General features: G+C 39.1%; 1 protein-coding gene and 1 long non-coding RNA gene across 13 annotated transcripts; one reads left to right on the forward strand and one right to left on the reverse strand.

The window, feature by feature from the left end:
* Window positions 1–12,914: 12,914 nt before the first annotated feature.
* LOC119862270 lies at window positions 12,915–51,539 on the reverse strand. 8 transcript variants are annotated; one of them, XR_006274524.1, is made up of 10 exons: window positions 51,129–51,539; window positions 47,940–50,203; window positions 45,029–46,809; window positions 40,467–40,515; window positions 31,270–31,392; window positions 27,133–27,215; window positions 23,674–23,768; window positions 22,842–22,988; window positions 21,719–21,850; window positions 19,903–19,949 (listed from the first exon to the last, which is right to left on the reverse strand). It is a non-coding gene; the product is annotated as an uncharacterized LOC119862270 (long non-coding RNA). The 8 variants fall into 8 exon arrangements; XR_006274525.1 differs by lacking the exon at window positions 45,029–46,809 and adding an exon at window positions 41,074–41,172 and having other exon boundaries at window positions 40,482–40,515; window positions 51,129–51,343; XR_006274523.1 differs by lacking the exon at window positions 45,029–46,809 and adding an exon at window positions 41,074–41,172 and having other exon boundaries at window positions 51,129–51,342.
* NR2F2 (nuclear receptor subfamily 2 group F member 2) lies at window positions 46,582–58,602 on the forward strand. Of its 5 annotated transcripts, none has more exons than XM_043493223.1 (4): window positions 46,582–46,637; window positions 47,147–47,328; window positions 54,713–55,240; window positions 58,029–58,602. In XM_043493223.1, exons 2-4 carry the CDS (start codon window positions 47,286–47,288, stop codon window positions 58,301–58,303), a joined length of 846 nt encoding a protein of 281 aa, XP_043349158.1. In that variant the 5' UTR covers window positions 46,582–46,637; window positions 47,147–47,285; the 3' UTR covers window positions 58,304–58,602. The 5 variants fall into 5 exon arrangements, with proteins under 5 accessions (XP_043349158.1, XP_043349156.1, XP_038274599.1 ...); XM_043493221.1 differs by lacking the exon at window positions 46,582–46,637 and adding an exon at window positions 46,763–46,869; XM_038418671.2 differs by lacking the exon at window positions 46,582–46,637 and having other exon boundaries at window positions 46,806–47,328.
* The last annotated feature ends 13,487 nt before the right edge of the window (window positions 58,603–72,089 follow it).

Here is a 72,089-nt window from a genome sequence, read left to right on the forward strand (position 1 = left end):
AAGGTCTGGGGTCCCATTGTGGCACTGTGCACACATAGAGAAAATACAATCCCTGCGGTAAAGAGCTTACAATATATGTCTATATAATGAAGGGCCACAGGTGGATACAGGAAACAGATTAGGGGAGCACAAGTTAACCATGAGACATGTCTAACATACCTTTTCAAAGGTGAGCTTTCCATTCCTGTCACTTTCTCACACCCAAATCCTAGACTGTTGAATGGTAGATGGAAACCTTTAATGAATCTTTGGATAATGGACTGTGCCTTGACAAACTAAAGTTTTAGTGAAGCACGTGGGTGTGATGACAACAAAGTTGGATTTTTCAGAAGGAATAGGGGCTTTGACAACTAGATCCCCAATCTCTGAGTCTAAAAATTTCTGGACTGGTATATTCAATGACTTTTAACATTTCCAGATATCTTGTAGAGTTATGACAAAAGAACCTGTGTCCCTTGGAGTATCCCACCATAAAATTTCAGGAGCATTGTTTTCAGATACCATGGAAAACCACAACTTGTTTGAGAAAATGAAGTTTCATCCCAGAAATAAGTGAAATAATTTGCTTTGTTATTGTAACCCTTGTAAAATAGCAAGATTATAAAACCCAACAAAGATAGATTTGATGCTGGTAGATATCCCCGAAACCTTGTGTGAAAGTTCAGAGACACTGTAGAGAAAAAAATGCATCCTAGCAATGAAAACATTTGGGATAATAATAATCATACACTTCTCAACTTTAAAAAAAAGTGAATTTTAATGTCCCTAAAAGTGCCAGTTTTACATCTCTTGAGAATGAAGACCTTTTTGTAATGCCGAACATATACAGCCCAATGCAGTAACAGTGCAAGCTTCTGATTTACATTGATTTCTTTTTAGGCAGTAATGTATTAACTATAGGTTAGCTGGGCCAAAGTGTGAGACAATAGTAAAATGTGGGCAACAGTCAAAAGAGAGAAGGGGGGCAATGGGAGAAGAGCACAGGTTGCTTTTAATTTTTAAACATACCTTTTTTCTGTAGTTTTCATTCATGTATCTTGCTCTAGGTCACTGGATGCTATTGTCATTACATGGCCACTGTGCCCAGTGCATACTTGCACACACCAGAAGTTTTATCTGTTTGCCAGATTTAGTGCCTAGACATCCTACAGATGAGGTCCAGATTTTTATACTATGCACGCAGGTGGAGTGGGTTGAGGAGGACCCTTTTTAGTTAATGCTCAGAGCAACTAATCAATGTGTCACATCCACCAGAATGAGAAGATATTTGTCTCCCTGCTCATTCAATACTGGACCGCTCTGCAGAGCCAACTGACAAGGTTGTCTAACCTGCGCTGATATTTGTGACAATAAGAACACTTGTCCACTAAGAAGTGGACAGAGACCACCTACGTATTTTGCATGGGTTCTTCAACTTTGGAAGCTACTAGTTAATCTTAAACCACCACTGGCTTGTTCATATTTGTAAGCACTTTCTCTTTAGGAGAGGGGAATCAATGCCAAATAAAATAATAATGAAAGAAAGGGATTCTAAAGTAATAATGGTGAAAGGTGTGCAAGCCGGTGGAAAGTACAGTTAAAAAAAAAAGTGGCAAGTCATGATAAATGGGTCGTTATAAAATTCATGTTTAGGCTGCACCAGTCTGGGGATAATGCCATTCGTCATGGCAACACTGGGGCACTAATGAGTCCTCATTGCATATTCATGGCTATGGCATCTCTCTCTCTCTCTCTTTCCCTCCCACCATGAACCAATGCCTGGTAAATATCTCCACCTCAAGCTGAAACTCAGCTTTGGCTGCTTTTTTTTTTTATTTGTTATGTTGCAGCAATTACACTGTAAAAGTGCTGCACAAGATTGATTGCTCTGATCTGTAGTTCAATTGTAAATTAGAATACACATCCCCCTAGGGAAACACGGCCCCTATTTGTGATTAAGAAAAAAGCCCCATAATAGACTAATAGCTAAAGTTCTCTCTCTTTTACTTTCAGGCAATTAGCTTGATGAAATGGCCTCTTTTTGTGTACCCTGGAAGTGTAAACCGATATCATAATGAAGTATATGATGTTTATTCTATTATTTTCACCTTGCCATATATGCAGGAATGCATAAATAATGGCTGCTTTGTGTAGTAAATTTACTGGTTCAGAAGTAAACTATTTCTTAAAGAGGCAGTGTATGATTCCTGATGACTTAAGTTAAGGTGAGCGTTCATGTGTGTGACTGAGCCCCCTACAAAAATGAATGTTCTGCTTAAAAAAGATTGGAGACCATGTTTAGTCACAAGATTAAATAACGCTTAGTACTTACATGGTGTTTCCATTTGCAACAGACTTTACAGCCATTAATTAAATAACCCTCCTTAAATGCATCTGAAGAAGTGGGTATTCACCCACGAAAGCTTACGCTTCAAAATGTCTGTTAGTCTATCAGGCCACTTTTACAGATCCAGACTACTCCAGGCTACCCTTCTGATACCTCCTTAAATAATATCCCTGTGCGGTAGGTAAGGCAGGTATTATCTCCATTTTACAGATAGGAAATCGAGGCAGAGCAAATCAAATGTCCACCCAAGGCCACACAGGATGTCAAAAGCAGAACAGGGATTAGGACTCAGGAATTGCTGGCTCTTAAGTCTTATGCTCAGAACATCCAAAATTGCCTTTTCCCTCACTTATAATGTGCCTACCTCCGCCCTCCCCAATATAGCACTGGATGATGGTTCCTTTGGTTCTGGTCATAGTGTCACTCATAGATGACAATGCTGCTGTTTTCCTTTCTCTGCAAGTTCTGTGATGTCATTTTAGCATTGAGTGCCATGTAGCATGCACGGCTATCGCTTTACTCATTTGCTTTTTTTCCTTATCTCCAAAAATCTTTCCTCTGAACTGCAGTAGCAGGCAATTGAGTTGGGTCCTGGTATTGCTCCCCTAGTCAGTGTCACTTGGAGAACACTGTCCCTCCAAAGAGTCAGCTGAGGCTGTTAGTCTGAGACACTGAATCATGTTATGGAACCACATCACCAATGATGGCGGCACTCGTGCCTTTGTTCATCAGGTGAATGACTGTGATGAAAAGTGCCATAGAGATGATAGCTACAGAGCAGGATACCTTGTTTGTGACAAAAAAGGCAGCTCCATTGGTAGTCCAGTACCACATTTGAAACTGGCGAGTCACAGATTCAGTTACTGGAGGAGTTAAATCTCTTCATCTCTTCTAAATCAAGACCATTTGTGGCTCTATTTCCAGCTTATATAAAAATATGTGCATTCCCAGGCTACCGGTATTTCCCATAAATCATGAACAAAATGTGAATGCTCAGAAACTGGGCAAAATTCAGTGATGTCATTTTTTTGCCAATTTTCAGAAAAGACACTGATACGATTGAAAAGCATCAGTGGCCCACTCTCAATCCATGTAAACCACTGTAGCAACTTTAAGATATCACATCCTCTTTGAAAACTAGCAGAAAATTAAAGAATGTCCAAGAGGTGGTTCCATAGATGCCTGATTAATTCTCTAATCCAAGTAATCTATACCAGTGGGTCTCAATTTTTCCAGACTACTGTACCCCTTCTAGGAGTTGGATTTGTCTCGTGTACCCCTAAGTTACACCTCATTTAAAACCTACTTGCTTACAAAATCAGACATAAAAATACAAGTGTCACAACACACTATTACTGAAAAATTGTTTACGTTCTCATTTTGTCTGTATGAAATTTTAGTTTGTACTGACTTTGCTACTGCTTTTTTATGTACCCTGTTGTAAAACTAAGCAAATATTGAGATGAATTAATTGCAAATATTGAGATGAGTTGCAAACCTCTGTGTACCCCCAGGGGCACACATAACCCTGAATGAGAACTACTGATCTATACAGTCATGAGTGAAGAAAGAAAATCTGGGAGTGATTTAAAGTAAATGCAATAGTGCCTTGGATTCAAATACTGACTTTGCATTGCAGGGGACTTAATACCAATGGAGGGAAACTCTCCATTCTTTCTGTAAAATAGCAATCCAGGTGCTACCTAGAAAGATGATGTAGACAAGGGAGAAGAAGGATGATTCGGCTGGTGATAGCTGAAGACCTGGGTTCAATACCTAGCACTATCACAGACTTCTTGTATGACCTTGGGCAAGTTGCTTAATCTCTTTCCTGTGTCTTGGTTGCCCATCTGTAAAATGGGGATAATAGCACTTCCCAATTTCATGGGAGTATTGTGAAGATAAGTACATTACAGATTTGACAAACCTCAAGTATTATGGTAATTGGGGCCATATAAGATAGACAAGCTGAAAAACCTGTGGCAGATACGTATGGGCATATGTGCAACACTATTGATTTATCTACAGTCCTGACTAGGTTATTAAGCTTAAGGTTGTGTGAGAGAGGTTCCATTAGAGAAGACCAAAACACAATTTTATCACACAATACTACCAAGTGCAAACCTTTAAAAAAATAACACTGACTGTACATGGACACCATATTTTGTTTAAACTAGTTAATCATTGTCTTCTTGCATGACAGTCCCGGCATTTAAAAAATATGTTAGGGGTGACACAATCCTTTCACCTGGTGCAGACATATATCACTGGAAGGATGTTCTCATAAACAAAGTGCTGTAGGCTATGATCTTATCATTCTCCTCTTCCTTCTTCTCAGTTCAGTTCAATGACAAACATTTTTTTCCTGTTCTTTGCTCCAGTTTCTGTTCAGGAGAAGCCTCATATCAGAACAGCAAGTGATGTTGCAAATAAGGATTGATGGACATCAGTCATGGTGTAGTGGGGAAGGGAGGGAAAACTTGCAATGAAGTCTGAAATGCTTTATGAAGTGCTTTGACTCTACTCATGCAATAGCTACTCTTTTACAGTTATAAGCAAAAATTTATTCTCACAGGCACACTTCATTTTTTAAAAACTGTATGTTAATAATTAAGAGGGACTGTTTCAGGGACTGTAGGCACTCTCTGACTCAGTTTCCCTTTCCTCAGGGCCCCTTAAGAACTCTGTAAGACAAAATTCCCTTGCTGGGATTCTACTTAATTAAATCCTAAAATAAATTTGAAATAAAGTCTCTCCCCTTGGGCGTAGATGTGACACAGCCTTCCTTCTTGGGGTCTGTGGACTCTGGAGTTCCCCTCTCTTAGGAGAAATTGTGTCTCCCTCAGCACCTCCCTATAACTGAGCCTTGATGGCCTTTTATCAGGCCCAAATATTCCTTAGTCAGTTAGCTGCCTAAATAGACTCTCTCCCTTTAAATTAACTTGTCATGGGTAGCCTGGCCCTGGATTCCCCTCAAAGGGGCCAGCAACCCAAGATAGGGACATAAAACCAATAAGAATGTTTGAAGGAAATTATTGCATTACTAGCATGGTTCAGTTGCATGTGAACTTTTAGATGGTTTGTAGACACAAAGAGGGTGGCTCTTCAAGACGAAGCCAGAGGTAATAGGACAGAAGAGAAATTCCACAGTTCAGTGACTTTTAATTTATTGGGGAAGTAAATATTATCAGCCATTTTAAACACACCCCTTCATGGCTAGAGCTGTGTGTAAGTGCCTGTTTGTGCTTTGTGAAATTTTTCTGGGACAATTTGTGAAGCAGGCTCAATTTTCACCAATATCACCCTCAACACCTGGCACATTTTTCTCCTGCAAAACTACCTTCTGAGTCCCTCCAGTGATCTTACTAACTATATGTGACACTTATAAGTAAGACGCCTTGTCACTAGAAGTATACAACACATTCAGTTCAAGACTAGAAAGACTCCAAATGTCCCCTTTTTCAGGTTTGTGGTGTTTCCATGAAAATGCCATTTTTTCCAATATTTTTATTAGTGAAAATGCCGTCATATTTTACCTTAATTTCCCCTCTTCTATCATACAGATCAATAATCCAAATGCAGCATTTCACAGTGCTGGAGATGGATTAGTTGAGATTTGTCACATGGTTGAAGTTATATTGCTCCTCGTGATTCCACGATGGATTAAGCCTACTCCATGTGACTCTCTTAGTGGAAAATATGCTGTTTGAGCAAGTCAGACAAAATCTAGTGTCTCCTTTCCAATGTTTAATTTGAAATACTTCTATAAGTACCCAACCTTGGAACTGATTTTTTCCAGTATTTGGCACTAACTCAACTTCACATTGATAATCATTACATCTTCTTGCTGTGGCCTCCTGAGCTTCTGAACATCTATTGTGTTGTGTTATGGTCTTAGTGTCTTATGTTCCTGCAGGTCTGCACTCGTATGAGCGGAGTACTTATGAGGCCAGTACTCAAAGAGGGATGATCTAACGCCCATTGAAGTCAACAACAGTCTTTGCATTGACTCCAAGTGGCTTTTGCATCAGGCCTTGCACAGCATGGGAACTGTTTCTTTTCCAGGGTGTGAAATTCTTAATAAGCTTCACTTTTATTAGTAGAATAGCATGTTACAAGGAGAACACAGCTCTGATCTTTCCCAGAGGACTTTCTTCTGTTTTGTCATAGCATCAAAGACATTCATCACAAAAGAAAGAAAGAAACCCAGGAGAGGTGGGTCTATATTCAGCAAAGAAAATAGTATTATTTTCTCTAGATGAAGCACCAATTATCAAGGTCAATAATCAGACATGGCAGTGAAGAGTCAAGATGCACAGCCAAAGTATAATTTGTTCAGTATTGAGCATCTCACAGATAGACAGTTCTACTTCATACTTCAGAGAACTGCTGCCCATACATGTAAGGGTAATTTATCATTTGAATAAGACAGTCATGTAGGTATTTGTCAGAAACAAAATATAGGGCAGAATAACTACAGAGGAAGATGTTGAATTTGGAGAGGAGAATTCCTTTGATACGTAACTTCATTTGGAAATTAGAGAATCAGAGAAATGTAGGGCTAGAAGGGGTCCTCAAGAGGCCAGCATGTTTAGACCCTGCACTGAGGCAGGACCATGTGAATGTAGACCATCCCTGACAGGTGTTTGTTCAACCTGTTCTTAAAAACCTCCAATGATGGGTATACCACAACCTGCCTTAGAAGCCTATGGCAGAAATTAACTGCCCTAATAGTGGGAACGTTTTCCCTAATAACTATTCTAAATCTCCCTTGCTGCAGATTAAGCCTATTACTTCTTGTCCTACCTCTAGTGGACATGGAGAACAACTGATCACCATCCTCTATAACAGCCCTTACTGTAGTTGAAGACTGTCATCAGGTCCTCCCTCAGTCTTCTTTTCTCTAAAAGAAAACAGGCCCAGTCTTTTTAATCTTTCCTCATAGGCCAAGTTTTCTAAGCCTTTTGTCATTTTTGTTATTCTCTTCTGGGCTTGCTGCACTTTATCCACATCTTTCCTAGATTGTGGCACCCAGAACTAGACAGTACTCCATCTAAGACCTAACCAGTGCCGAGTAGAGCTATATGGTTACCTCCAGTGTCTTTCATATGACACTCCTGTTAATGTACCTCAGAATGTTATTTGCCTTTTTCACAATTGCATCACATTGTTAACTCCTATTCAATTTCTGATCCACTATTACCTCCCTCTCCCCCGATCCTTTTCAGTAGTACTACCACCTAGCCAATTATTCCCCATTGTTTAGTTACACATTTAATTTTTACTTCCCGGGTGAAGTACTTTGCACTTGTCTTTCTTGAATTTCATCTTGTTGACTTCAGGCCCAATTTTCCAATTTATCCAGGTTCTTTTGAGTTAGATGAACCAGGGGTCTATGAGTGATGTTAAAGAAGAAGAGCAGAAAGGGTCCAATGATGAGTGGGAACATGTCAGAGGCCAGAAGGCTGCAAGTGGAGATGAAACTCACTTTCTCTCACGTACTGCAAAGACAAGAGCCTCCACTACCCGCTGTAATGTCACAAAGAGCAAACTGTTTTTGCATCCACTGTAGCTCCTTTTTTGTTTTCTACTGTTCTGTCATTGCTGTTGACACTGTGACATCAGTTGGCAGAGAAGGGGGGTGATGTGGCCATCTGCAACCATGTAACTTGTGTGCAAGCTTTTGCACAGGTCAGACTGAGAAGTTCTTACATTCACTACAGTGGGACTGTGCCAGGGGGTAAGTCTTGGTGTTCTAACTACTGCTACTATGTCTTGTTCTGTGTGTGCAGCGGGGCATATACTTTACCCTCTATGCAGTTGGACATAAACATTCCCATATACAAACTGCCTGCTGTTTTAAACATATTGTTATAGCAGATCTTTTTGCCTTGCCCACCTGATCTAAATTCCATTATGCTCACCCTTACTCCCCTTTGCTTTTTAATCCAAACTGATACAAAATCCTGGTACCTGATCTATGGTGTTCTTATTTGTTGACATGGGCAAAGGTAATGCACCATGCAAGTACAAAAAAAATAAGTGGCCCATTTCACGTCATGGACACTAACAGTACATGTGGGTCAACACTAGGGAAGGAAACTTGGACCACATGGAAATACCACCCCAGTAAGAAATATTACAGATCAGTGGTTTTCAACCTATGGCCCATGGACACTAGGGAGTCTGCAGAATTCGTCTAAGATTTCCAAAGGGGTCCACACCTCCCTAAAAAATTTCTAATGGGTCTCCAAATTAAAAAAAGATTGAAAACCACTATCATAGGTAGATTCGTTCTTCTGTTTACTTCATGCTATCATTCAGAATGTCAACACTAAGCCTAGGTTTTGCATAGAGTCCCTGGTCAGAGAAATGAATGAGTCTTCCACATAGCCATTTGTTTTACTTTTTGGTTTGCAGGTCAGATAAAAAATGTGATTTGTTTTGTTCTGGTTTTATCAGGAATGTTAAAAATAAACAGCCAAAACCCAATCGTTGCTGCCAACTTTTTTAGTGGTTGAAATAAACCTTTCCTGAAAAATAATCCCAAAGGTGTGAATATCCTGAAGCTCAAGAAGCTCTTTAAGATCTGCCAGTGACAGAATCATGCAATTAGAGTCATGCCCCATAAGCATTAAAGGCTTAAAATGTTAACAGATCACTTTAATGGGAGCAATTTTTAAAATTTTTATTTAATTTGCATTTACATGACACTGAATATGTTATGGATAGGTGACTCTATGAAAGCTATGCAGCTACATAGATATACAGTTTAACAGTGTTTGCAATTCTCTGAGACTTGACTCAGGATCTAAAGTAGACTTTACTAGACCTTTCTGACTATATTTCTGGTCTGATGTGGATAGAGATTCCTTTTCATTTCTTAAGTATTTTACCTTAAAGAGTAGTGGAGGAGGAGAGAATTGCTTAGGGGGGAAAAAATTAAATGAACCATAAAATAAGCCCATAAATGTAACTCAATAAACAAAACAAAATCCTTTATAACACATGCAGTTGTTATAGGACATATCAGATGTTATAGTCCTGATCCAAACTCCCAGTGACCACAGTGGTTCTCTAGATGCTTTAGAAAGAGAGCTCTCCCAAATGTGGAAACAATTATAAAGAAATTAGTGACTCATTAGCAAACATTCCATAATTCATTTCTCATTTCTGGGTCAATGTTACTAGTAAAACATAGGCTGCATATTTTAGCTCTTTAGCTGACTTTGTTTCTATTGGACATTAACCCCCATTGCTGTTCCTATAAAAATGACTTAAAACTAAGTCTCAGTGGCTGGTCCTCTTGAGAAAGGTAGCTCATGAAGATCTTTACTCAAATACAAAGAAGTAAATTGCTCATCCAAGTGAATAAGAAACCCTGGCTAACACAACATAGTAGGTCACAAAAGATAGATGGCATGATCCAAAGCCTACTGTAATCAATGGAAAAACTGCTGTTGACTTCAATTGGCTTTGGATAAGGAACCACTGAAAATGGATTTTAACAAGCATATAATGCATTGAATGAAAGGTACACTGTTATTCTACTGGGATATTTTAAATTTCATATTCTTTAAAATGTCTGTATATACATCAGAAATATTGACCTGATCCAACTGTTATTGAAATTGATGGAAGGACTACCACTGATTTCAGTGGTCGTTGGATTGTGCCTTAAATTTTCAGGTTATCTCAGAAGATTAGACATGGTGTCTTTACATGTTCAGCAAATCAATATTATGCAGAAGAAACATGTGCTAGAAGTCAAAACAACCATATTATTTGTATTTAAAATAGCAATTTAATCAAGGATGTCTATTAGAGACAGAGAAAATATTCTATAGCCAATTAACATAAAATATCTCACATTTATATGATCCTTTTTCTTGTTTTAATGATCAAGGGGCAGGTCCTCAAATGATGGAAATCAGCATCACAATGGTGCTGTGGCAATTTACACTCTTTCACTATAAATGATTTTTGCTAGTAATTAAAAGATAATGATCAATGTGACTCAGAGGCCCAGGGGTGGTTCTCTACTATGTGTCATCAACACTTGTCAGGCCTGTCATACTCATTACATCTAACACATGGTTGTCATGATGTAAACCCAAAAGGTGTCGTGTAATATATCATTGTAAAACTAATAACTCACTGATCATTAATATTCTCATGTAATATGTAGTATGGAGTGGCCACAAAGAGTTATGTACTGTAATTATGTTCTTTAAAAGTGTTTGGCAAGCAATGCATAAGCACAATCTGCCTGAGACAAAGGAATGTGTATTTGCTTGTCTGACCAGCCTAATCGTCAGGAAGACACAATGAAAGTACATCTAAATACATGGTAAACAAGCTAACAAGCAGGGGAGAAGACAGCATGGCATCTCTCAGAAAGAGAATCTTGGTCTGGGCTTACGTCTCAAAGAATACACTTCAAAGGTTTGCTAGGCTATAAAGACAGGGGGTCTGACCCTCAGAAGATAAGCAATTGAATCACCTGTTTGTATACAATATTACTGCATCTGAAAAAGTGGGGGTTTTTACCCATGAAAGCTCATGCCCAAATAAATCTTTTAGTCTTTAAGGTGCCACCGGACTCCTCATTGTTTTTGTGGATACAGACTAACACGGCTGCCCCTCTGATACTTTACAATATTACTGAATCATAAAAGTGAATCCAGTACAGTCTTTTATGAAAGCCTGTGACACACTGGTGATTCACATCATTGTGAAATGTATGTATTAACATTATGTGAGGAATTGTGGCTACTAACTGATATTATATTTTAAAGTCTGTGACCAAACACAGGGAGAAACGGGTTTTGTCCCAGACAGGAGGGAAAGCGGCTGTCTACCTGTCTTCAATGCAAATTGTGCATTATAGAAGCAAAACAATGGAAGTCCCATTTACATATGAATCAGCAAAGGGATGGGACAGTTACAGGAAGGGAAAAACAGCAGGAAGTCTTCCTGGTTCTTGAAACAAAGACAATGAATTTTGGGGTGATAAAGGGGTGGGGGAAGACATTTGAGTTGTCCATTGCTTGGGGGATTAAAGGGCACAGAGCTTTTGAAATCACAGAACATGGACCCTTCAGCCAAGAGGGATGAAGTCTCTGGAAACTGAATTGAGGTGAGAAACCTGCTTAGGCACAAACTGTAACTTGTTGCAGTTAAGTTTTAGTCTTAGAAGCATTTTTTTATTTGTATTGGCTTGTAACCCTTTCTATCTGTATTCCTTATACTTGGTCCTTCCTACGTCCTTTTGTTAAATACACTTGTTTTGCTTTTGCTACAAATCAATTAAGTGCTGTGATTGAAATAAGAGTGTTTGTCAAATCCCAATTAAATTAATGAGCTGCGGTGTATTGTCTCTTTAAAGGAGAAACAAACTTTAGAACTTCAGCGAGTGTTCCAGGAGAGGGCTGCAGGGAGACGTCTTGGGGGAACTCGGGAGTTGGGGTTCACTATTGGTTACCTGCAAGGTAAGGTGTGAACTGGCAGAGCCCTGGAGAGTTTGCTGACAAGGCAGACAAGCTGATGTGTCAGGAAATTGCCACACAGATTAGCAGTAGCAATGCTCTCACTTAGCAGTAGCAAAGCTCTCAGCCAAGGCTGAGAGAGATCACACAGTAACTTACAGTTTTGGGAACCTCAGCAGATTTTCACATTGGCAGACAATTTGGGGGAAAATTGGGATGGGGAAGGTATTGGGTCACTCTGCAAAAAAAGTAACCAGGTGGTGAAAGCCAGGGATGACCTGCATGCTTGTATGCTGGCTGTTGGTGTCAGGGCCTTGAGCCCTGCAGCATAGCAGTTAAGGTACCCAGAGTGACAGAGCCCCATTCAGATCTGGGTTGAACCCCAAAGCATCACAACCAGAAAAATAGAGAGACCAAGACATATGTTTCATTTTCTTCAGTGGATGTTCAACCTTAAACTTGTATTTCATCATGAAAAACCACTCTTGGTATGGACAAAGGACAATGACTTAAATGGATATGAAGAACGTTTAGATACAAGTGAAAATAGTTTACTTGGGATATATTTCATTTTAAATGAGAGATTTGAATACTTCAAACTTCAGGTAGATATTAAATAGCAATTTCATAGAAAAATCTACTCTCTCTCAATGCTTAGTAACCTGAGTACTATATAAGTATGATGATTTTAACGCATGGCTTCAAAGAATGACCAGATCTGAGCAACTACTCATATTGTCTCACGGGGGATAGATGTGGCAGACAGAATGCATGTATGTACACCCACAAACACACACCTTTCCTAAGCATTAGTTTGGCTGTCAGACTGGAAAATATTAGTATCTTATGGGTTAAAGCAAAAATTAGTAAAACAATCATGAACAATGCATCTTTCAGCAGAAGCTAAAATTCATGTGAGTTCTCTGTATGTTTTTTTTTAATTATACAACCCAGAACTGAAAACAGAAGTCTAACCAGAACACAGACTTCAAAAAGTTTGGCTTTCTTCAAAATGCCATAACAAATATTCAGCTGATTTCCTAACCCAAATATTCTGGGTTATCTCATCCCTAAAAAAATCAGTATCACTCTTTTTTTTCCCTTTTCTTTCTATTGATTTATTATGTCTGTATTTCAGAGCCTAAAGAAAATAAATGTAATTTCTATCACTCAGTAAGGTAATGGAATTAGTCTGATGAAACATCAGAAATTTTTACACTGAATTTGTAGTGTAAATTACAGGGAAAAGACACCTCTTAATTCAATAGCCACTTACACTGACATCCTGTACAAACCACATTGATTGCTACAGAGATATATAACTCCCATAACATTCCAACCTGATGTTTCTTTTGCAATCTTAAACTTTTCTTTCTGTTGAGAGTGGCTGCTTCTGTTTCCCAAAATGGGAAATATGTTTCTTTCTACCCTTGTGAAAGTCATTCCTAAGAATACTGGAAATCTGATCTCTCTCTTATGCCATATCTTTAACAGATTCTCCAAGGAGATGCGTTTTTCAAGCACAACAATCCCAGGCTAAGAATCCCATGTGATAATGGAAAAATGCTCCAAAGTATGCATTCTGCCAATGACTTTCCCCAGTGTGCAATGCCTGAAGTTCTGACACACTGGATTTTTTTAACTATTTGTCTGGAATGAACTCACCGCATAAGTTGCTAGGTCTGAATTACATTCAAACAAAACTGCAGCGTCTCAAGCTGAAAACTTTAGGATATATCAGAATATTTATGTTCAATAAATTGAATTAAAACCACTATTAGCGTTAAAGGTAAAGCTCTCAGCCAAGGCTGAGAGAGATCACACAGTAACTTACAGTTTTGGGAACCTCAGCAGATTTTCACATTGGCAGACAATTTGGGGGAAAATTGGGATGGGGAAGGTATTGGGTCACTCTGCAAAAAAAGTAGCCAGGTGGTGAAAGCCGGGGATGACCTGCATGCTTGTATGCTGGCTGTTGGTGTCAGGATCTTGAGCCCTGCAGCATAGCATTTAAGGTACCCAGAGTGACAGAGCCCCATTCAGATCTGGGTTGAACCCCAAAGCATCACAACCAGGAAAAATAGAGAGACCGAGACGTATGCGCCATTCCTGTTTGGTCTCAAGAAAAGCAACAGTAAAGTCTCAATTAAAAAGGGTGGAAAGGATGCTGCTTTGGGATATTTGGACAATACCAAAAACATTGATGGCATTATGGGACCTGATCCTCAGAAGGAGTAAATCAGCATAGTTCCACTGACTTGGCCCAAAAATTTTGATGGGAATCTGCACTTCAAATTCTCTTTCGGTTTTGATCATTTTATCCCTAAAGCCCCAAAACAGCATATGAGATATAGAAAAGAGCCACAGATGAACAACTGAAACGACTTACGGCTTTGTGGCTAGGGGTTGATATCCTATGTGTATAGAAATTAAGAAGCCTAAAATGATTTAGTCCTGAACAAAGAGGAGAGTTAACAGAGCTATGTAACATGATAGTGTGGGGAACACTGATTGGATGTATCTCTTCAAAATATCCTACCATTTCAGAAAAGCTGGAAAGTTGAGAAATTATAAGGGCATATATTTAAAATGGATAGACAAGAATATTTTAAAAAACCATATCAGAAGGAAAACAACCTACGGGATTCACTGCTGTGGGAGATTATTGAAGAGAATTGTAGTTTAGAGATGTTCAAGGAAGGGTTACCTATTTATATGCGTACTATATCACTGTCTAGATTTAAAAATTATATGGATATCAAATCCCATCATTTGGAGTGTACGTTTTTCCAGCATTGAGTTAGCACTAAATGTGTTCCTCGGTGCAGTAGAATTGCGTAATTTGTCCTACTACATTATGTCGTGTACAAGGCATATGTGCCTTCCCAGGGAGAAAATACTGGGTATTAAGGGGTATTTAATCTAGTGGAGACAGTCATAATAAGAACCAATGGCTAGAAGTTATATCCAGACAAATGCATATTAGAAATAAGGCACAATTTTTTACCAGTGAGGGAAGAAACTAGCAAGGGAAGTGGTGGATTCTCCATCTTATGAAGTCTTCAAATCAAAATTGGATCCTTTGCTGGAAGGATATGCTCAAATCATGATGCAATTCTCTGGCCAGTATTATATATGTCAGACTAGATGAGCTGATATTCTCTTCAGACCTTAAACTCTATTAATCTAGGTGTTACCAGTAATGAGGCACAAGTATTGGCAACTTCCAGAGTCAGGTTAACAAATTAGATCCATCAGTCGCCTTTTCAGGGGTAGCTCTTCCTACTGTATGTTTTTTAAAATATAAGGAATTTGAATGTATAACTCCATTATTATGCTATAATATGAGACATCTTACCCCTTTTTAAGATTGTAGTGTACACACACCACCAGAATAAATACTGGCAAAACAGTCCATGTTATGAAATAATAAAGTATTGCATATAGGCATGAAGAATTAAATTCCTTAGCTGTCATTATGGTAGATGTTCCTATGTCATAAAATTCTACCCAAATATAAACTATTTTTAAAAAAAGTAATATATGTATTATTTGTATTACACTAGCACCTAGAGGTCCCATCTCAGAATGGCCATTGTACTAGGCACTGTACAAAGTCAAACACGTCCTTATACTAAGGAACTTGCCATCTAAATAGATGTGACACACAAAAAGTGGGGTAAAAGTGCCTGGATGAATTAGGAGCACAAGCTGCACTGATTCTTAACTCACTCAAGTGCTTTTGAAAAGCTCACCCTCAATAGATAAAACAGGCAAAGGGTAGGAGGAGAATCAGAGGCACAGAGAGATGAAGTGACTTACTCTGGGCATACAGCAGGGCAGTGGCAGAGCTGGGAATAGCATCCATGTATCTCAAGTCCCAGTCTTGTGCCCTGGATACTAATCATGCTGTCTCTCAAATGTATCATGATTTGTGAGAATCATCAAAGCTCTATCCAGCACCATAGAATAACCTGAATATTGCTTGAACCATCAGTTTCTTCTGAAAGTGTCAAGATTCTGAATGATCTGGTCTGAGGTCCGGCATGGCGTTGGTGCATATCTGTGCATGAGCACAAATTCCACAAATTCCTAGACATGTGGTTGGATGCCCAGTCATCTAGCCTTATGTGTGCACACATTAGAGACTTGCACACATATATGTGGTTCTGTGTGGACAACGTAGGTGAGCAGATGGACACACCCATACATATGCAATGACATCAGGGCTGAAAATCAGGCCCTTTATATGTTTATTTAACTTCCATGCAGGCAGCAAGAGAACTGTGAAACAAATTTGAATTTCATACCTATAGCTAAAGCCAGGCCTGTGAAAATTTTATTGAATCTTAAAAGGAAAAGTGATACCCTGGCTTGGACCAGCTACATCTTCTGAGAGGTGCAAATCCACTTCACACTTCAACAATTTATTAGCCACAATTCTGCTTTAATCTGGAAGAAATAAATACCCAAGGAATAGATTCTCCACTTGATACAGTTCCCATTCCTGTTAGTTATATATGCACATTAAAAGAGGAACTTACCTCCTGGAGTTTCTTTTCCTCTGGCAAATATGTTGCTCAGGGAAAAACTGGGCACCTTTTCAAATTTAATCTATGTTGGCAAATATTTGATTCAATTTCATGGAGTTCCACAGAACACTAGTCTAAGTTCCAGGGGCAGATCCTCAGCTGCTGGAAATTGTTCTTTCCCCCTGGCCCCTAGTAAATAGAGCTATGATGGCTTATTTCAACTAAGAATTTTTCCCCCTTCTCTTTGAATCTGGGTTTGGCAGACTCTTGCTATTTACTACATTATGTGAAGGGAAATGTGATTTCCTTGTAGCAGACTCAATGTTCTGTGACTTCCCCCCTCAAAGTCAGGGAGGTCTGCACTTACAAATATAAGGCTGCAAATAACATATGCTTGCAAGTCCAGAAATGACAACAGCCTTTCAGGTGCTATTTTCTGGTTTACAGCAAAAGCATTGTGAATTGCTAATTGGGCCATATGGACTTCCATTTTCCCCAACCATTTTTAACAGTACAAGATATTGTGTCCTATGCCTCTAGCAGCTGATCTGTGCTTTCCACACCTCCAGTGTGTCTCTTGTAATCTGTTTCACATAGAGGCTTGTATTTGTTTCTGGCCTCCTGGGTTCTGACCTCAGATGGCAGCTGTAAATGGTGATTGGTGGTAAGAAGGCACCATCACTTCCTCTTTACCAGTTTATTTTATTCCCAGCAGTTCTTCACATCTCTACATTTTACCAAGTTTTCTCTTTATCAGTATCTCTAACAGGTGGCCGCACTGATGCTTCTCAGCCTACAGTTTGATGCCTTGTAGCTTTCTTCCTGTCTGAGAAATGTCACAGATGGAAATGAGCAGTTTTGTCTCTTCCTGCCAGCTGTACAGTGATCATGTGATGGCAATCACTCCAGTCAGCTGGGACTATGGAGTAGAAGTTGCACAGGAGTATTCCCAGCTGGAACTGGTAGGGCTATTCTATCCTTTTTTTAAAAGGTAAAGTGACGTAAGTGACCCTAACATCTCTGCCAAGAGAACCAGCCAGGTTGCCAATTTTGATGATGGGGATAAGTTCTCCCTGGATGTGGAAATGGAATTTTACCTTCATCCCTTAAATTGGTTACTCCAAGACAATGTAGAGGTGCATTGGTGGGGTGAAGCGGGAAGATTATATTGCTGATCTTATTCTGTAGATATTCAGGTTTTATTTATTTTGGTTTTCAATTTAGCGGGTGCCTCCCAAAATTTCAACATGTGCTTTTAAAAAATGTACAGTGTATTGATATTTTTATTCAAATTTCCAATTACATGAACACCAGTCTATAGGCTCTCCCTTCAAAGAAAACTAAGAGATCCTCTACCAATCATATTATTTATTTCTATTATGAGGTCACTCAAAGCACCCAGTCAGGATCAGAGCCCCATTTCATGGACCAGGACCCCATTGTGCTAAGTGCTATACAAACACATTGTAAGAGACAATCCTTGCCCTGAAGAGTCTGAAATACAAACAAATGATGCAATGAGAGGCAAAAACAAATGATGAGCTGGGAATATAGTGAGCATGGATACTTAGTTGTTGTTACATTCATCTTGAAAGTTCCACTATATATATATAAAAAAAGTAAAAGAAATGCTATCTTTTCTATGTGTATGTTAGACTTACTGTAACTAGGTAACTGATGTATTGGTTTATTTCAGTCTTCTCCGTTGGGTTCCATGTGAGGGGGCTGGAACATAATTATAGTGAGCTCTAAAGATGAATGGCTTTTTTGCAGGAGTGGAGAAAGTTTCCTCCTCCATTTGGGGTCTATCTGCTGTGTGTGTCAGACAAGTTTGGAAGCCCTTTTTTCGTGTTTTATCAGTGTAGCTTACCTCTGTTATGAATAGTTGCTAGAAAAGACTCAGTTAACTGACTTTGTTTCAAAGAATTGCATAAATACATTGAAAGCTGCGCTCAGAATCATCAGTGCTCTGTTTTGAGCAACCATTTAAAGAGACCTGGACCATGATGACTCAAGTAGTAATGGTGAATGTGACTGTAGAACTTTCACTGTTGTATGTTACTATGGTGTTATCTCCATTCTTGTCAGTTTTTTATTTGCTAAGGAAGGGGCAGTGTTTAATAATAGAATGTTGAAAGGTCTCCAGACAGATTTAGTATTGGAAAGGAATATATAGACAGATGGAATAATGCACCCTGTTTTACTCTAGTCAGTGTATTATAGGCTAATATGTTCTAATGACTTATAAAATGATTCCCTTCTGTGCTTGCTCCTGAGGTACCAGGTTATTTTGAGTTTGCAATCTTCCTGGACTCTGGAGATAATTCCCTCAGCTTTCATTGGGCCAAAAATAAAGTGATGGCAACAAATATATTGTGCTTTAATCCAGTGCCAGTCCTTCTCTCCTCTCCGCTAGACAGTTGTGTACATGCTAAAATAGCTACACACTGTCCTTAATTTTACAACTTCAGTGTACCCAAAACATTCAAGGCACAACCATAAAAGCAGCATCTGTCCTACAGAGATAGTTGGCCAAACTTCCTTGATGATTTGTATGGTACGGCAGATGCCACCCCTTTAGTTTCATTCAAGGGATCTAGTTATCCTGTGAAGAGTGGGAGATTCATGAAACTCCATGACATTAATGGGGAATTGTGGGCTCTAAATCTCTCTGCCAGCAATGGAAAAACCCACCTAAATGTACTACTCATATACATGACTAGAGAAAACCTTGTCATTTAAATAGACTAATTAGTTAAGTTTAATAGTCCATAGTTTCATATTTCTGAATTGTTAGGAATTTCAGATGGATTAGAAAGGTGAGGAAATGGGTTAGTATTACATTTCTTAAGATTATATGGCAAATAGGGTTTTCACTCCAGATTTGAGACATTTGTACTAAATTTTGAGCGTGAGCTCAAATTGTCATTCTATAAAGACCACTCTCCAGATAGGCTAATTTGTCTACATGTGTTCCATTTTAGGGCTTGATTTTAACTTTTGGATAATTCCCGTGAATGCCAAAGACAGGGTAGGAAATCCATTAAATATCTACAAGAGTGATTGAAATGGAAAATTCCAAAAGAAACCCTATTAGAGGTTTTTTCCATCAAATCAGCATTACAGACTTCTTATGCTTTTCTTAATTATACATTGATATTAACTGGACTGTTGCATGATTTAAATCTGACTCTTAATCTTAGCTATTCTGTGCTGCTGTAGTTTTTATGACATCCAACTAACAACTGTTTTATGCATTAATCTATCTAGAAAACCACCTTAGTATTTTTTGGTCTTTTTTTAGAAGAAAAAAGACCCCAAGAATGAAATGAAAGCTTTTGGGTTCAGCCATTAGCAATTTTCTGCTTAGAATTTGAAAAATTGCTTATTTTAATTGCTTCACAGAAGAAAAAACTATCAAAGCTACTGTTCTCTATTTCCAAACTTTGTAATTATTTCAGTCAGCCATTTGAAATGGCTTAAAAGTATTTTCATTGAAATGTAGATTTCTTCCATTTCAAATGTACTTTTATTCTCCAGTGTTTCTTTTCCTTTCTTTTGGTTACTTTTTCTCAGATGTCCACAACAGCAAACCTTTAGCCTCTGGAAACAAAAGCAGAGAGATCCATGTCTGTGTTCACACACGCAGGTATATCCCCATTGTTTAAATGCATCATCTCCATCAGAAGTCCATCCTCTTCATGCTCTAAGGACTGCAATAATAATATCTACCTCTTTTATAGCACTTTTCATCAGTCAATCTCAAAACCCTTTACCAAAGAGGTAAGTATCATTTATCCCCACTTTACAGATGTGGAAACTGAGGCATAGAGAGATTAAAGTGACTGGTCTAATGTCAGCCAACACACAAGTGGCAAAGCCAGGAATAGACCTCAGATCTGCTGAATCCCACTCCAGTGCTCTGTCCACTAGGGAACACTATCTCCCAAGTCACATTTCATTCCTACACTTCATATCTACTAGTTTTAGGATGACCATCATGCCAGGTGACGAATAAAGACACAGGGCCAGAATCTCAACTGATGTGAATTGGCATCTGAAGTCAACAAAGCTCTGCCAATTAGCTCCATTATTATTTACTATTTCTACTGCAGTAGTGCCTAAGGACCCCAGTCAGGGATCAGGGCCCACCAGGCTAGGCACTGTACCAACAAATAAGACCCCAGAAAACTCGCAAGCCAAAATTGTCAAAAATAGGAGCCTAAAGTTAGTCTCTCCTAAATCCACATTTAGATTTCTAAGAGTATAATTTTCATTAAGAGCATAAGTAATATTCACTTCAATGGGTCAGGAGTGTGTACACAAATTAGACACAACAGTGGTCTCAGTAGTTACAGGTGCCCACCAGCCTAATCATCCCCAGTGAAGGATCTGCCCCTAAAGTCTTTCCCTCTGGAATCTGCACCAGCTAACTGAGCCTTCAGATAAACCAAATAGTGGCTCCAAAAGCACAAAAGAACAACAGTAAAAAGAATCCCCATGAAAGCCCCAGACACAAAGGGGAGACATTTTGCTGAGGATGCCATAAGATTTTCTCTGTCTCAATCTACTGTTGGCTTTCTCCTCAGCTGCATACCTACAACTGCCATATGCAAGGACAGATTTCCCACATTGACATTAAAGATATTTAAATCTCTAAGATTAGCCCCCAAATACACTTACTTGAACCTGGAAAAATGTGAAACTTGATGTTCACAGGGATCTATGACTCAAGAATAAATATCTTTCTAAAAGATATGAGCTAACAACTCCACCAGAAATTATGTGCTTAATGCAGAAAATATTGGGTATATTTCTGTGTTCCAAGATATGCTAGAGTTCAGACTAGATGATCATAATGGGGTCTTCTGGCCTTCAAATTTCTGAAACACATTATCTTTGGTTTCAATGCATGAAGATCACACTCTCCCCCATTTTACTCTGAGTTTCATGTTTAGAATGGACTCAATATCTCAGAGCCTAACTCATTCTAAAAACTGCTGGGTATTTTGTCTGATTTTAATGTCAAAACCATAAGAATCTACCATGGGTGATGGTTCGGCTTAGGTTCATTTGAAAGATTTATGAACTTCAGTGAATATTTCAGTGAACCTACACTGAGTTTGGGGTTTGTGATGAAATCTGGAGACAAGTGAGTTCTGTGTGGTTTTAGGCAGTACAAACCCTGCATGTCTGAGTCTGTGAAGAAATTTACTAACTAAACCCTGCATTTGTTTTTCACTGAATTTGACCATCAGTCACAAAGCCTTGGGGTCTTGTTGGACTCACCCTGATCCTGGATATCAAGGCAGCAACAGGGGCAAGAAATTATTTCCTCCTCCAATAGTTTGACAGGAAACTACACTACTTACACTTAGATGAGGATCTGGCTACAATGATCTATGTGTTCATCATTTCTAGGCTGGGCCTTAGCAGTTCTCAGTATCCAGAGTTGAAGATGGAGGTTACTAAACTCACTTATGCAGAATGCAGCAGCTTTCGTCCTGAGCAGGAAAAGACAGAGAGAAAAAATCATATGACATTAAAATGAGCTGAGGCCCGGCTACACCAGAGAGTGTCTTCTAATGACAGCTGTGTTTCTCTGGGATGATGCACCTACATGCGGCTAGACAAAACTCACAGGAGACAGAGCTAAGGTGTTCTTGGTTTCTGTGTCCTCAACTGTGGAACAAAAGTACTGGAAGGTATAAGACCTAATCCAAACAAAACATTCTCCATATTCAGGTTTTACAAAAGCTTTTTAGCAATAACCAAAGACAAGGAATGAGAACAGCAAAAATGAAAGAAAAAGAGAAAGAGGCAGGGGCAAAGCTTCCTAAGGAAGAGGCAGAGTTCCTATAGAAATCTCTTTGCAGAATTACTGTGTTTTGTGCTCCGGTGCTACAATACTAGATACTACATCCTAGATATAACTAAATAGATTAACTTCTTGCCCACAACAAAAATTAATGCTCCCTTTCTTACCTTAAATGTCTTCAGAGGTAATTCAAGGACTTGTTGCGGATAGAAAGAGGAAGAAAGGGAGGCAGAACGTTTGGAAGTTTCTCAACAATGCAAATACCCTCAGGTCATGTTGGCCAGACTTCAGTAAATGCATCAAACCCTCCAGAAGTTAGAAAGGCTTTGAGTCGTGTTGCTATCTCTACCTCCTAAATACAACCTTGTCATTGTCTGGGCAGCCCTCTGTGTATTATCTGCAGACACATAAAGTGAAATCTGAGGCTCTCCATTGGAAGATTTAGATGGGTAGATAGAATGAATGCTAGCTGGGGCAAGAATAACCCTTCATGATGCGCAGGATAGGACAAATCACATAGTCAAAGAAAGAATGAATTATATTAGTAGTAGTAGTATTGCCATTTCAAATAATGTATTTAAATATTTAAATAAGTCAAAACTACTTAATAAAGTTTGTTCCAAGTAGCAATAGTAATAACAGTTACTAGAGGGCTAAATTGTGCAACCTTAACTCACATTGAGTAGAACTGTGCTCCCAAGGAGTTCCATTGATTTCGACAGTACACATTAGTTATGCCATTTCTTGCTTCTTGATTTTGATGGGACAGCAAAGGTATTAGGCCAACATGAGTGAGGGTCTCACAATCTAGACTGGAATGACAGCTGCCAAAGAAGAGATTGTAATGCATGTAAGTTATGTCCATATTATATGCTAAGAGTTATTTTTTCACCTTTGTATTATTTCCTTACAACATCCTAAGATATTCAAATAAAATGCAAGGAAATGTTTCGATGCACTATAAAATACAAATAGCATAACAAAATTACTCAATCCATCAGAAGGTAGAGTTTGCATAACTAATGTGTATTATAGGATCCCTTACAAGTGAAATGCTAAATCTCAAGGGGCTGAACTGATAAAATAATTTGATGTATAAATGATGCAGCTGTTGCTATGGTAATAATATATGCTTTATTGAATAAAACAAGAAATGGTCAAGTAAAGCGTTATGGCTGGGCTGGGGATTAAAGATGACTTTGGCACTGGGGAAACTCTAACTTGAACATGAATCCACTTGCCCTTAAATTTTACTCTTGCTCTAATTGTGTCTAAATTTGGGGCTTTCTCCTTCAATACCCAACTTTATTTCCCTCTTGATCCCAGAGTGAAATAATAATAATACTAAACAGTGAAAAAACTATGCATTTGTCTTTGCAGTGAATCAAGCCTCAGCCATTGTGATAATTCCAAGACGGTGAGAACTCCCATCTGAAATCTTCTTTTGGTATAAAAATGAATCATTTCCTGCCACGTGAATATGCCTGTTTTACTTTAGCCCTTGCTTACCTTCTAGTCTTTAATTTTCTCCTTTCAATGGATTACTCATACCTGTTCCTTGGCTGAAGGTGGGGATTGGGCAACAAGAACTTGCACCTAATTGGCTGAAAATGGAAAGCAAGAGTATTTGTGATTCAAAAGCTTTTGCTATCACAGTGTTACAAACATATCATGCAAAGAGCAAATGCAAACTTCAAAGAGAGTCTCCTGTCTTTCAGTCAGAAACAGCAAAGAGAAAAAGTGAAGGGGAGTCTTTCTGACTCAGTCTGAGAATACAAGTTCATTCAAGCCAGACCAATTCCAATTAATTAGGATCAGTGTTGGTTTGTGAGACTGTAGGAAAATTATCAGATGTGTCCTGGTTAGGCCCATCCTTTTCCAGTTCTCAGTACATTCAAGCAACAGTAGTGGATTCTCTTCAATATAACAATACAAACATTGCATAGGTTTCTCATTGCCTCTATAATATATTACAAAGATTTTTATGTTGCTGTTTTCTTATCCCCCACCTTCTTCCTCAGTAAAGTAAAGGAACTTTGAATGCTATTTAATGTCCACCCATTTGTATGGATACCTCATCTGGATTTTTGTTGTGTTATCCCTTGATTCCCTTGTGACAATGCCTGATTGTGAACATCTAGACAAGGATGATATCAGCATTTCAAGGTACTTTTGACTGCAAGTCTTCTGTTGTTAAATGACTCAGGCATAGGCACTGGTGTATAGAACATGAACACACATCAAAGACGTACACATTTCATTTCATCTCCACTTCTCTCCCTTTCAATGGAGGGTAGGATGCAAGAGTGCTTCTCCTCCCCAGTAACTGGTACTAAGTTGCTTTCCAGACTGTATTGCATTAAACACATAACATACAAATAAGAGAACTGTACACTGGCAAATTGTGGTGTTTTTCTTTTCCTAAAGGTTAGACAACAAGAACAAAGCGGTGTCTTAAAGAAATTGTCAGTCTCCCTCATCCCCCAAAAGCGCCTTGTGCTGCTCAGGGAGTGGAGAGCTGAGGATTCTCTTTGCATAGGGAGAATCTTTGGGCATCATAGCTGGCAGAGCTCTCTCTTCACAATGTATATGTCATAGAATCATCTAAATATAGGGCTGGAAGTGATCTAGAGAGGTCATCCCCTCTTGCTGCGGCAGGACCAAGTATACATAGATCATCCCTGACAAGAGTTTGTCTAGCCTGTTCATAAATACCTCCAATGATGGGTATTACATAATCTCCCTTGAAAACCCTTTCCAGTACTCAACAATCCTTATAAACATTTTTCCTAATATCTAACCTAAATCTCCTTTGCTGCAGATTAAGCCAATTACTCTTTGTCCAACAGGTGCCATCTATGTTGGTGTCATGTACATGGTAGGGACTGAGGGAGCATATCCAGAGCACATTGTGCTTTAGTAATCCTGCCCAGCACAGTGACCCCTAGAAAGTTGTTGTTTCTGATGTACTTTAGAGTATTTCTGAGGCTGCTCTAAATTACTCCACAGGCTAAACTGACCTTGAGATGCCCTGAGGGAAGGACTTAGATCCATCTTCTCCTTGCCCCCATCACTCAGATCACGCCCCAAGCACAGCTTCATCAGACATAAGTAGAAGAATAATGGATACTATTTTGAGAACATCTTACATAGTCTTGCCTCTCCTCCCTGTAAAACATTGAGCTTGTTTGGAAACTGGAGCACTGATTGCAATTATTTTTCAGGCATGAGGCCGTGTGTTGTAATGCAACAGTACATTGCTCATCTCATCTTGGGAAATGGGTATGGCCCACCCTGCAGGGTCCCTGTGAACCTGTTAGAACATCTAGCTACTTATAATTCACTATTTCGCTGTACTCTTAAGGTTTGCATGCTTTACAGATATGCCTCTTCGAGGAGATGTGAGGGAACAGAATGGTGCCAAGAAGGGGACGCCAAAGGTAATGTAATGGATATTGCTGGTGTTTTTTAATTATCAGAAAATCATGCTGGTTTTTAAGTGTTCTAGAGCAGCCACTGCAACATTGCTGCAGCCACCTTCAGTGTTGCTTTAAGGCAGCTGCTACAAATAAGCATTCACAATTGCAGATGTTTCCTCTTTTTTTTAACTCCTTGCTTAATACTGCCTGGAAGTGTTTGTTTATCTTAATGAAGTGTCTGTTCAGGGGACTGGATAGCCCAATGGCTTTGTAATGCAATATATTGCCTTTCATCTCTAGCTCACGAATTCAAATCCAGCACAGCTGGTAAGGGTCCAAAGGCCATTACTATCCAGAGGCTGTTTGGTGACCAGTGTGAAATGACAGGTTTCAGAGTAGCAGCCGTGTTAGTCTGTATCCACAAAAAGAAAAGGAGTAGTTGTGGCACCTTAGAGACTAACAAATTTATTTGAGCATAAGCTACAGCTCATCCGATGAAGTGAGCTGTAGCTCACAAAAGCTTATGCTCAAATAAATTTGTTAGTCTCTAAGGTGCCACAACTACTCCTTTTCTTAGTGTGAAATGAGTTAGGCCAGCTCTGTCTGTTTACTGATAGACAAATGTGAGCTTCACCATAAAAAGTGACACAGTTAGTACTAATGATCACCCATTTTTGATTTTCTTAGGAGAGAGGCTAAGGACATGGGTGGGCCATGAAGACATAGCCACCCACTCATTCACAGTGATGAGTCTTGTTAGGTCAAGATTTGAGGCACATGGACAAAGAAGCTTGCACGCCTGCAAACCATGCTGTATCCTTTTCTCTTAATAGGGAATTTAAAATCAGAAGTTTGCAAACCGGGCTGGCTGATATTAAGCTCCTAAATCTATATTTAGACACCTAGATGTAAGTGGCCTGGTTTTCAAATGTGCAGAGCACCCATAAATGTCAGTGAAGTCAGTGGGAGCTGAAGAGATGCAGCATCTGTGAACTTTTATTTGGGTGCTTTAAAAGGCACATTTAGCTCTTATGGTATCAAGTATTTCCAGCCAGGCTGGAAATGAAATATACATACTGATACAGTATATCATTCAGTGCTCATAGAGTTAATATGTTGGGAATTAGCTTGAAGGCATCTCTTCAGGTGCTGATCAGGAAAACACTGCACAGGCTATTAAAATAGCTGCTTTTGGTAGGGTTGCAGGTCAGGGGTAGCTTACTCCCATATCCTCCCTTGTAGCCTGACCTGTGCACCACTCTTTTTAAGGTCAGGCCCTTAACATCAGGAACCTGTTAGAAAGAAAGATGGATCGTTTTTAAAGCTGTTGCCATTCTTAGGGTTAAGTTTGGAGGGGGGATAAGGCCCTATAAACCTTTATCAATTGAAAAATAAACCTTGCCTAAATTTGAATCACAAACTCATTCAAACCTGTGAGACCTGGCCAAAAAATCAACAATCTTGCTTTGCGGCCCTAACAGTAATATTCTCATCTGTTAGTTACAGTTTCATCTGTAATATCTTGATAAATGGGGTTAAATTGGTATACCTGTGTTAATTAAACAGGAGATAGCAGAGACAGCTTTCATTTCCGAAATTCTTTTGTGTAGATTATTTCCCAGGGCTTCACAGCTGGGGAAAAAATAACAAATCCAGACACATTATGCATAATTTTTCAGCCCAACTGATAAAGCTATTTTACTCATATAATGATCCATGATCTTTTTTGTTTCATGGAATATTTAATTATTTTGCTGCTACGTGGCAGTTTCCTTTACTCTTCTTTTCTCTGTGTGTGCGTGCGTGCATGTGTGCACTTTTGTAACAATGTTTTCCTGTTAATCACAAGGAAATGTGCACATGCATAAGTGCCAGGACTGGGGAAAAAAATGTTACAAGTTCATGAATTGTAATTTTCAAACTTTGTCTGCAGATTAGTATGTGTAAACATAAGTCTGCCCCTCTTTATTTTGGATAATTGGTCACAAATGCTACTTGACACTTTTCAGAGCAGACACTTTACATACTTCTGAATCATTGCTGAACTTTTTGGCAGGAATTCATTTGCTTTCTAACTCAGCCATTCATTCATGGTCCAATCCTGTCGTTCTTATTTCACCAGTTTCAGTGCAGTGTTCTGACAGAGTAAAAGAAGCAAAAGCAGGACCAGATCCTTAACTGGTGTAAGCCAGCATAGCTCCATTGGATTCCATGGGAGCTACATCAGTTTACACCAGCTGACGTTCTGGCCTTTGCCAGTACTCATTAACCAGGGGATTTTATTCTTAGACTTCTCTTTATATATTTAAACTTTCAGACTACACTGTATATATATTGTAGCAGCATGGATATCTGAAGGAAAGAGATGACACCACATTGCCAGAAAACACAACAAACAATCATTCATCTATAGCTATCACAAAGCAATACCAGCATCCTCTAGAGCTAGCCATGGGTGGCCCTGTGTTTCAATTCTCATTCTCCCAGCCTCTCTTTCAAACCGCACCCATGTACAACTCAGCTTGTGGCAGAGGGGAAGCCCATTAATATATATAGACATATATTTATATGTGGATATAAAGTTTAAATTATTCCACATAATTTTGTGCTGTTAATCAGTCCATTCTTTGTGATGACATTCTGTGACTGTTGTGTGTTTACTTAACATGCACAGTTACTATAAGAACTGAGCAGACTGCATAGCCCACTTAGAAGTGCTTGCCAGATCCCAGGGAGTGTTTCTGTGTGTAATTCCAGTGTTATTTTTAGGTAGGAGCATGGTCCCCTAAGAGTGTCACTGGGAACATTTCATTTTATCTGATGACTTATTTCAGTTTTATTCCAGCAGTCTCTGACCACAATAGTCTTCCACGCACATGCACATCCATTAACACTCAATGTAAAATATGGGCCACTCACTTTCCATTTATAGTATTTGTTTATTTTTCAGTGTATTAAGCATGCACCCATTGCACTTTTCAGGTTTTGATGCAGGATTCATTATAGTGCAACACCACTACATTGCTTTCTTCATCCAGAAAATGGATAGAAAAGGAACAGATTGAGGTTAGTTTGAGAAGCAGGTGTAGGTTCAGGTGGAGACTTATTTTATCTGAAATGTCTTCCTCATCTCTAATATTAAACCTATTTGTTAGATGTAGCCTGCACAGTGCACTAATTTTTGCAGGAAGTATTTGGTTCATACTGTACCTTACCAAGACCCAACTTATATCCAACTTATTTGGTCAATGGACCAACTTCTGCCTGAGCTTCACTGGGTTCACACTAAGGGCAGATGAGGGGAAGAGGCAAAGGTACATTTGTGCCACCCCGGTCTTTTGTGTCAGCTGGGAGCTGAATCACCACTTGGCACAAGTTATAGCAGTAGCTGGAATGACAGTTCTTTTGGCCTTGTATGCCTTGGTCCCACACCCGCCAGTCCCTGTCACAGTCCCTTCTCATCACCCAGCCCAAACCTGAACATTCCCATCCTACAGTAGGGGAGCAGGTGGTGTAAAGACTGCTAAACCAGCTTCATAATGCAGAGGGATTCTCCTATGTCAAGGGAAACCTTAACTGCCTTATTGGCGCAGCTTGATGCTGGGCTTGTGTTGGAGCGGTGCAAAGGAGAACTTAGAGTAGGCTAGGGATCTGTCCCTTTGACTTCAAAGGGACTGCATGGGCAGAATTCAGCCATATTTTTATTACATGGGGGCTCACTAGTACTGTGTTTGTTAAGGATTTAGGTCCTAGCCTTATAGAGTCTGACATGAAGTAACACATGAAGCCCCATGTACAACTAGTCTTATGGCGCAACAACTGTTGCCTGGGCCAGGGATTTCCTTACATACACCCACACTCAAACTCCCCCATCAGTCAACAGTTGCAGTGTTGCCAATTTAGTCATTTTCCAACTCTTCCTCCACCATCACCCCTAAATTCAAATAGCCCCTCTAATTTCAATTCCCTGGGCTGTGTGTGAGGACTCTATAAGCAGGGCTCTAACTGGCAGGAGAGGCATCATATATAAAGTTAGCCTTCAAGCCCAAATCTTTGACTTATAAGCATTTGAAATAGTTTGCCTAGTTTCAGGATAGATAGATAGAAGTGAGCAAGAAGTACTGGCTGTGGTCTTCTAGCACTGTCATTGATAGAAATGTTGGTAATTACTCCCAAGAAGTAATAGTTGGTGTTAAAGAAAAGAAAAGAAAAGAAAAGAAAAGAAAAGAAAAGAAAAGAAAAGAAAAGAAAAGAAAAGAAAATTAAGTGTGGTAAAGGACGGCTTCACACAATGGCTACTCTTAATCAACATATTTTCTGTGTCAGTATGCATGCTTGCTAGATATGAGTGGCTCAGTAATGCCACAAGTGATGAAGGAGAACCCACAGCATGTCAATGCCAAGTACAAACAGACCATGAGTCAAAACCCAAAAAGGCCTGATATAGCACTACATCACCGTAAAGGGACATTTCTACACTCATGTTCATTAGGCTCCAAACTCTCACCGACTTTCATTGGGATTTGGATGACTAACTGCTCTTTGGACCTTTAAAAAGTCCCCCATAAGCTTTGGTTCAGGGACTTGTAGCAAGAGTACAAATAACTCTTTGATCCTGATACAGTATAAACATTTTTTTTCTATCCGTATGCATTAACAAAATTTTCCCCTACCCTCAAAAAGAATAACAACAAAAATCCTTGCCTAGGCTAAAGATCTGACTTAAACCCACAAAAGAGCATTCAGAGTTAAGGATGATCCTCCATCTTGAACTCACAACATTGTGCCTAGAATAGGGCAGCCAGCAGGAGTACATAAAGTTACCCACTGATGTAAGCCATCTGTTGCAATGCCTCATGAATGCCGTTATTGAAAGTGAGTAAATTGTTGCTTCAATGGGCAAAAATTTTCTTGGTGTACTCATAGTGTTGTGGCCAAATTCCAGTGTTGGTAATTACATTCTGCCTAACTGCAGAATATGTGTGTGGGGAGGAGGGGGGAGATTCCTTCCTTTCTTACTATTCTAAATTGTAGTCTAGTGTTGATATCCACTGTAAAACAGTTGTTGAGTTTTCCTGTATTTGTGAATCAAATGATCGGTGTACACGCAAAACTGTTTTTTTGAATCCAGCTGTGTAATCCAATTGCATTACTTAAAAGTAATCTGATTATTACAAGATGTCTATATTAAAAAGAACAAGTGAAATTTATCTCTAGTGCACTTCCATAGTTATCTGTGGCATTACACCAGAGATAAAATTGGCCATCCATAGTAATAACCATCATGAGTTAGTTTTTTTAAATCACTGGCTAACTTGTATCTTGAATGATTGGATTCAAAAACTAGTAGGTTGCAAGTAGGCCTTTTTGTTTAACTGTTATGCAAGAAATAAAACAATATTTAATTATGACAAATCAAACATCTGAATCTCTGAGTGTAGCATATATTAATTTGCAGTACTAATATAGTTAAGGCTGGATTAAAAAGCTGGCTTTATTTGGAAACATACTTATTCCTAAAAGCAGGTATCCAGATCATTTTTAAGTTGGATCTCTTGTCCCCCATGGGCCACATCACATAACTGGATGCCAATGAAATGTCTGCAAATGATAAAAACTAAACAAAACACCATTTTCTTTTTGGTCACTGGAGAGTTGGGAGAGGGGACAGTGAGAGAGAAGGTACCTGCAGAGGGCATGGATTCTGTCTGCTAAAATTCATCATCAAATCTTTCCAGCCTCTGGGACTTCATTTGAGTGCCTGCGTCCACTCAAGCTGACCTCATTGCAGAATCAGAAGTCTCTTGATCTTAACAGAGAAACCAAAAAGGAAAGTAAATCCCAAGTGTCCAGCTCAGAGGATGTGACATGAACTTTGGAAAGATGAAAGATATGAGGAACATTTAATATTCCAAAATGATAGGTTGTTGCAGTCAGTGGATTAGGGATGAGATGACTGGAGAACCAGATTGGTGCACCTTTGGGTCAATTTATTTCTCATGTCTTCAACATTTTGTTTAATTTAGGAGGAAACAGTTCTGAGCTGAGATAAAATCTACAAAAAAAATCACTAAATCACTACACAGGCTAACATAACAATTTAATCTAGCCTGTGCTTCCCCTAGCTTTATATCTACGGTCTGATTTCTTCTTCTTCTGTTTCTGACATCTATTTTTATTTTATTGGGCTAACCTTAACTTGGAAGCTCAAGGAGCTGAGTGGTTTCATTCTAGGTACAGATAGCCAATATACAAGCTCATTTATGACCAACAATAATGGGTCTGATCTTGAAGTCACTAGGACTTCAGTGGGAACATTAGCAGGACAAATATTTGTATTATATGTGCTAAAGGATCAGTAATTAAATCTCTTGTTTTGGGGCATTAGGTGGTCATAACGGATGTCACAATGTGTTTTTCCCCCATGTTCAGCACTGGCCTTGTGCATTATGAATATATTCTTCCTCTGGTGTATCGGGCACAGGACACTGCTGGAGCCAGAATACTGAAATTAATGGACTTATAGTTCACCCTGATGTATCAAATCAGTATTTATCTAGTTCCAGTTCTGCATTTAGGGATTTATTCTTCCCTTACAGCTACTGGGAGGGGCAGGAATTATAAAATGTAGACCAGGCCTGATTAAAATCATGGGCACCGAGCTCTTATCCTTAAAAAAACATTTTACACAATCAGTCTCGGAGCCCTGAGTCTCCTAATGAATATTTGGCTAGGTAAGAGAGCAAATTTAATATTCAGAACCTTGGCCTGTCTTGATTCATCCCCCGTTGGTGGTGTGGGAACTACCCATAGAGGGGAAATGGTATATTTCAGTGATTAAACAGAATCAGCAGCAATAGTTTAAAATGCTAGTGGAGTGTCTGGAAAGGGACACAGGGCCAGATGTTTAAAGGTATTTAGGCACCTAAATATGAGCGTAAACACCGAGTAGGGTTTTCAAAACCACTTGGGTGCCTATCTCCATCTTTAGGCACTTAACTACCTTTAAAATCTAGCCCGTAGATTTTTTGAGGATGCAACATGATGTGGGTCACACAATAAAAGTATCCCAAGCTGCTGCCCAGGATGCTTCAAAGGAATGCTGTTTCAGGTCTGCTCTGATTTCTAATTAGATAATGAATGATGTAGGACTCTAAAGCCAACCTGGAATTTGTGTTAGCACTTTGCATGTATGATTGACAAAGGAACACTGATTTCATATTGATTTAAATGATCCAGCAAAAGAATGTTTAAAGATCATGTGCTTGATGCCCAGCTATGCCAGAGCACCTGGAAATATTATATTAATTCCAGATGTTCTGCCAATGACAAACTTCTTTCTTTTACAGGCACACAACACGCATATATATACCATGTGACTTCCAGTTCCACAAATAAGACTGAGCCGTTTCTGTTCCTGGTGCCTTGATAACTCTGATTTGCAAGCGCTGGAAAGAATTTTAATCTACATAGTTTTAAAAGAGAGGGGGCTTTTAAATATGCTGCAAACAATTTGTGATGGTCATCTCTAAAATGCAGTTCCATTATCCTTTTCCATTTGGAATGAATGAGGCTAATTAATTTCAGGCCATACTTGATGAGGTCAGCACCATGCGAAGGGTGCGTGCTAGACATTGCTAATCTCTTTCAGCTGAGAGTGATGAATTAAAGATGAAGCATGCCTTTGCAGGCCTAATTTAGAATGTATATCAAAAACCTACAGCAAATAATACTATACCCTACAACAAAGGAAAACTTGTTCTCTCAGGCTCCCATGTAGTGTTGATTTTAAAGCCATTTTCATTTCATTTTGGAATTCCAACTGTGGATGGGTGAAACAGTTCAGAGAAATCAGGCTTTCTCAGCCTGCGTGGACAAAGTGATGGTGGGGGGAAGAACTAGTCAGTGTTTGATCCTGTATGTATTGTGATTCTAACTATATGAATTACATTTAGTAAAGCTATCGGAGTCCTGCATTCCTCAAGTTAATAGTACCTGTAACATATTACCCCTGTGCACCAAAGGAGTTTTCATAATATATTTTACAGTCTAAAGGGAAAGCAATAAATTTGTTAATGATGGGTCTTATCAATTTTTACTGGGTTTTCTATGTTGCCCCTGTTCTATAGTTGATACATGAGTAAGGGTAGCAGAATTTGGCCCAAAAGTTTGCTATGAAAGTCACTGTTAAACTAACCAGGCCCGATCCTCAGGCAGTCTAAATTAGTGCAGATCCATTTAATTCAATGTAGTTGTGCTGATTTATGACTGACTCAGGTCTCATCGATGGCCAAGTCTTTGCAGACTTAGGCAAAACTCAGACTGAAATCAACAGGAGTTTTACCTGAGTAAGAGACTGCAGGATTTGGCCCCATATGCAGCAAGAAATTAGACATAATTGTCATTGCTGTAAAACAGATAATATGAAATGTAAATCTGTTCTCTGGAGGGAGAGGTTGAAAACAATAGACCTCCAGCTACCCCAGCACTGTGTTTCTTAGTACCTAGCGATTAGCTGAAATTCTTGACAGGTTATTGTAATGAATCAAAGTTCCCAACTGGTGGCCATAACCGGCTGCTGTCTTTGTATCCCAGTAGTCCTCATTAGAACAAAGCTGCTTCGAATTAAATCCAATCTACATGCCGAATCAATCTTTCAACCCTTTGATTGCTTCTGAAAATATTTATATTTCTTAATAATGCACATTTTGTCCTGCAGCCTGTGATTAAACACAGACAAGGTCTAGAAAAGCCTAGAGTGTATATGGAAGGGGTTATTTGGGACAGGAAAGGAGAGATAAAGAACACAGGTTTTTCCCATTGTGGAACCATTAAAGTGTATAAATCTAGCAAATTTAGTTGTATAAGCATCAGAGTGGGTTGGTAATAAATACAGATTGGAGTATTATAGTAACCAAATGGAGTTTATGGATTATGCTCAGTAGTTCATAATTCTCCAATGCTGCACTCTAGCTAGCTTCTCACTGCACTGAACTTTATTAATATTCTCTTTGCATGTTTCCTGCTGAACAGTTAAAGATTGCAACGATACTCTACATAATACCAACATATTTAAAGGATCTTCCCCTCCAACTAATTTCAGGGAATGGTTTTTAAAGGGTTTAATTAGAAGAAACAGATGCTGTAAATCAGCTACTAACTCCATTAAAAGTCACCAATTTACACCAATTGCGGATCTGGCCTTAAGTTCATGAAAATCAGAATTTGAACATAAACAAGTAAACCACTATTACTACTTATCCAATTAATGTTGTAGGTGGTCAATGAGGGGCTTTGGGGTGGTAAACACAAAGGCTTTCCAGCTGCAGCCCATGGTAAACAGCATGTAGTATGTTTTGTAAAAGGTGATGTAAACTACAGGTAAGATAAGGTGGCAGGGGAAAGATGGATATATTCCTTGGCTGAGAAGTTATTGAATTATTATTAAAATTTGGATAGCTAGGTCCTGATTCTGCATAATGGGAATTATGCCCTTGCTTGGGAACATAGATCAGATGAGGGAAAATTCCTTGGCATTCCACCCTAAACATAAGTGACTCTTCTTATCTATAATAATAATGAAAAGGTGCTAGGGGGAGCTGACTTTTTAGAAACATGTAAGAATAAATCAGCTGGGCAAAATTATTACTATCCCTGGGTAAAGGGAAGAAATTTCTCAGAACTTAATCAAAAATATATTGTTTAATTATAATAATCAAGATGGTAAAGGCAGATCTAGTAGATTTGGTCCCTTTGCTGGTAAATTTTCATTATAGTTACGCAAGTCTTCAGTAAAGGATGGAAGGAAAAATTCTTGCTCAAAATGCTTTTCAGTCACTCAACACACATTTCATTGTATTAAGCTACCATTTCCTAAACATGTTATTTATGATCATTAATTATCTTATTAATTATAATTATTAATTATTAATTATTTATTATATCATGGGTCTTGACCACTATTCTGCATTGAAATGTGGTTAGGATACATGGTCTTCCAAAGTAGGAGAACCTATGTATTATCACCAGGGGGAAAAGAATCCTTGTGTCAGAGATACATGACCTGATCCAAAGCCTACTGAACTTAATAGAAAGACTCCCATTAACTTTAGTAGATTTTGGATCAGGCTCTTAGTAAAGATGTTATATGACGAAGCTGATATTTTATGAATAACTTCTTCTGTTATTTGACAAGCCCAATTGTACACTGCACTTGGAGTTCATTATTGAAAAGAAGCCTTTTGTGTGAGAACTTTAAAATATAGCCTTTAGTGAAGAGACACACAAAACACAGAAAGTATTGTCTTCTGTGGTGCTTTTATTAACGATTTCCAGCCTAAAGGTGTATGCCTATTTTTAAAAGAAATTTTCTGATTGTAGATAACTGCTCAATTTGATTTAGTGTCGAATGATAGTGATGGGGTTGATAACTGAGCATTCATCGGTAATTCATCTTGTGCTAGTAGAAATTTACAGCAAAGCAGTGCTTTCCCAACACTGACAAGTCCTATTAATCTTCTTCAGACACATTTCAATAGGTGTCTCCATCTGTGCCCAACATCTAAACACTCTGGCATCACTAGGGACTTTGAGACACCTTCATTTCAGGTTACACTAGTAAAAATGTGATACTAGATTGCACTCTATTTTTTAACCTAATTCTCTCTTTTCATTCAATTAGCCTTTCTTGCCTGCATTTTTCAACTTACGTGTGATATCCTTTTTCCCAGAAAGAGCTTATATGGAGATTTTATTTCTTATAGAAACAAAATATACTATGTTGAGAGCAACCAAAAACTTTAACTTTTAAAACAGCATAATACAGTTCACAGTTACTGTGGAACTAGAGATACTGGCTGCAAAAGTGTCTTCTGTATAGCATGCACACAAGGCAAAATATATCTGTCATAATGCAACTCTTACAGGCATTATTAGGCCTGGACAGAGGAAGGACTGAAATTGAGTTTATTCTTTTTCCAGGTTACCAATTTTTTAAACAGTTCATTGCACACCACTTAGGTGTTGAAGTCCAATACAATCCCAAAAGCATCCATGTGTGCTCAGCTATGTACAGATCACCACCATATAAAACACCTATCTTTACATGTACAGCTAATGCATGAACAAACACTGCGCAGTCAAATTAGAGCAATAACATTTATGGGTGGATTATGCTCACTCTTCCTTCCTTGTTACTGAAAGAAAAGTAATTTGCAAAACACATGGACAAAGTATATGCAAAATGTATGTGAATTTCACCCCAGAACCGAATGTTGTTAGCTTCACTTTCAAACCTGCAATGAGTTTGTTAGCAGAGACAGCATAGCTTTAAAGATTATTCGTTTCAAAAAACCCAGTCACTTACTCCACATGGACATTTCAGTTATGTTTTAAAAGAAAAGCTGGAGATGCTTTCCTAATTTTGATCTCTGAGTAGCTGCTTCAGTTCCCACAAAAATCTTGTAGTGAACTTTCTCCTTAAAAGATCCAAACAATGAGTAAAATGCATAAATATGTAGTAGCATTCTAGAACTAGGACAGAGTCTCAGACTTTGTTTCTCGCTTCTATGAAGTTCTCTAAAACCATCCTGTGAGTCATGTTATAGATCTAAATGACCTTATTGTAGGTGGCAAGTTTAAATGTGCCATATTAATAACTTGTTATCCAAGACAAATTAAGTCCTTATGTGTCAAAAGCACTCTGCTCTGGATTACCTACAAGACAAGTATTTATTGAATAAACGTTGGATCCAATTTCATTTTAATGTGACTGACTGTATGCTTCAGCCTTTTAGAATGAGATAAAAACACTCAAACCTATAACTGTGTTGCAACATTACACCTAACTTGTCTATTTCTATTATTGTCTCTTAAAGTGAGATATGGATAGGGTTTTTTGTTTTGTTTTAAAGGTTTTATTATTATTATCATTCTGAAGAGCAAGGGGAGGGATAGAAAAAAGGCTGGCATTCAGCCTAAAGAGAAATCATTGAAACAAATTAATCCTATGCCGTTTAAATTGACATGGTAATCCATCATCAGCAAAGGCAAACTCTGAAAGCAATCTAGAATCTGCAGTGTTCTTTCACTGGCCCTGAGGCACAAAGACAGATAGTAAAAGAGGAGGAAAAAAATCATAAAAGTTAGCAATGCCTTGGAAAAGAGAAGGGGGCGGGCGGGGAAGAAATAGCTTTCACTTTTCCTGCTTCTAAATATCCAGTTCAGAAAAGAATCCTGATTAACCTTCAACAGTTGTTTACTAAGCTGAGTGTCAAGTCATCATCAGCTGCAAAGCAGGGAGTGTTTTTCATATAGTGGCCAGCCTTTATCAACTCTACTATGCAAACATCAACTTTGGCAATTCTCTCCATTTGTGCCTTATATCAGCCTAAACTTAGTTATTCCAAACGGACAAAACTGTACTCTTTCTTCATAACATTGTACTGGCATCGAAATTTAATAGTCTTCATCTGTAAATAGTTGATGGAAAAGGCTTGTTTGTCCCCACCCCTAGTCTGTACAGGATTGTCTACTAAACTATATTTCCTTGGGCTTTGTCTAATCTAGTTTTAAATATCTCTAGTGATGGGATCTTTTGCATTTTTAACCTTTAGAACACATGCTGCAAGGGAACAATTTAAAGGTGTCAGGCCTTGGAGAGGCCAGTTATACTGAAGCCGCTATCATCATAATATAAAGTTATCTACCACTGAGCCAGAACTGAGCTATCTAAGAACAGCTTCTATTGCTCCTACTTTTCTTTTAAGCTAACAGATGTGAAACTTTTATCCAAAGCTTCTCCTCACTAACTGGGTCTAGCAATCCAAAGAATAGAATGTTTGTTATTGAATTAATACTTTGAATTTTAGACAGTAAAATAACATAAAATAAAAGTAGAAAGCTAGGGAAGGAATAATACCTTAGAGTTAGAAACTGACGTAGTATGAAGAAAAAGTCAGACACCTTTGTACCAAAGGCAAAGAGGTGAAAGGCTGGATAATCTGAACCATACCCAACATCTGTCCTATTTTAATTTAACTGGGATAAAGTTTCTTGTTTATTATTAAGAAAACTTTATGTGGTAGAGAAGCCCATGAGCAATGTATCAAAACTGTTTTATTGGTGTATGACATGCTGTACTATTGCGGGTGGGTTTTCATTTTTTTTTAAAGAATCCCCTCTCATTCTAAAGCAACCCAGTTCTCAGGTCTATTATTTGGATGACAATTTCATCTCCCTATGAAGCACTGCAACTGGATCTGAAACACATAGGGCAGGTTAACTGCTCAGTGTCGGTCAAAATGGTTCATTTTTAGGTGAAGAACTTCACAAGGTTTAAAAGTGCCAAAATGACATTTGCAAGTCACTATCAGAGATGTTTGCTGAATATAAGTGTAAAGAACGGCTGAAGTAAATAACTGTATTCTGCATAACACTAAATTGCTAGTGTCGAAAATGATCTCACTCGATTTATGAATTTATTTTCCCTCTTGTAGCAAGGCTTCTTAGATTTAGTAACAAAATATACTATAATATAAAGGGTAAATATAGGGACTGAAATGACTCCACTGACTTCAGCTACCAGGTCTGTGTCTGGAGAAGGTTGAATACTTAAGTATATCTAAGATTAGGATATGATTGAAACCATAACATATTTATAAGCACTAATATATTTAAAATCCAAAATAGGGTTATTTCATTATCAGATAATACTTAGATCAAATTAAATACTGTAGCTGGAAATAAAGTTGTATGTAATTGTTTCCTATTCAAACCTAAAACTGGTCCTAGTTTTTAAAATTTGTTCTTCCTGGCACTTGATATAAGGCAAGCTTGTCACGAAAGGCCACACCTGCCATTTTTCACTGTTTGCTGATATCCCCTTGCTGTACTGTTTTCAGTTTAGTTTAATTCTTTAACATGATAAAATCTCATCCAATTTACCTCAAACATATAGGATTTTTTATAAGACTGATTAATTCCTTATAAATAGACATTAGACTTTCATACAAAACTAGCACCATTTTAAATGGTGTCCGCAAAAATAAGGGAGAAAATGTGAAGAAATGTATAACTAGATTGATAGACAGTTGATTCTTATACACTCAGTACAGAGAAGGATTTCACTATTGCGTAAAATAGCTCATCTTCATTCAATTCAGAACACAGAGTCTAAAATATGCATTTAAAATATTTCCAAGAAAGCTTCAGCCTTTAAGAGGAGGGGAAGTTTTAATTAAGGGGCTATAAATAGGTAATTGATAAAAAAAATCTCCTAAATTCATGTCATGTGGTTCAGCTGTGGTTATGTGTGTACATCTGTCTGTCCCTGTCTAGGCTTATTGGATATTTCTGATAGCTGTATTTCTATTTATGTAATGCCTAATGTAGGCCCTAGAATGTAGTAACTGCTTCCCTAAATAATCTGTTTCTGTTTTTTAAAAAAACCTAAAACCTAAAAAAAACTTAGAATTTTTATGAATAAAAATTAATGTAGCTCAGTTTTTATATTTGATAATGTTATTTTAAAGCTGAGTATTTAATAAGTATATGATTCCATACTGCTTAAGATTCTGCTAATTATTTTTGGACTAGTCTCTTAAAAATCACAAGCCACTAGAAAGACTTCATTATTAGGTCTGTTGAAAGGAAGACAAGTAAAAATAAAAGGTAATGATTACTATTATTGGGGGGGTTACATTTTTTAAAAAAATTTTGTTTAGCGGAATGATAGATTAAAATATAGTTATATTCTAAAATCAGAGTGTGTTAAATAGACAGGAACATATTACAGTTATCTTTCATATTCTTTGCTATTCCAGTTATCTTGTTAATTTGAAAATAAAATAAATGTATGCAGAGATCATATTTAAACATACTCACCAAAAATGTACCCACCTGCCTCAGTAGTTAACATATTTCTATCTTCATACTGGGAAAAAGCAAACAAAGCAAACAAAAAAAAAACCAATGCAAATGTATAAGTTAAGATTTGTATATGACAAATATTGTGTGAAATACATAGAAACCTGCAAACAATTTCATTTCTTAAAAAGTAGTTTGATAGCATTCAAAGATACAATTCAATATCATGTTAAAAGATTTAAGAACAGAGAATATGAAGCAAAAATGCAAATTTCTACAATGTTATTCTCTGTGTGTAAATACATATATAGGCATTTAGATACAATTTGAGAGTTATTAACTTTCAACATCAGTGATTAATCTTGAATCAAAACACTGCAACTACCTATTAATATATCAGCCAGGTGTGCTAGCAGGCAAATATACTTTGAGAATTATTTCTAGATTTCTTCTTTAAAAGTTATAATTTGACTATGGAGAGGAATCTAAAGCAATTGTTTGGAGCTAGTAAATATACTTTTCTTTTTGCAATATCTGACATTTTTAGAATACTTCATTTACTCCACGTTTTAAAAGTAGGGAAAAAGAAAATTTGCAATGAAGTAAATCAAAAATATTGTTTTACCGAAGTGTGCATATATTTATAAGGTTTATGCATGAATGTGTGTATATCTATTCATAGGCAGGCAAAACAGTTTTCTTTCCATTTCCATTTTCCTTCGTACTAGAGAAAAAAGGAATAAGAAGGATCAGAGTTCTTAAACCTTGCAGCCACACTGAATCTCACACTACTGCAATCTCCTTTCTTCCCTAGCATCTCTCTCTCACACACACACACACCCTTTAGATTAGTTTAGTTAACCTTGGTTCTGTGCTGGAGCAGGAAGGGTTAATGAAACCAAGCTCTTTACGACCTCGAGGGTCAGACTCTTCCTATCTGCAATCTAAGGAATTAGGTAAAGAGGTTATAAGATTATAGTGGGAGGCGTTATAGGCCTTCCTGGCCTCACACCTGAACATATTGGTCTAATCCACTGGGATTCTTAAAAATCGCTTCAACTATGGAAAATTGTTAATTAGTCTCTGTCTATCCTGGGGTTTCCTGTTGCATTAGTGATCCAACAGGGCAGTATGAATCCCTTAGCCTTACATGAAATTCATCTAATATACCTCTCCCCTCCCTTCTTCTACCCCACCCCCCAAGACCTATAACAGCAGCAGCCATTTATTTAGGGAGAAAATAGCGTTTGGATTAAGGGCATACAAAGGAATGAAAAGCCATTTTTTCGGCCACTTCTTAGATATTAAGTAACCAGTTGCATATTTGTAGCTGTTGCTAGCTTCGGTAGCAAAATTAGCACTTGGAGAAGTGAAAAGCCATTTCCCCATCAGTTCTGCTCTGAGACTCCTAGTTTAAGATGCCTCCATCCTTCTCAGAAAATAGTATCATTCGAGCTGCTTCTAAAACTTTCTCTCGGTCGTATTGACTTAGTCAGTGACACCCTGTTTGGGTTTTTCCCCCAAAGAAAAGATATCCGCTGCAGCTAGTCCCTTTAATATGGAGACAATAACACTTATTCTATGCAAAAATTCACCAGACTCTTTACATAGTCTACCTTAGGGTTGATTGGCAGAGTCCTTGTCGATTTCTAGCTTTGTATACTTTGCTACTTACCATGACTGTCTGAAGCAGAGTTGTACATAACCTACCATCACACATCAACTGATATCATTATACCTGAGACAGAATTGAATAGTCCTTTAAAAACTGCTGGAATTGAAGACCCTGCATTAGAATCCCCATCCGAATTAAAATATTCATACGTGTAGAGCAGAGTTTAATCATGTTGTCATTTTCAGAAGTGCTGCTTTCGATGCCATTCGTGGTTACCTTAGAAATGCAGTAATCTGTAGATTACAGACTAGAGGAGCTGTTATTACAGTATAACGCGATGTGGTTAAACACTAAAATCTATTTTATTCACCACGTTTATTTTAGGGGGTGGGAACAAAATCTCACCACAGAGATGAATTGACTGTAGCTGCTGTTATTAAAGACATTCCTGCCTGATGGAGATAGATAACTGAAGTCCCTTCAACTTGATCTCAAAGTCTGACCATCATTTACTTCAGCCCTCTCCTTTTTATTCTCGCTGTTATGTCTTTTGTCACCATTTTCTCAGTGTTTCAGTCATTGCTTTACATGTGGGTGGGGCAAACTTTTCTGTCCTTTTCCTAGTTGTATTTTCCTTATAGAATTCCTATTTGCCTCCTATTTGTTTATTTCATGTGTGCTCCTGATTCCTCTTCCTCGCTGATGGGATCATTTTAGAAATATGGGTCTTATTCTTCTTCCTACATTCTTCGGGCTGATTAGGTATTATTTTTTTCATTGGTTCTGCTACAATGGGTTCCTCCCTTTAATCTCCCGATATATATTTATATTTTCCTCTTTTCCCCATCCCGGTATAACCAAATCCATGAAATTCACAGCCTCTCCCTACTGGGTAGCCTAATCACTTGATATCGATTTCCCTAACTCTTTTCATCCAGCTGAAGACACATCTTAAAACACTCCAAGCCAGAGTGTGCTCTTTGCTTTATACACACTAATAAAATGATTTACCCTTCTCTCTCTACTCTCCTCACAGGAGAAAATCGTTCAAGTCCCGACTATTTGTGTGTGATCAGTAAATATTTAGTGTGGTGACATCTTCAGCTCCTCTCCTGATCAATACCCAACCCAACAGGAGGCTGACTTTTGTCCGGGAGGAGACTTGCTGAGAGCTCCTTTAGATGAGTTCTTTGCCTCTCCTACAGTATGTTATGATTTGTTCTTAAATGTACCCAGTAAAGAGAAAAATATAGGGTTTTAAATTGTCTGTTCTCAACCTGTTTACTTTGACATTAAACCACCTACGCATCACCATATCTCCCATCTCCCTGTAATGTTCTAAACTCTTTCAAAGTGCAGCTGTAAAATGAATCTCGATCAAGCCACCAGACACATTCCATTTGCCATTCTGTACCCCCTCTTTTTTCTCTCTCCTCGCTTAACAATTCAAGGTCGAGTGAGGAGGGACGTGGGTGAGGGGTCTGTTTCCTCAGTCCCACTTGTGCAGGAATCAGGATCTCTCGCTGTAAGGGTTTCACTCCCTAGCAAAGTCATGCTCAGCGTCTTTCTTCGGAAGTGCCTGGGAATACAAGGTGCCTCAAGAACTTCACATCCTTCCATACGCTTCTTCTCCTAGCAATCTGAGACTATGTCCCCCCAACCCCCTTTAATAGGTTAAAATGAGACAGGGCTGGAATATGGAAACTGCCTTTAAAACAATTAACAACGGACTAGATCTTAAACCCCATTTTCTATAACTACCCACGTTAGAGAGCTTTCTCTAAGGAACTAAAATGGCCAGAAAGAGGAGTTCATGAGTGCTTCTTCTGATCTGTTATTTCATCCCAGGGAAAGCCCGTGCCTGGAATGTGAAATATTTTCTATTGTAAATGATTAAATCAGTATATAATATGTGTATGTGTTTATACTGGTGCAGAGATAGGTGTATGTGTATACACGTGTGCATAAAATATAATACATGAATACACAACCATATTTTATATTTAGCGTGTGTGTTTATGTGATCCATATTTTATACACTGCTATATATTTCATTATATGGCTGTATTTAGTCATCTGTCTCTATATTAGCTGAATATTACTTCAATTATATATATAAATGCAAGTACCCATACCGCACATATATAATATACAGCTATATATTAATGTTGTATATATAGCTGTAATTATGTATGTGTACTGCAATTAAATATTCTACTATACAAACAACTGCATCCACGTGTTAACTTTGTTTATAAAGCACTTTAACTAATGGCTTTTAACTAATTTATCCAGTGCCTTATTCAGGTAAAGGAGACGACTGGGGTAGCGGGGGGGGGATCCATATCCAAAGGTGTTACACCCTCTCTGCCGAAGGAACTTTGCACATCTTGTATAGAGCGATTATCTCCAGAATATATCTTTATACTAATGCATACTTAATTGGTCTGTCTTGACTGTCCATATAAAACAATTTAATTAGGGCGCTTTCTGCTTTGGAAAGAAGAAAAAAAAATCTGCCCAGCATTTATTGTATTTAGCACCAATACAGGCAGAAAATGTTGCACAAGGTTTTGGTTGAAAGAGCACCTATGTGACCATTGAAGGGCGTTGATCCGAAAAGACAGAGAGGACAAGTAAAATCGATTTGAAGCGACCCTCTCTGTCCCTTTCACACCATTCAGACACTCCATTTCTTCTAAGACAAAGACCTAGCGCCTTGGGAATGCTTGCAAAAAACCAGAAAGCTCCAATCCCACAGGCAAATGGAGCACTTTGAGAAATTCCTTGATATTGCTGTTATTTTTTTTTAAATGATCAACCCCAAGATATTCTTACCCGGAGTCTAACATTTCTTCTGCAGGAATGCCCCTGGAATGGGTGGAGGTAATTATGGCTATTAGTATTGCAAGCCTAGTTTCAACCTTGGTTTTTCGCAGGCTTTTAGGGTTAAAATAGACCTCACCTCTGACCCCTGAAGAGCAGAGTTGCGGCTGTCGCTACAACTTGGGCCAAAGTTTTCAAACGCTGAGCTGCACAGCAGAGGGAAAACGTCTCCCTGGAATTATTTTTTATTTTAGATTTAAAACATCTTTAGCCGATTTAATTAAATCCCCTCCATGCAGCACCTTGGGGGGGGGGGGCGGGAAGAATCCTTAAAGGTATAGTCCACAATCTCTCTCTCTCTCTTCCTTGTTTCCTTTTGGGCAGTTTGTTTTCAAGCACGAAAATTGTAATCATAGAACTGAATTATTAGGTCATCCTTTCATCCTTGGATTGCAAGGATAAACCTGGGGGGAGGGTTAATTCTCCCGTCCTCTGCCCCCCTCCCTCCCAACCCTTGGGATTGATAGAAAAGGAACATTTGGAAAAGATCGGGGGGGGGGCGTGGGCTAAGGGAGGAAATTACTTGACTACGTATCATATGCTTGTCAGCACACCTTAAGAATTCTCACCCGTAAGGGGTTTATTTTGCAGAGTGGGGAGGACTGCATGGGGGTGAGGGGAGTCTGAATGTCCCTCTGGCAATAATAAAAATCAATTCAACAGGGCTGTGTCTCCATCCCCCATGTACTGATCAGACTTCAGAGGAGTGGAAACTTGTGTAGACTATAGTTAGGATATTCATGAACAGTTAAAAGATTTACCCTGCCACGCAATATAGTGCATTTATCCCCCCCCCCCCCCGGCTGTGATATAGTTGCCTTCATCGTTTTTTCATCCTTGTTTGAGGAGCTAAACCCCATTTGTAATTTTCATTAGCTCAGTAAACATGCAATTAACATTCAGAACTATGGTGAACTTAATTCCTGTTTTAAGGCAAAGACAAGTCAGAGTGGAAGAACGTTTGTTCCATTTGTCAAGTTTGACACACTTCTTACCATAACAGCTTCCTAAAATAAAAGATCCGTGTGAGTGTGTGTGTGCCCCCCCCCCCGCCCGCATTCTTTTCTTAAAACAAAAAGGAAGAAGCAGGAATCCATTAAGTTTAAAACTGTACTAGACTGCCAAATGCAGCATAATGTATTCCAAATTGTCCCAAACTCTCCCTGCGCTAGCGTCTCGTTCATTAGGAAAGGAGGAAGGATTGTTTTTTGGGGGGGGGGGGTTAGAAAACGGGTGTAATCTCAGGTTTGCAACAGGATCCTCAAATTAAAAAAAAATAATAATAACAAAGTAAAACCCCAAAGCCGCGCTTTGCATTTCTAAAGTTGCCATGTTTGTGAAGGGCTGGGAAAATGTCTTTCTAGGGGTTTTAATGAGCAACAGCGGATTTTATGGATGGGCTTATTTATTTTAAAATGGAAAAAAAAAACATGTGGAGTAAATCCTTCTAGTTGGGATTTCAGGGGCAGAGACAGAGATTCCCCGGTTAGCTCCGATTCTTTTCCAGCTTCCTTTAGCGTGTGCTTGAGTTCCCTACCGACCCTACACAGGACACTATCCCTTCACCACCCACCCACCCCCTAATTCCCCCTCTGTGCATGTGTCGTTCGCTCGCCTGCAGCTGTTTGCGGTTTTTCTCTTGGCGGGTTTGAAATCGGGGGCATACATCCGACCACAGCACTCACGAAGTTAGGAGATTTCACTCTTATTTATCTATATTGTTTCCGGCTGGATGTGGGGGGGGGAGGCTGTGGGGTGGCTGTTGTTGTTGTCTCTCCCCCTCCCCTCTTTGTTTTGGTTTGGTTTTTAAGTCTCGGGTCTTTTCAGCTCCAAACAAGGTGTAGCAAGACGCTCTTCCTTCTAAGGAATGAGATGAGAGACAAGGATCACTCAAAGACATCTCTCCTACCTTGGGTTTGGGTGGGTTGTGTTTTTTTTTTTCTTAAAGGCGAGGCGCACATTCCTAACAGCTATGTACAAAGCTCTCCCTCAAACCCTGTCTGTGCAAAGTTAGAGTGAGTGTTCAGTTGTTGTTTTTTCCCCCCCAAGGCTGAACGCTAATAACACACGGAAATCACTTCCCTTTAGGTTGGGGGAGATCTATTCCCTTCACCTTCCTTCTTTCTCCCCCACCTCCCCCCGAAGGCTGTAGCGTCCTTTTCTTTTATTTATTGATTTACTTTCTTTTTTTTATCAGTTTGCACAATCGCTTAGATAAACACCCAGAAGGAGATTCTCGTTAATTACCCAACGCACCTCTTTTCAGGGGGGCAAACAGCGGTTTTTTGGGTTTGTTTGTTTCACCTGCCAAACTAAAGGAGAGGTAGAAAAAGAAGATGCAAGCGATTTGGGACCTTGAACAAGGCAAATATGGTTTTGGTATGTTTACTTATAGTTTCTTCTTTCTCACTCTTTTTTTTTTAAATGTGTTGTGATCTTGTGTTTCTCTTAAGAAAACAATTGTTAGATAACTTGCGTATTAAACTAGCGTTTCTAAGGTTACGTGGGTTGCTCGAAAGGGGTGGCCGGGGGGGGGGGGGCGAGAGGGAAGAGACCCAGTGTCTGCAATTACAGCACCATCAGTTATCACGTCCTTTAGTAAAAATAAACAAAACGACCCCAAATCAGATCCAAAAGCTAATATACAAACGTGCATCAAAGTCATTTCAAACAAGAGTGAAGAACGAATAGCCCTTCTGAAAGGGTACTTAGTTATAGTAACTGACTAATTCTACTTTGTTATAGTAACTGACTATTAGGGATGGGGGGGACTAAATCTCTAACTTCAGTGCTAGGGATTCTGCACGGAATTTTGCAATCGTGTGAAGTTGGCAGCGTTTTTTATTCATTCTTATTATTACTATTATTATTATTATTATTTTGAGAAAGGTCGGTGTTGAATATGTTAGCGCTCAGAACCCGTCTCTCCCACCAGAAACAATTTCTGTTTTAAGCAAGTACAATGAGAAGAAGCAGGAATATGTACTCACCATCGGAAGGTGCGGTTGGCAGCTGGTCTGCAGCTTTAAGGCAAATATTTATCCTTCTTTACGGCAAAAGGTGCAGATCTGACTTTAAGCAGCAAAACTGCTCTGTTCTGACAAAAGCGTGAGAGGCATGGCTTCTCATTTTAAAAAAAAAAATCACAAACCAGTCCCCCCATTCCCCCCCCCCCCCGCTTAAAAATACCTATTCAACACAGGGCTTGGGAGAAACCCTGATGCAGAAATCTTACTCTCTGATCTAGGAGTGTCCAAGCCAATTAATTTTAAATCTTTAGGAATTAATCAGATTAAAATGCACAGAAGTTTTATTCTCGTATGCATACGTGAGCCAAAAGTCGTGTCCCTTTAAGAGATCCTTTTCTTTTAAAGTTGAATTTTAGGCAGATAAGAGACTTACACTAGGGGGCAGACAGATACTGTACTTGCTCCAATCTTAAGCAATTTTTTCCCCCTCTCTCACAGCATATGCTCTGATTTAGCACTGTAAATTTTTCAGAGGACCCAACTCTGACAGCCCCTGGTGATTTTCAAAGTACCACAAGCCAGTGGTTAAAAATTGCATTGACTTGGAAGTTCAGAGGCACACAATAGGAGCCACTTTCCCTATTCATGGAACTTCAGTGTGGTGGAAGAGAAAAACACACACATACTACATTCAGGGAGAAGAGGAATTCATTGCATTCTGTTAGACGTAACTGCTTTCCACTGAGTTCAGAGTGAAACTCGGTATTTGTTCGGTGCTGTATTCCTATTGCGATTTAATCTATAAAGAATTAGAGAACTATTAGGCAAGTTTCTTCCAGAAAAACAGATCCCCCTCCCCCTTTTCTAACGATTTACACGGAGGCTATCCCAAACTTTATTTTAGTAAAAATAAATCTTTCCGCCCTCCGCTCATTAAAATAAATTTACATCTGCAGTAAATAACAATAAATAATATAATAATAATTATTAATAATACAATCCTACTTTCGAAATATAACTGTTCTATTATGACTTAGCTCTGATAAGGACATTGTAGAATCTTCATCTATCAGCGATACACTCATTTTTCAAATATTATTCAGCAAAATTAGCTGCAGTTCATCATTATTTTCATCTATTCTACATCAGCCTACATCGCAGGGGTGATTTCAAATAAAGAGTAAACTACCTAATAAATAGTTGTATTGTTGTATCCCTCGAAGAGCAAATAGTTAATCTGGGGTATTCTTCATTATGGTTTGAGTAATCCGAATATACTGGAGCTTTTAAGCATATATAGGTAGATGACATATTTAATCTATTCATAATGTGGACGCTGTTAAAAAAAATAAACGCTCTTTCTGCACTTGTTAAGAAGATGTTAATGATTTTAGTTGATGAATTATCCCTGTATACTTTATAAGATTTGAGAGAGGAAACCTTTTCCAAGACATGCCACATAAACTACATTCAACAACTATGTTTTATATTCTCAACCAAAATGTGTGACCCCTAATGTCCGAGTTATTTGGAAATCATAAGGCAGCTCTCCACATTTTAACTGTAAAAGGTCCCTTCCCACAACCCCTTTCTTTCTGTCTCCCCCTCGATCACTATTTAAGTTAAGGGTGTATATTGCTACATCATGATCAATTGGAATTCTACAGCCTGCCTTTGAAATTGACCAGGCGCGCATCTTTGTTGGTGGAATCTTATTATATTCCAGGTTTATAAACAGGACAGTGTCAAGTCTAGGTGCTTTTTACAACTTTCCAATCATCTCAGCACCTGCGGCTTTAGAGACATATATTATTTCTGCGGCAGAAGGGGTGTGCATGTGGCAACATGAAAAAGTGTGTGTGGAGGGGGAAAGCTGCTGCAATTAATCCTGTGTATAGTTTTGTATGCATCTTTGTCCCCATGTTTCTGCTTAGTTTGACTATATGTGTATAAGTCCCTATCTCAGACTTGTGTATATATATATATGTGTATATTTGTATAGAAGCAACTGTCTCCCTGTCTATTTATCTATGCATTTTAAAATTGATTTCTATCTATCCATGCGTTTGTCTGTTTTGGTGCTTGCTGCAGATATTCAATAGGAAATAAACTAACTATCTCTGTTATGGTGCTTAGTACCCAGGTTCAATAGGATATAAACAATTGCCCCTGTGTACTTAGATCGGTTACCTATTTAGAGTTGCTCCATATATAGTACAGAGGTTGTGCTACCGAGTCACTATGCTACCGAATCCCTGTGTGTTATCCGTGAATTTCTGCTTAGCCTAAAACAAAAAGAATAAAGTTGAATAGCTAGAAATGTATTGCGTTATGACCAAATCGCCTCGGTTTCTGATAAAAGAAAAGAAATTCATATTTTGGAAAGCAGCATTGAATTTTTCCAACATACTCAATGAATGTAAGATATGCCGTTCTTGATTAAATCATTGCTATTTCTGTAAATACTGTGCAACTCAGAATAAATGTGTGGGTATGTGTTCACATATATAGATATTCAGATATGTGTGGTGTGTATTTGTATGCTAATTATTTCCAATTTATGTTTGGGTGTTTGATGAAAAGAATGGTTCTTGAAATGCCAGAGCAGTCAAGAAACAATGAAGTCTATACTCAACTATTCTGTGATCAAGTACCATATTCACTGATGTCTCTGTCTATATACATTGATAGATGTATATCTAATATATATGTAGAATACATACAGACATTACACTAAGGTGTATGGTATGAATACAGGTATCTCTACCTTTGCAAATAATCATTCCCAATAATTAGCTAGGGCTGCATATACTGAAAGTATAGTTTACAGCTAACTCCATTTTAGAGGTTTTTTTAAATGATGCTGAATAAGGTTCTTGATCATGTCTTTTAACTGCAGCATCTGAGTGACACAGATATCTTTTTGTCAGCATCCTCTCCGCGGATTGAGCAATCAAAAAGTTAAATCTACATACCTCTGAAACTTTAACCCTAAAAAGGAGAAGGTAGTCACTGAAGAATATCACTTCTGAAAGCACTCCTTCCCCAATTTTTGATTTATAAGAATTGCATCCGATCACCTTATTTAGCACAGTAGCTGTTATTTTTACCCTCCCCCCTTGGGAAAAAAAATCCATCAGGAATTTATTTTTTATGACATTATCCACCACCATGGGGAACAGGAAAATGTAATTTAACTCTCTTGCTTACAGGTGATGATATGATCAGACTTTTTTTTTCCTCGTGCCTGATCAAAGAGTCAATAAAGTCTGAGAGCTACAAAGACTATTTCAGTCTCACTTTGCCATGAATATTTATCTGGGTCTCCAGCCTTATTTTGCCCCCATTCTCATGAAAGATCCTGCAACTAAGGCAAAGTGAAAGTGCAAAGATAGAATAACAACAATCATATTTAAAAAAAAAAAAAAAAATCATCCGCCCCCCCTTTCCCCCAGCTGTCCGCGAACCGTTCTCCCTTTAGGACCGGGCAGCCCGCTTTGGCAGCCATGCCAGCCAGCCCAAGGCAGAGCGGCCCAATGAGAGGCGAGGGGAGGTCCGGGCGCTTTTGACCAGTCAAACACCGTCTGCTGCCTTATAAGGCGAGCGGTCGCCATGGTAACGTGCGCTAAGTTGCAGCAGTCGTGTCAAAGTTCACTATATAGAGAGCTCAGCGAGCTGATCGCAGAGAAAGCGCTCGCCACGCTGCCAGCCCCGCGCCTATACACCGCATTCACTCCCTAACCCCCCTTCTTAGCATATTTGATCACTTTGATTCTCAGTTCTTTCGCTTTTTTTTTTTTTTTTTTTTTTTTTTTGGTGGTGGGGGAGGGCGATTGTCCCTCCTGTGCCTCTGCTCGTCTTGCTTTTTTTTTTTTTTTTTTTTTTTTGCATGAAGAATGATGCAGTTTTCTAGGTGGTGATCCGTCTTTCCCTCCTCCTCTTCCTCCTCCTTGCTCGCCTCTTTTATCATTATCACTGGCTGAGCTCTAAGCTGGAGAGTTGACTCTTTCCCTTCACCTCCCCCTTCCCCCTCCCCCCCCTCCCCTCCACCCCATGTGTTGGGTGAACCAACGGCGCTAAGAGCCCCACTTGCAAAGAAGGAGACGCGGCACAAGGCAGCGAGCTGCAGCGGCAGCAGGAGGAGGAGGAGAAGCAGCGGCTGCAAAATAAAGAAAAGAAAAGAAAAGAAAAGAGAGAGAAAGAGCGAGCAGGAGAAAGAAGCAGCGGAAAGAAGCGGGGGGGGGGGAGCCAAGCTGATCTCGGTTGATGTTTCCACAACCTGGACTTCAAAAAACTACAGCGAAGCCCTCCGCTTTTTGCGCCCAGAAAAAAAGTCTTTTCAGTGGTGCAATTTTTTCCCCCCCTTTGCAGCCTGTGTGTCATCTTTAACCTTTTCTCCATTCTTATTTTGATGGCTTTCCTGAATGGCTAACTGTGAGCTTCCCTGGACCTGGCCCCCCGACACTCGCCTCTCCTCCTTCAACTCCTCGGCAGCAGATCAGCTCTAAGAGAGGGAGAGAGGGAGATCTTTGAAGAGATTTTTTCCTCTCTCTCTCTCTCTCTCTCTCTCCCCCCTACCCCTACCACCCCCTTACTTTTCTGTCTTTACGCCAGACAATCGACTCGCAATCTCCCCCCCCCCCAACACCCCTCGTTCTCCGCCTTCGCTGGCATTTTTTTCTGTCCCCCCATTCCCCCTTTTCTCCTTTTTTTAAGGGAAAAGAGAGAGAGAGAGAGAGAGAGAAACTGCTGCAAAGCTGATCTGAAAACCGAGCAAACAAACTTTAAAAATAAAGGGGGGACAGGCAGTTTGGAAACGGTGTCCAATAGATATGGCAATGGTAGTTGGTGCGTGGCGAGACCCCCAGGACGATGTACCCGGAGCTCAGGGAACTCAGCCTGCTCAAGCCCCTCCAGTGCAAGGACCACCAGCTGGGGCCCCTCATACACCACAAACCCCGGGACAAGGAGGGCCCCCCAGCACTCCAGCCCAGACCAACCAGCCAAGCCAGCAGAGCCAAGGAGGAGACAAGCAGCAACAACAGCAGCACATTGAATGTGTGGTTTGTGGGGACAAGTCTAGTGGCAAACATTATGGCCAATTTACCTGCGAGGGTTGCAAGAGTTTCTTCAAGCGGAGTGTCAGGAGGAACCTGAGCTATACTTGTCGGGCCAACAGGAACTGTCCCATTGACCAGCACCACCGCAATCAGTGTCAGTACTGCCGGCTCAAAAAATGCCTCAAAGTTGGCATGAGACGGGAAGGTATTGGGATTTCATTTGTTTTCCAATTTTCAGTCACTGCATTTTGCTTTTCTGTCATTCCCCCCCCCCCTTCAAACAAATCAGTTTCTTTTTGAGGGGGGGGGAAGCCAAATCAACAATAAACACCGAGTGAGAGAAACTTTCCCTTAATTCAGAAAGAGGTGTTGGGGGTGGGGGGCTTGCCTGCTTTCTCCGGCCCTCCTCATTGATGTGTGTGATTTGGCTGATGGAGGTTCATTGGAAGTGGATAGTTTAGGTTCAGCTGTTTAAGGAGGGAGATGAATATTCTGAGGCGTGGTTACTTTTTTAATGTTTCCTCCTGCATGTTCAGCATTACCCCCCCCCCCATTCGTGTGTGTATGAATTTATAGAGAGAGAGATGAATACCTACCCCCATCACCCATCCTTACACAGGAGGTTCGAATTACTGTAGCAATGTAGCTCGCATCACTGCAGGGCTCTTCTGCATTCCACTATGGATTCTCAGTCTGATTTTTAAAATAAACCCGTCTTTTTATTATTATTATTATTATTATTTATTATTTATTATTTTATTTTCTTCCCCACCCACCCCCAGGAGAGACAGCGAGAATGTGGTAAAAGGGACGAGAGAGGGAGGAAAGAAATAAGTGGCTGAGGGGGTCCTGATCCGTGCAAATCGAGCCTTTATGATATAAAATTAGACGAGAAATATGACCCTCCAGTTTTGCAATGGCGTGTTCTGTGTCTGGACGCTGCTATGTAGGTTAAAGGTTAGGGGGCTCTGGACTGCCTGGCTTGTCTTTGTGTGTCTACAGGAGTAACTAACCTTGGCATATGCTAAATAACAAATCTAAGCCACGCACATTTCAGCCACTCTCCCTTCCTTCTGCCTCTCTGGCTATTATTCCCTTTCCCTCTCGCTGTCACCATGTAAATTTATTAACAAAATGAAAGGCCCACTTTCCATGAGCAGCTGATAAAGGTGCTTTTCAATAATAACCCTCGCCCGTCGCCTGGCTGTAGCTACCCGTCTATGTGTTGCAGGGGAATTTTACCTTTTTAAAGGATTGTAGAATAGTCAATAAATGCTGTCTGGGACGAGCACTTTGTATTTCGAAAGGTGCCTGCGCCCTCTCCACCCTGCAGTCCTAAATCAATAAGCAATATCAGCTGTAATGAAGAGGACCCCCCCCCCACACACACACACAGACGTTCGGTACATATGAGGGGGTGCGGGGGGTGTGAATTCTTGTGTGTTTAGGAACTGAGGATCCGTAGTGTCCTTAAAGCAGTTCAGAGCAGCAGCCTTGAGGCATGTACCCAGCGTTGCTTAGCTTTTATTGCTGCTTTTACTTTAATCAGGAACTGCAGAGCCCTGAACCAGACGCAGGCTGAACTCTGTCTGGAAAATGCATGTCGTCCCCGTCCCCCGTCCCCCACTTCAAAGCTGCCTGTACCCAGGGTCACTCACAAAGTAGAACTTGATTGGAAAAGGATTGTAGCAATTCAGATATTAATTGCTGTAGTTTCTTCTTTATTTACTGCAGCCGTCCAGAGGGGCAGAATGCCACCCACACAGCCAACTCATGGTCAGTTCGCCTTGACAAATGGGGACCCTCTCAACTGCCATTCCTACCTATCCGGATATATCTCCCTTCTCCTGCGAGCAGAACCTTACCCAACCTCCCGCTTTGGCAGTCAATGCATGCAACCCAACAACATCATGGGCATCGAGAACATTTGTGAACTGGCAGCCAGGATGCTCTTCAGTGCGGTGGAGTGGGCCAGGAATATCCCCTTCTTCCCAGACCTCCAGATCACAGACCAGGTGGCCCTCCTCAGGCTGACCTGGAGCGAGTTATTTGTCCTCAATGCTGCCCAGTGCTCCATGCCCCTCCACGTAGCTCCTCTCCTGGCCGCTGCTGGCCTCCACGCTTCGCCGATGTCTGCTGACCGAGTGGTCGCCTTTATGGACCACATACGAATCTTCCAAGAGCAAGTAGAAAAACTGAAAGCATTGCATGTCGACTCTGCAGAATATAGCTGTTTAAAGGCCATAGTCCTCTTCACCTCAGGTAGGCAGCATTTATTTGCACTCTTCCCACCCCCAGCCGCCCCCTTTGAAATCGGTTCACTCTGGCAAAGTGAAAGAAGCTGGAAACCCCACCAGAATCATTGCTACATGTGTCCTTTTAGAAAAATGGTATGTGTTTCTGGAAGGAAGGCCTGGCCTATAAGCACCCTTAGAGGGAGCCTTCAAATAGTTTTAACGATGATGGGGGGGGGGGGAAGAGGAGAGACTTTTAAGCACCAGTAAGGCATGTGAGCCTCTGCCTTCCCCAGTGAAAATAATATTTGATTTAACAGTATAGCTCTGGCATTTAACTACACCAATTCAAACAGCAGCAAAAGCTGTCTGATGTTGTTAAAAGCAAGTCTTCCCATCCCTGGAACCACTTTAAAAAAAGAAGGATCATTTTATGGGCAACCACAAAACAACAACAACAAAAGCAGCCCTGCGATTTTAAAAAGTGATTTTTTTAAAAAAAAGTTAAGCGTGAAAAGCTGAATTTAAAATACATTCGCTTCCATCCCATAAAATAAAATAAATCAAATTTCCCAAAGAGCTGTCTCTGAGTTAAATAGAATGTGGCAATGAGCAGTGCTGCATCATTTAATCGAAGGGGGGAAGTTTGTCATTATACACAGCAGGAGTTGTATGGTCCAAAGTAAGTAGCGGTTTGTAAAAGATAATTCTCCAGTACATACATCGTAATAATATGAAAAGTAACTGGAAAGGATTCTTAGCTGGGGCTTAAAAATTTAATTCTATGGTTACACAGCTATGCTTCTCTCTGGAAGGAAATAATCAAAGCAGTAAGGTGTTTCTTAGATAATTAAAAGTGGAAAATACGTGCCAACTTTTTCTGCATATAAATAGTATATGAGTTATAAAACAATAATTGAATGCATTGTGAAATCTAATTAACTTGCACCGTAGTTTAACCTGTGTGAGTAATAGACTTGATTTTAACTCTGGAGGCTATATAGAGAGATATATGTATATATATTTAAATACATGCTTTCTAATTTGTGCACTACATTAGTCGAGGCTGCTAACTTTAAGGCGCAGCCGGTGACACACTGTCTTGGACCTCTAGAAGTTTTGGATTAAGATGGTTTTGTTTTCTTAAATGATTTCTTTTGTAACTAATTTGAAAGCTTGGGAAAGTGGCCACGTGATAAACATATGAATGGAAGCAGGACTTGTAAAATAATTACTCATCCGAGTTTTTTAAAGCCTGATATCAGGAAACAGAAAAAAAAATGTAGTTTATGTGGAGTGGGGGGAGGAGGACTCACAATCCATTCCTTGTTGTGTTAAAGGGGGTCTGGGGAACCAAGTCATTTTCTGGACTTTGTCCAGGTTCTGGGTCGTGACCTAAACTTCCTTTTATATATTATTGCTTTACACTTAAAACTTTTTTAAAAAAAATTACTTGTGCTAAAGTCCTAAGGTAATCAATTAGCAGGGAGCATCTAGCCGTAGGAAAAGCAGAATGTAACGTTTGTGAGATGGTTATTTTATTTTCCTGTCATTTTTCAAGGATGCATTTTATTCCTCGCTCAAATTTTCAGCTCGGATTTCCCCACCCCCAGCACACACACTCCCCAAAACAACTCTGATGAGTTTATTTCAAATCCTGGATTTCTAAAGAGCACTTTTTTAGCCTTTCAAGAAAACAATCGTCCGACACTGTCGTAACTGTTAAATTTATTACTATTTGCAAAATGTGAGGCCTGGCATGCAAATTGCCTCCCAACTAGATAAAGGTTTCTGTTATCTGATTTTGTGGAAATACACACATGCAAATATAGGGTTATGCATGCAGCTTCTCAGATGCCCCAATAACGCTCAATGATGTAAAAGAGACACTCACATAGATGTATATGATGTTTGCATTTTTATTTGTTCCCTCCTTTTTTTTCCTTTATTGAAAATCAGGGTCCTAATGACTCGCAGAATATGCATGTGTTAGCCCTATGCCTAAGAAGCCACAGAGAGGTCAGGTCACACCCTGTGCTCTTTCAGTACAGACGTCTCTGATTTAAAGGGAACTGATTGTATTTTAGCGTATCAGAAAAATGTCCAGGCCATATCAGGGAGTTTTCGTCTTGTAGAGGATTTGGGTTTAAAAGAAAAGAAAAAGAAAAAGTGAGAAAAAGAAAAAGAAAGTGGGGAGGACAGCTCAAACGAACAGAGAGATCACAGTTTGCATGGCTGCCTCTGAATAGGCTAAACTGACAAGATCAGTTTTAAAGGGCCACTTAAATCAGTTTCAAAGACTGAAGAAAAATGCGTTGTCTTCTTTGGGGGAGAATCTGTTGCTGGATCCGGGGCGCCATTATTCTTTGCTGGGCCAGTTTTTGTTATTAATTATTCTTGTTAATAATTGTCATTCCTTCTAGCCATATGATGAGACTCTTCTCAATTATTTTCCGAGTGGGAAAGAAATAGTGGCTTATCCCCCGCACGCTTTTCAACCTTTGCAAATTAATAAATAATAATAATAAAATGACACTTTCCCAGCATCTCAGTATTAACACCTAGGTCAGTAGTGCAATCAAACCCTCAGATCTTGAAGCTTGTTTAATTCTAGAGCAGACCCCTCCGGAGGTTGGAATATGTAGATTCACCTTTTGCTAAAAAACGTTCTTAGCTCTGAGGGCGACATGATCAACCACTATCTACGCCTAATTTTACCAGTTTTTTTTTTTTTTAAAAAAAACAATCTTCTTTAAACTGATTGTTTTCTTTTTTTTGTTTTTTTTTTTTGTTTTTTTTTTTAACCTTTCTTCCAGATGCCTGTGGTCTCTCTGATGTAGCCCATGTTGAAAGTTTACAGGAGAAGTCACAGTGTGCTTTGGAAGAATACGTTAGGAGCCAGTATCCCAACCAACCAACGCGATTCGGGAAGTTACTACTACGTCTTCCCTCCCTGCGCACTGTCTCATCTTCTGTCATAGAGCAATTGTTTTTCGTCCGTTTGGTAGGTAAAACCCCAATAGAAACCCTAATCAGGGATATGTTACTGTCTGGCAGCAGTTTTAACTGGCCTTATATGTCCATTCAATAAAATATTGGAGAAAAAAATAAAATATATATATATTGAGAAGGGAGATGAAAGAGAGGGAAAGGAAAGCAAATGACATTTGGGTTCTGGTGGTTGCTTATATTTCCTTCTGCTAAGGATGTTACAAGTTTGCTAAAAGAAGACAGGGGAAAAATAATGGACTGTGAATTTAAAAAAAAAGACTCTTAAATGAACTTTTACAGAATGCATTAAAAACTCCCGTGTCATTAAGAGAAAAAAACTTGCTACTTGTCATTTCTTTTGTTTAAAAAATAAAGGGGAAAGAAAAGTAAAAGAAAAAAGAAAGAAGGAGGGAAATACATTAGGGTGGGTTTTTCTTTTTTCTTTTCTTTTTCTTTTCTTTTGTGGGGTAAACTTTTTAAAGAAAAATATCTCGCTGAAAGTGCTTTTAAAGGAAATTTGGAGAAAATTAGCAATGGAAAAAAGTAAGTCTTTTTTTTTTCCAAATTATTAATTGTCCTATGTGTCTATGTACCTATAGTTGTTCTTTTTTGTATTTTTCTGGTTTCAAACCAGGTTATTCTGTGGTTCTATAATAATTTTTGATATAATCTTGGCTTCTTTAAAAAAAAATGTATCCTTAAAATATATGTTCTGAAAGAATTAAAACTGAGTCCATGAAAGTATCATAGGAAGAAAGGAAAAGAAAAGGAAAAAACCCCTCAACAACACAATGATGGAAGCGCACTTAGAGGTGGTGACCCAAAATTTAGCTTGAAGCTGAGAGAGAGAGAGCTATAATTATATAGACCCCAATGAACCACATGTCACTTAACTACCCCCAAAAACTAGGTTTTTGATATTTTCAGACAGAAAATGAACTGTGGGGATTTATTGTAGGTAGAATGAATTGTGTCCAAGACACAGTATGGTTTTGATTAAAAAAACAAAAACTAAAAACTAAAAACAAACAAAAAAACAAAAAAAACAAAGTGAACTTTTGTAATTTGGATTGGGTTCCACATAGTTCTTCATGAATTGTTATTAAACTCCTCTATCTGTTTGTATATTTGCAAGCCCTTTGTATTATAATAATTGTTGATATTTTCCCTTTTTAAAAAAATATCATTGAAATCAGCATGACAAAATAACACTGTTGGCACTTATAGATAACGTGATTGATTCAGTATCTTAGAGTTTACAGTTTTGTGTTTAAAAAAACTGAAGGTTTTTTTTTAAGTGCAACATTTCTGTATACTGTAAAAGTTATAATAACTGAACTGTTTGGTCGAGTCTTTGTGTGTTATATTCCAAGGAAAATTGAAAGTATTCAGAAATTAAAATATTATTTGATATCTGAAACTTGTTTGGCTGTCATAAATGTCTTTCAGAAACCACATTACTTCTCTATAGTTTGTAGTCATATAAATCCATAGGCAATTGATTTGTTTACTTGTCACAATAAGTTTGTAGCAGACTTATAGTAGTGTATTTACCTGTTTAATTCGGGAGTGGGGTTGGGGGACTTAAATTCATGGTTTATCTTTGGTTTAGGAAGTACTATATTAAAATGGTAAACCATTACCCCCCCATTCATCTAATCCTCCTGTTAATTAAAAATGGATTTTCTAGAGAAGGCCCTTATTTTTGTCACACTTAAGTGCCTGCATAGGAAAGGTATTGTTGTGAAAAAGTATTAGAATTCTGAAGATCAGTATCTATTTTATGATCAGAATGGGAGGAAAAACCTTTTGTAAATTTCTGACATACACGCACAAGATCACTGGAGCAAGGTAATAGCAGTATTGTAAATACAGGTCAGTTGTTTGCAATGAGTTTTCTTTAAGCATGTGTGATTTTTTATAATACTCTGTAACTGCCATCTATCGTTGTCATTGAGAGGTCTTCAAATGGAGTGACTTAGCTTGTAGGACTGAGGAGACTGTTTTTAATGTGTATATATAATAGCAAGTGGGTTTTTAAAAAAATTGGTCAGTGAAAGCATGGCCAGAGGTCGGCAACATATTTTACATTTGGGATATGTGAATGTATGTGTACCTCTGCTTATACACATACATCTGCAGGGCCCTATATTGCAATCCTCCCTCAGGCAAAGGTCCCATTCAGGTCAGTGGGAATTTTGTCTGCCTAAGTGCTGCAGGATCGGATACGCAATTTGTGTATTTAATACTTACTATCCCTTGTCATCGCAAATACAGTTTGAAGGAAGGAAAGACACGAAGCAGGGTGATCTGATTTTGAAAGCGGTTGCTTTCTTTTTCTGTGCATGTGTGAGTGTGTGTGTCCTGTCCCCCACCTATGGTCTATAGCAGATGCTTTGTATGTGAAAGCTTGCACTTCTGTCCTTGTGTGAGGCTTCCCACCCCCTCTACCACAAGTTACTACACCATGTTGTGGTTAAAAAAAAAACAACAAAAAAACCGAGAGAGATAATTCTGTAAAGTCGATTAAACCCTGATCTTCCGACCAGTTAGACCCATCTGTGGAGGGGTGGGGAGGAATGATATATATAATTGTGAATTTGAGCAGTTTTACACCTGAACCACGGCTGATTATATATATATAAATTGCGTGCGTGTGCGTGCGTTACTGAAGGGGATTGCTGACCTCTGGATTTAGCTTTTTTCTATTGCAAGTGCTCTACATGTGAGTGAGTGTGTCTGAAGTTTTTATTCCAGCTAAGACCACTGGATCTTTACTTGTTTGTTTTGTGTTAGTTTATTGTAAGCAACCGTTTGCTGTACATTGTTATTGGCATTAAATTATAATTTATGATTTTCAAATCAAAAGACATTCCCTGGTTGTTGTTTTTTTATGTTTGAAAACCTGTAAGCTATCTATAGAGATCTCTGTTTCCGCAGCTAGCTTTGGTTCACAAAAAAATCAGAGTAAACAGAAAATGCATAGGGTTAAAACAAACAAACAAACAAAAAACCCTGTATATATGTTTGGAATGCTCAGAGGAGGATTTGTTTAGGGGCTTGCATTAGGTTTAAGTTTATACATTTAAAGAAAGTTTTTCTTTTCATGCTGAGTTAGAACAAAAGACCTATCCAACGACTGAGTGGGACAAAAGAGGAGGGCTGGGAATGAGAGGCTTGTTCTATGTGAAATTGACGAGATCTTTTTTTAAAAAAAAAAAGCTGCTAAACATGGCGACTCTTTCCTCTTAAGTGTCTATTCCCCCCCCCCCTTCCCCCTCCCTCCCTTTGCGGGGTTTTTTATCTGATCTGAATTCGCTGTTTCTCCCACCTCCACCAGGGCTTGGGATGGGAGGGAAACAAACAGCCCAACGCGAACCACAACAATAGTAAAAGCAAAGAGACGATCTCTTGCTTTTAAGACACTTTAAAACATGTCTCGAGAAGGATTTCCCCCCCCCCCAAACCTTTCCCAGTTAGCTTCACTCCCCATGTCTGGGCAGGGGGAGGTTTATCTCTAAAGTTAACACAAAGCGGGTTAAAGGACGGGCATCGAGGATCGGACCAGACCGAGCCGGAGGGGGCGAGGGGGGGCTTGCACTTTAGTTTAAAATGCTGGCTGCAAAGTGCCCTGCGCCGCTGGCGCGGCGCTGAATCCCCCCTTTAACCCTCCCCAAATAGCGCGGGGGTGCTGGTTCCTCTGAGCCGGGATGTGCGCGCTCCGGGGGGGGGGTTTCGGGGGTGCGTGTTAGGGGAGACGAAGCGTGTGGAAGTATCCCTTGAAGCCTGCTTTTGACTTGGTGTCCTATTAGCTCAGCCAACATGGCGTCTCCCAGTAGTGCACTACAAGAGCCGGGGCTGAGCTGCGAAGCAAAGGCTGCGCTTTAGTAATAGGAAACACATTGGGTGCAAAATATAAGAGACAGCAGGGAAACAAAAGGGAAAGCGAAGGGCCGGTCCGTCTGCAACCAGAAAACCGCCCTGGAAAACTCCAGGCGAAGCAAGTAAACGCAGGTCCGAAGTGATTCTGTAATTAACCAAGCAGGGATCTAATCAGAGAAAACATTAACGACGTCCCTCTCCAGCCAGCCCCCCCCTCCCCATCCTGTGGATTTGAATGAACGCTTTCCCCCCCCCCTCCCCTCCCCTCCTAACAAACAGGTTTGAAAAGCCGGTATCAGAAACCGATCTCTCTGCCTGGATGGTGTATTGAAAGTGTGTGTGTGTGTGTTTTCGGGGAGGTGCAGAATAATTTAAAAACAACAACAACCCACCACCAAAGACAGTCTATCAATTCTCATTCATCCACGAACTGTGTTTGGTATTTGTATGTGCTGTAGGTAGTAGGACATTTGCATACCCAGGCGTTTGGTGAAGGAGTTAAAAGAGATCTTTTAGTATAGGTGGGGTCAGAACATTAGAAGACTTATAGCCAGACACGTGTAGGTAAATGTATACATCTGCAGAGAGATCTCCCATCCAGAGATGGTATACAGTCTGAATATAAATTACCTGTGGAAGAATCTCTCCCAAACAAGCTTTTGCCTCCTCTCCAGCTCAATGGCCATTGAATTCAAATAAGATCTATTCAGAGTGTTACATCAGGGCTTGTTCTTCAAAGAGAAAGGGGTTCTCGAGAAGGTTCATTTGGAAGGAAAAAAAATGTCAAGACACTTCCTAACCCCTGACATATGCACCGACAGCAAGCAGGATTTAAAAATATATATGGATTTTTTTTTAAAAAAAAATAATAATAAAACTTTATTGGGTCCTGCGAATCATCCTTTGCTTCACTTCGCTTTGTACAGGGGAAAGAGAGATTCGGAGAAATTCAGGCCTAGTCAGGATTTATTGAAGTTGGGTTTAAAAAAAACGTGCTTCAGATGATTTTTCCCATTTTCTCAGATTTCAAAGGCTCCCCGCAGTGCGGCTGCCTAATTAATGGTGAAATTCAGCTAAATCTAATTATGCAGTAATTTTAAAGCAGTTAGTCCTGGGCGTTGGTTTGTAATAGGACCCTAGGTTTTTTGTTGTTGTTGTTGTTTTGTTTTTTAAGTTTGCTTAATGTGTTGGTTTAGGGAGAGTGGGAGAGCAGTCTTTTGTGTAGCGCAGATATGCAAAAAAAAAAAACCACCCAAAAAATATCTAGCGAGGGAGAGAAACGTGCTTTAAATCGTAGGCGACAGTGGGATTGAATAAGAAGCACCAGAAAAAGTGTAAATAACACACTAGTTAATAGGTGACCATAAAGGTATTTTTGGCCTATGGATTTCCAAGCCCCAGCTATTGTGGATGCTACAGTCAATGTAAATACAGGGACAACACAATCTCTTCCTATTTCTCCCATTGAACGTCTAATGTCATTACAGCAAGAGGTTTGTGCTCACGAAGTTATAAATCTTATCGCCCTTTTGATAACGCACTTGTAATCAGTTAGCATCGTATTCAAACCCAATTGTAAAACTGCCTAATTTAATATGTCATAGGTGTCATTAAAACTTTGTGTGTGTTTTTTTCTCACTCCCGCCTGCCCCCTCTCTTCCCCCCCCCCCCCCCAAGTAAAACGTCAACAGCTCTGGCGTGGTAGCTCGGAGGACCGATTGCTCAGGGATCTGGCTTGGTTTTGAGAAAGATTCCAAATTTTTTTATTATTTATTGATTGTTATTAAAATTATTATTGACTCTCCCCATCGAGGTATTCGGAAGCGTTTATATGATATTAGGACGGGTGAGGACAATAATGGAATCCTTCTCTTTCCTCCCCGGTTGCAAGCTCCAAAAGGAGTTCTTTTTGACATAAACTTGTCTTATGATTAGCTAAGCAAACACATCTGCTTTCCTACTTTGGGCAGACTTAATTATCAAAACAAAGGGCCCGCTTTTCTTTTACCTTGCTGGAAAGAATATGTTATTTCAGGAGTCCTCTTGTCCACTCCCCCAACCCCTTTCCAAGCCCTTCCATTGCGGCAGCAAGTTAAAATTTTGGGGATTACTGCTGGGGAAATGAGTTTGAGCAGTCTTCGTAATGTAAAGCTTGATCATTACCCTCCTTGGAACAAGATTTTTCCACTGAATATCCTTTCTACTAGGAGGAGGTAGGGGGAAGAAGGGAGTTAGAATTGCGGGCCAAGTTAGCAGCAATCTGAATCAAGCTTGCACTGGGTTGATTTTAGTTGACAGAGAGTGTGAAGCTGAACTCCATAATTTGCACTTCTGTTCTTTTATTAGGGTTGGACAAGGAACTAATGAGCTTTCCCCCAGCACAGTGTCACTTGTATTAATTTTCTTACGGAAACTTTTAGGAAGCGGAAGTGTTCTTTAAAGGGCGGGTGGGGGGAATGTGGAGGAGGGACGGTTTTTGAGTATTTTCTTAAAATTCGGATACCGGCTGTGTGTTTTAGGCTTCACATCTTTGGTTAAAGGAAGCCCACAGTGTGTTAAGAAGGATAAACTCCAATCTAGTGCGTGAATTTTAGTCAATATAGCCACTTGTTCCATACCTGAGCGTTCAATTGTTGGGAATCGAATTTAGAATCCCTACCAGTACATATTCTACACATACACAGAAAGAGAGAGAGAGTTCAAAGAAAAGGAGTACTTGTGGCACCTTAGAGACTAACAAATTTATTAGAGCATAAGCTTTCGTGAGCTACAGCTCACTTCATCGGATGCATTTAGAGTTAATATCCGTAGTAATCATTCTAATAATAATAAAAAAAATCAGGAAATATACGTGGGATCAGAGCGGTGGAAGGGTAGCAATGCCAACGGAATTTGATCAGATCTCAGCTGGGAACAGTTGACTTTGTCGACCAGAGAGACTACTTTTAAAACCTACCTGAACGCTAGTAAAACAAGGATCTTCTAATAAGAAATGTAAAGGCACAAGGCAAAATGAAGGATTCCCCCAAAAAGAAGGGAGAAGTCTTTACAACTCCGTCCCAACCAACGCGTGAAACGGAATAAATTGTCTCAACCCTGCCATATATGCGAGCCTTGCAATATTTTGACTTTGGATTCCAGTGTGTTTTCTTTGAAGTGGGCCCTTCGGTTTATTAAGGCAGTGAGAGGAACTCAGCAATCCTCTTTGAACCACGCTTGGTTTAACTATTTTACACAAGTTTGCCCAGGTCCCTGGAGATTCTTCAGTTGAAGAAGATTGAAATTAGAGTTAAAAGCTGGAAGGCGGGTGGGGGCTTGTGTGAAAGAGTGTGATGAGTCTATTGCAAATGGTCATATATCGTCTGATGTTATAGAAAGAAATAAAAAAATATACAGAGATTTGTCTGATACAGACAAATAAATGCCGCTATTAGAATCCTAAGGCGTGCCAGGAAAATATAGTATTTAGGTCATATGTGAACACACTTATATAGTAGTTTTACTCCAAAACTTTGTCTTTTTCTCTTTTCCTTTCCTTTCTTTTTCTAGTAAATTGGTGTTAACGTGTGTCTTTATGTTCCGTCTATAACTAGGATGTAATCAGGCGCCCCATGTCTCTCTCTAAAAGCATTTAATAAATGTCTATTAAAGCGCTACAAATGTAAGATAAATTTAGTGGCGCTGCTGTCTCCCTGTATCCAAACGATAATGATGGATTTATCAACAGGGATTCGCCTTCAGCGCAGTGAGAGAGATTTACTCAACAAATAAGTCGGAAAAGCACCCACCCAAATGCAATTATTTATACGGAAACTGATTTCTTACAGCGCCATATATTCTGAACCAAATTCGCTTTCTTTCTTTCTTTCTTTCTTTCTTTCTTTCTTTCTTTCTTTCTTTCTTTCTTTCTACTAAATGGAGTCACGAGTGTATCTTCTGTTTCTCTGCTTTTGGAGATATTTCGCTGTCTGTGGTTAGTGGTGTTTCGCAGCCTATAATAAACTGTATCTCGATGCGTAATTGTGCACTTTGCTTTGCTTTACACTTTCTCTCCCCCCCCCCTTTTGCTTGTTTCCTTTGCTTTAGCAAAAATGACGATGACGTGTGTATTTGGTATCACAACTCGTTAAGTTTCGGAGTACAAGACGGACGATAAAAGGGGCAAAAATAACCTTTGAATTTCTATGTCTCCCTAAATATTTGCGATCCACTCTTAGGAAACCGATCTTCCCCAAATGATTTCGTGTACCCCTGTTTAAATTTCAACTTTAATGTGCTTAACTCTTGTATTAGTCCCTCCTCACCTTTTATTTGAACTCCTCTATTCCTGCAAATGTGAACGAGAGAAAGAAAAAGAGCCACCTTAATTCCAGAACTGTCAAATCCTGAAAAATTTTCTCCGTCGTTATAAAACTTTAGATTATTTCCACTTTCTAGAAGCTGTATTATAAACTCAGATATTCCCTTCTGTCCCCGTGTCCCTATTTCTCCGATTCTCCTGAAAGATGTTTCTGCTGATTTGGTGGAATTTGAACAACGGAATTGTAACAGCTGTCTTCATTCTGAAACATTTAACCTTAATTTCTTACTTTCTTTCCTGACCATAGCTGCTCATATTTAATTATGCTGGACACCCGAATTAAGTATACATCATTCGATGAACCACATCGACTTGTTAGGAGAGTTCTTTTTTTATTTTATTTTATTTTATTTTATTTTTTTATTGTACATTTTTTAAAAAAGCCGAGATCTTGTATTTTCCTTTGCAGAGAGTTTTTATTCTTCTCTAGAAATTTCATTGAGATGTCTCTGTACTTCGCTTGTCAGTTATCTTTGTTCCTTTTAAATAAAGGGCTTTTAAATGGACTTATTGCTCCCAGCGTGGGTTCTTCTTTCAAAATGTTAGAAAATTGTGCCATCTACCCGCTATTCTAAGTACTGTCACACTCAGAGACCTCCAAGGACCTTCAAGCCCCGACTTCAATACAGCTGTGTCAAAGGGTGGGTTAGTATTGAGAAGAGAAAGGTTTACGTGGATTTTACAGATTTCCAGCTTGAATCGTTCTCTGAAACGCCAAAGAGATCTACAAAGATGCAATAGGTCTCTGCTTGCTGCTTCTCCCTCTTCTGCCCAAACCAAGCCCTTTACAATAATTAATGAATTCTCTATGCTAGCCGCATTTCACTTTCTATCCAGTGCATAGTTGTCCTGCTACTTTTAGACACGAAAAGCCTGGGCGGGTAGGGGGGAAAGGGAATGAATCCTCTACCGTGTTTTTAAAAGAAATACTCTGTTATTTATAACCATTGACTCTAATGATCAAAATATATTCTTCTTAATTGGAAACGTTGGCTTACTAAGGTTGGTTTTGGCTGGTTAGCGATTATCGCTGCTGGCTGGGGTTAGTAAATCAGGGATCAGAAACATGTATATAAACTTTAAAAACTTATTTAACTCCATCCAAATACTTTTAGAGCCTCTAGGATGGTTTGTAAAGAGGGGATCTGTTGTTTCCTTTTCAGCAGGCGAGAATCTGAAAAGAATGCCTGTTTTCAAATACATTTCGAAATCTCGCTTGGTCGTGGGAGACTGGAAATAGGTTTTATCTCCACCCCTCCAAAAAAATAAAATAAAATAAAATCATAACTGCCTTCTAAATCAGTTAAAACGAATTAACGGTTTCCAATTTTATGATGTAGTTACATGTCTTTGAAATTATTTTGTACCCCTTAGGAGTATTAAGAAAGATTTCCAAGTGTCGGTTGAGTATTTATGGTTGGGGGGAGAAAAACAGTGATACGCTTTATGACTTTTATGACTTGTTTCACACTGTTCAAGAAATGGAGTTTTAAGCAACATACAATTAAAACTATATTGCTCTTTGGATAAATTCCAAGAAACTCCAGAATCAATTAGTTTAGATCTTTGGATACTTGTTGCAAAAAATCAAACTGCAAAAACGTCAGTTTTCCTCCAGATGTATTTATTTTTAAGTTCTTGCTATAGAAACTATGCAGGATTCAGAGAGTTATTTCTCGGATGTCCCTAACTTTGCATTTATTCCTATTTGGATGCACAGTTTTCATAGATTCATTTTTCCCTATTATTTCTGTCTATGTTCACACTTGACTCTTCCTTCATCGTTTTGTGGTTTAGTTCTAATTTATTTTTCCCCTTTCATTCTTCCATTTTTTTAAAAAAAAGTCAAATACTAAGGTTAAATCGTTGTTCTTTATTAACCACTACCTAGAGCGTCACATGCAAAGGTAAATTAATCTTCTATTAACCCCAACACTAAAGGATTAACCTAATGTTTTTAAAACGAAGATTTTACTAAGCAATATCTCTCACACTGAATACAAACTGTTTACTCCTATAAAGCATGATCTTCCTCCCTTTCAGACAAATAATTCTACATACTTAATGGGACTCAATTTGCTTTTGGATCAGGATTAAAAATTTGGATATATTTAACTTGATGCAAGTGCAGTAGTAATGGGTTTTTTTTCCTGAGGGGAGGGGGGGTCAGGTTAGTCTTTTGAAGAGATATTATGCATTTCAACCCAAACCTGCTGTACTCCTGGCATATGAAGTGGTCATATTTCTTGTTATTTATTTCACTGAGCTCATTGTCTGTCTCTATTCTTTAGAAGGTTTATTTTTCTTGACAAGAAAGGCGTTCTCGATTTTGTAGAGGTAATGGATTCCCGACACAGGTTTTTCCTTCCTACATAATCTAATCAAGTTAGTGCCTTAACTCCAGCAACATTACTAATTAACGATTCTTTGGAAATTAACTGTACCCTGGCCTAAAAATTCACTCTCTCACTAGACAGCAAGATTTAGCCTGCCTTTCTCTGTCGCTCTCTCTAAGAATATGCAGACTGACTTTCCAAGAAAGACTTCCCCAACACAAAAGAGATATTTTAGATCAATCCAAGTTTTCCTTCTAGTGCGGATGAAATTCAAACAGCAGGAGAAAGAAACAATTGCCAAATAGCAAGTTTGGTATAGTTTATTCAGACAGAAACTCGAGTCTGCTGTCACTGTGGTGGTCAGTGGCAAATTTCTGCAATAGCAGTCAGGTCAGAGCCCATATACTGTCCATATTGCTTCTTGGAACATACAGATAACAATGCTACTCTGTTGATCTCTTCTTTATTAAGATCTAGGCTCTTCTTTTCCCCTTATTTTCTATTGCCTACTCCTTTTCCAACATCATAATTCATTTTGCGTGGTCACTGTTACTAATATAGAGGGGTTTTCTGACGTCTTATTTAAAGACAAAGAATTAGAAAACAACTGCAACAGTCCCGCCAATGGTATCATTGTCCTATGCGGCTTGCTTTTAAGGCAGCATTTCTCCCCTTCTAAGCCATTCATCTTCCCATATGTTTTATTTCGAGGTTTCACTGAAAACATTCAAATCAGAAAGGTCAATCTCTTTGCTTAACCAAACTGTCTCTGAAAATACTTCCCCACTTATAACTCTAAGCTTCTTCAACGCTCCCTTTCCCCTGGGTCTGTTGTTAAAAAGCTGATGGGCCTGAAAGTTTGCACGCTGAATAAATCACTTATTTTCTCTACTCCGAATCCAAAGGCTGCCCCAAAGTCCAGGTTTCCCATTGCTTTCCATCCATAGATGGGATGCTTCCTTTCTTCCCGCTCTAAACAAAAGAATAATTTCTTCAGTCAAAAGAAGAATTTCTGGTGATAAAATCAGAGGATTGCAATGAGGTTTAAGGTGCTGTGTCTGTTCGGGACAGAGAGAAGAAAGCGACATGAAGAGATTCCTAATTTCAAGGCATATCCTTTTTGCACGAATGCCCCGAAGTGCAAATGGCAACCCATGTAAACACCTTTTAGCGGTTTATCTCCCGGCACATTATTTAAAGGGCTGCTTTTTTTTTTCATTTTAAATAATTATTTTCATATTTCTCCCTGTGTGTCTCGGCACCAGTGTGTTTCAGGGCGATTATCTCATATCTTTCCTACAGAAGTAAGCTATCCCTTCAGCCCCTGGGTCAGGCATTGATCTCTCTGCAATGTAACAAACGGCCGGGTTAATTTTCCTTCATTAGCATTTCCATAGCTCAGGCTCCACACACAGGATTCTGCCCCATAGCTTCAGAGCGTTTGTCTGTCTCTCTCTCTGTGTGTATGTGTCTCTCTCACATACGCACACTCGCACAGAAAGACAGACCGACACATGTGTGTGTCATGACAACATTCTACGCCTCACACCCTGTTGGGAGGAGTAGGGGGAGAGGGTGCATACTTTAAACCATCTAAACCAATCTATTAGTTTCAGATGCGTTTGTTTCCTTGCCTATCATTTATCCCTTTCCTTATTTTTTTCTTTGCGTGGATCTTTCTTGCTGTTTTTTGGGGGGTGGGGGTTCCTATTATATTTAAAAACATTCTTCTGATTACTATAAATTAGAAGGTTGGGGGGATTTTTTTTTTTTTTTGCTCAACCCTTTTACTCCCCCACCCTCTTCCCTAGAGTCTTTTCATTCACTGGTTGCAAAAGAAGAGGGGGTTGGTCAACACCAAAATGGCAAAGTTCAGCTTGGGAAAAAAAATCCTCCCGCTACCTACAAAGGGGCTCAGGGCTTTGTAATGGCAGAAAGAAACAAAAATGAAAAGAAAATTGCAGTTGAGACTAAAGTGTGAGAGTGTGTTTGTGTGTATGTATATCTGTGTGTATTTTTAAAGGTTTCTTTGAACTGTCTTTGTGCTGACTAGGCAAAGCTTCTTGCCAATGCTAGTCACGGTTTAAGGAACTTTGAGTTAACCTCTTATATCGAATGAATCTTTTCATTTGGAAACCAATAAATCTCAATCTCTAGCCACCTTTTGTAGAACAGGCTGGGGCTTACCAAGGCAAGGCTGAAGCTTATAATAAAGAAGAGATAAAGTTTGCCAAAGTTCCCCCCCCCCTTCTTCTTCTCTTGTAAATAAAGTTTTGGAGATGGCTGCACTTGGGAAGCAATTCGGAGAAGGACTTGGATCTATGCATTGTTTCACAGTAAGCGTATTTACTTAAATAGAGTCTTCAAGGTTTCAACCAGGAAAATGATTTATAGTTTTCCAACAAGTCATTCTTTGGGGCAATTTTTTTAAGGTGGGGGTGAAGAAAAAGAGGGTGGGATGGTCCATATAGTGTAATAATCAATGTGTGTCTGTGGGGAAGGAAAAGGGAGGGGTGTTGTAGTAGATGTAAAGATACATAGGGTTAACACTATAAACATTAAAGACAATTGAGTTTCCCTCTCAGAGCGGGAGTTTGGGAGAAGGGGTCTTTCGTCACATAAAAGAGAGAGAGAGAGAGAGATTTCTCAAATCAGTTTGGAGTTACCTCTTGATATCTGCTATGCACTGTTCCTAATTTCTCTAAAACATTTTGCAGTCCAACACTGCGTTTAATCTTTGGAAGGGAGATGTGACTTCTGTAATCAATGCTCTGAATTATTTTTTTCTGTACTTATTTCCTGTTTGGCTTTTATCTATCTCTGTGTATGTGTTCATATTTACATCCCCATGTAGCTATCTTTTAAAAGAATCATTTTTATGTTTTCTGGCCCTGACACATAACTCACTTTCAACCTCTTTCTTTATTCCATTTGTATGTAAAGACTGTGCTTTTCGTTTCCAAATTGTTCCCATCCAAGAATTATTAATTACTCTTACAAGGCGAGAGATTCTTAACTAATAACAAAGTTGTAAATTACCACCTTCTCTTGAATATTTCTCATTTGTCAACCATGATTGATTTGATTAATATTCCACTAGTTGAGATCATTTCAAGCTGTACTTTATTATCAGCCATACCAATGCTGCTAAGTACAAAGCTTCTGCTTTCGGAAGGGAATTCCTACAACCTTTAAACCGAAGCGTATTTTCTATTTGCAACAGAGAAGGCAAAAGTGGAACTACCTCTAAAAGGTCATTAAGACAGATACGCTGCAATTTGTGTCCTGAAATAAAATGAACCATGTGT

Source organism: Dermochelys coriacea, chromosome 10 (genome assembly GCF_009764565.3).
Source record: "Dermochelys coriacea isolate rDerCor1 chromosome 10, rDerCor1.pri.v4, whole genome shotgun sequence".
Classification (NCBI taxonomy): Eukaryota; Metazoa; Chordata; order Testudines; family Dermochelyidae; genus Dermochelys; species Dermochelys coriacea.

Coding starts and splice junctions, on each gene's coding strand:
- NR2F2 (XM_038418667.2), top strand. CDS start 52,751: ATGGCAATGGTAGTTGGTGCGTGGCGAGACCCCCAGGACGATGTACCC. Junction 53,184..54,691: donor AGTTGGCATGAGACGGGAAG/GTATTGGGATTT, acceptor TAATTGCTGTAG/TTTCTTCTTTATTTACTGCA. Junction 55,241..58,028: donor CATAGTCCTCTTCACCTCAG/GTAGGCAGCATT, acceptor CCTTTCTTCCAG/ATGCCTGTGGTCTCTCTGAT.